The 60948-nt window shown below is 39.3% G+C and overlaps 1 protein-coding gene across 1 annotated transcript; it reads left to right on the forward strand.

Annotated features, from left to right (window-relative positions):
- The first annotated feature begins 30582 nt into the window (after positions 1–30582).
- cdh10a (cadherin 10, type 2a (T2-cadherin)) lies at positions 30583–49022 on the forward strand. The gene is made up of 12 exons (XM_062479897.1): positions 30583–30784; positions 34517–34852; positions 39794–40088; positions 41324–41443; positions 41794–41961; positions 42331–42518; positions 43252–43505; positions 44661–44797; positions 44901–45022; positions 45236–45344; positions 45647–45898; positions 47837–49022. Exons 2-12 carry the CDS (start codon positions 34640–34642, stop codon positions 48313–48315), a joined length of 2337 nt encoding a protein of 778 aa, XP_062335881.1. The 5' UTR covers positions 30583–30784; positions 34517–34639; the 3' UTR covers positions 48316–49022.
- Positions 49023–60948: the final 11926 nt, after the last annotated feature.

A 60948-nucleotide genomic window follows, 5' to 3' on the forward strand; every position in this document is an offset into this window, starting at 1 on the left:
GTGTGTCAAATCAATGTCTGACATCTGCTCATACATATCAGCTGCTAAGCCATGGTATTGGTGCCTTCATTAAAGTTCTGACACAAAACTCCATCAAGACCTGATATCCCCTAGCACCTGGGCTAAATTGGATTTTTAAATAAATGTCGGAGTAGGTTTTCTATTAACTTTGGAAAGCACATATTTAAATTTGGGAAGTGGCACGTAAAAATGCATTGACATTTTGTTGAAAATAATGCATTTCATGTTGGGAATCCCATCCTGCATCGTACAGACTAGAATTTTATAAATAATGTAATTGGTCACTAATCCTCACCTGCAACATGCATCAGGTGGAATTCTTGTTTTGATTTTAGGACCAGGTTGTCCTGAGTTTGATCTCCTCCTCATTATTAGAAACAGCATTACATTCCAATGGCCATAGAAATAAAATAAATGTTCATAATTAATGACAATATTATATATATATTTGATGTTCAGTGAATAAACATGGCATTACAGTACATTAGAGAGGCGTTGACTGTGCGATTTAATCTTTACGAAATGGTCTGCCTCATTGCAAAATTCTAAATGTGCAGTTGGAGTTGCCAATCACTGTTGTTAATTCATATTCCGTCCTCTCAGCGTAGATGAGAGTATTAAGCAAATTACTGTTTGATGTCTCGGCACGTTTGATCCAAATGCAATTAAATCCCATGCACTCTAATAATCAAAATTAACTCAAGTACTATATGACTCAAAATTTGGAAAATGACACTTCAAAATCTAATTGCTAACTACTTAACATAAAAGTATTTTGGCAAAGATCATGGTGTCAGAATCATGCTTATTGAACAATCTGGAAATCTAAGCACCACATATTGTATCTAAAACAAAGGAATGTATGGTTTTCCATCTTCAACTCTTGAATACTGTGCACAGTGGTTTAGTTTCAATAATCATAAAGCAGAAACAATATGATAACTGATATGATTATTTGTAATTACCTTCACTCTGAGTTGCAGCCCCAGCCCATCCCTTCATAATGCTTTCTGGCAAAGTTATGGGCATTTAGTAAGTAAGTTATGAATATTAATTTTGAGGCTCAAACGCTGAACGTTATACATGAACCTGGCCTACTATCATCCACAACCCTTATCTATGATACATCAGAGTATATTGAAAAGGCTTAACAAATGTCTACCACTAGGGGCTAAGAGAGCCAGGATTTACCATGAAAAAAAATAACAAAAAACATTTTTTTTGGTGAAGTCAAAACCAGGAATTATTATTTTCCCAGACATGCTCAATGAGGAGTAGTCCAGGCAAAGTTTGTAAGTCATCTGTTATGGATTTCTAGACTGTCTGAAGCATTACATATCAGTTTTATTACAGTTTTACTTTACTAACTTTACGTTTTACTAACTCTGAAACAACATTCTTGTTTGCTTCTGTTCACAATACATGCTTTATTGGGCTTTTACCCAAATAGTGCTGAGTTCAATACCATGCACTTGCTTGGCAATGCATGTTTATAATTGAGGGTTTGGTTTGGAAACATGGGGAATGATACAGTGCTGCTTGCATCCATGACTTGCTTCTTGTCAATACACATTTAAAAAGAAGACCAATTAAAGTGTAGTGTAGAGAGAGTAGACCTGCTAGGTATGAGTATGTTGAATATGTTCTGACATGCCTCATAGCACCAGGATAATTAGAGCTGGTAGTAGGAGAAGCCTGTGCAGAGGAAAGTAGACGACGAGTGGGAAATAGGCTTCGACCTTTTGGGAGTGGCGACAAGATTGCCGCAAGTCGCCAGAGACATCACTTCCCACAGGGCAAAATAGCTGCAGGCAAGCAGAGCTACTGGCAAGACCTTTGTGAAAAGGAATAATAATATTATGAAAAAAGTCCCCTTGGCTTCCTGGCAGAGTCCCTCACTATGAATGTCTCTCTAGCCGCCAGGCAGATTAAACTTTTCACTTTTTTGTCAGCCTCCCTGTATTCTGAGATTGATAGGGAAAGTGTGATTAAGCACTGGTGCAGAAAGGAAATAAAGTAACTTTTATTTACACAGATTTGTCAGGGACATCACCTCAGTCCCTAAGGTTTAGCAGTCAGAATATAAGTGAAATTGGAGTCTTACTTGACTGATGTAGGATTGGGTGTTTAAGATAAGAATAGAGAGGACGCTGGACACTGCAGTACTGTCCAAACCAATATGCATACATTGTCCATTTTATTACAAGTAGATACATCTTACAAAATATGGGAGTCAGGTGGCTGAGCGGCGAGGGAATCGGGCTAGTAATCCGAAGGTTGCCAGTTTGATTCCTGGCTGTGCCAACTGACGTTGTGTCCTTGGGCAAGGCACTTCACCCTACTTGCCTCGGGGGAATGTCCCTGTACTTACTGTAAGTCACTCTGGATAAGAGCGTCTGCTAAATGACTAAATGTAAATGTAACTAGAGAGGGTACAATTTCTGGGGAAATTGTAGGGTGTGCTTGCTTGCGTCGGTTGCACAGGGGTCCGTTTTTGAATGACATTTTTAAAACTGATATTTCTGTATATTTTATATAAAAATGCATACTTATTATTTATAAAGATTACATAGATTTAAAAGCATTTTTTTGCTGCTCATTTACAACTGAAAATACGAGTGAAGTGTAGAATGAAATAGATCTTCTCATTTCCCCTGCAAAAGGCATCCTCATCGTTGAATCAAAACGAATAAATTTGGCAGACCGGTGTAAAAATTGACCTAATCTCTATGACGTAAACGTCCTTTTAAGTTTTTCCCTTCTAGTGATATTTTCATGCATTTAGCCTACTCATTGCATTCATTCATGAATAAAGAACCCCCTTTGAAGATTATTCTACGACGTTACCGGCAGTAGAAGATTGAATCGCGATTCAAACAGTACCATCTTCTAACTGAAAATATGCCCCCAAAAACGTAAATAAGCTTGACATTTATTTAGTGGAAAATCGCTTTCATGAAAAGCTCACTGGTAGCGATCATTAAGTAACAACAGTAACAACGCCAAAGTGCGCTATCCCTGTGTGGAGAAGCTGCCCCGGTAAATTGTACTACAGTACTACGGTACAGTAGACTACTGCTGTGTTCGTCTTGGTAGCGATTGCGTTGGTTGAATTTGATTTAACGTTCCGTTGTACGGTTTAGGCTGAAATTAATTATTTTCATGAACAGATTGACAACGTTTAGGCTGTGGCAATGAAGTTCAGGTTAGTAGTTAGATAGACTTTTGATTTAAGTAAGGGGAGTGCCGAACATGTTCTGTCGCCATTTGACTTCCTAAACAGCTGTGTACTGTAGATGTTTTTGTCGTGTGTCTCGCGTAAGCTACAGCGTTGCAGTGAGCTACACTGGTTTGAAACCACAGGTAATGGTAATTTCACCAACAAATCGTTTACTAATGTCATAATAAATCCTACAACGAAAATATATATGTGAGGAATGTTTATTTTAACGATTGAAAACAGATAACGCTACATCATAGACTACTGTAGTATGTGTTGCCCGGGCAACACAGGCTAATGTCATGATGCTAATACGTCAGTGAAATAGTAGACTACTGTTTCCGAAAGTAGATGTACTTCCTTAATAATATCAGCTTATACTGTACATTACACATCACAATTGTGTGTCATATCACAAAGTAAAATGAGTAAATAGTTATCACCCTGGCCTCTTTGCTTGTGGCGTTTCTGCAGCTGCCTTGCAGTAAAGCTATAGTTAGCCTAGCTATCCCCCAAGTTAACAGATGCGAAACGAATGTTCTGCTACAGGTAGTCACGCGTGTTTTCGTGACGTTAGTGACGTAGTGACGTTAGTAACGTCAGTGACTGTGGCTAGCAAATTAGCCACCGTTAGCTTCACTTTTCGCCACAAAAACTTAATTTCCACTTAAACCATGCAACGGAACGTAAATAAAAATACAAGCAACTCAATCGCTACCAAGACGAAACTTTTGACACCTAGGTTGTCTATGTAGGCCAAATATTGACAAAGATTTAGGGGGGCAAAAATAAATAATAACTAGAGAGGGTACAATTTCTGGGGAAATTGTAGGGTGTGCTTGCTTGCGTCGGTTGCACAGGGGTCCGTTTTTTTATGACATTTTTACAACTGATATTTCTGTATATTTTATCTAAAAATGCATAGGGCCTACTTATTATTTATAAAGATTACATAGATTTAAAAGCATCTTTTTTTTGCTGCTCATTTACAACTCAAAATACGAGTTAAGTGTAGAATGAAATATGATGTCTTCTCATTTCCCCTGCAAGAGGCAGCCTCATAGCTGAATCAACGAATACATTTGGCAGACCGGTGTAAAAATTGACCTAATCTCTATGACTTAAACGTCCTTTTAAGTTTTCCCTTCTCATGATATTTTCAGGCATTTAGCCTACTCATATTGCATTCATTCATGAATAAAGAACCCCCTTTGAAGATTATTCTACGACGTTACCGGCAGTAGAAGATGGAATCGCGATTCAAACATTACCATCTGCTAACTGAAAAAATGCCCTCAAAAACGTAAATAAGATTGACATTTATTTAGTGGAAAATCGCTCATTCATAAAAAGCTCACTGGTAGCGATCATTGTCAGTAACAACGCAAAATGCGATATAGCCCTGTGTGGAGAAGCTGCCCCGGTAAATTCTACTACGGTACAGTACTAGACGACTGTGTTCGTCTTGGTAGCGATTGCGTTGGTTGAAATTGATTTAACGTTCCGTTGTAAGGTTTAGGCTGAAATTAATTATTTTCATGAACAGATTGACAAATTTTAGGCTGTGGCAATGAATTTCAGGTTAGTGGTCAGAGACTTTTGATTTAAGTAAGGGGAGTGCCGAACATGTTCTGTCGCCGTTTGATTTCCTAAACAGCTGTGTACTGTAGATGTTTTTGTAGTGTGTCTCGCGTAGGCTACAGCGTTGCAGTGAGCAACACTGGTTTGAAACCACAGGTAATGGTAATTTCACCAACAAATCGTTTACTAATGTCAGAATAAATCCTACAACGAAAATATATATGTGAGGAATGTTTATTTTAACGATTGAAAACAGATAACGCTACATCATAGACTACTGTAGTATGTGTTGCCCGGGCAACACAGGCTAATGTCATGATGCTAATACGTCAGTGAAATAGTAGACTACTGTTTCCGAAAGTAGATGTACTTCCTTAATAATATCAGCTTATACTGTACATTACACATCACAATTGTGTGTCATATCACAAAGTAATAAATAGTTATCACCCTGGCCTCTTTGCTTGTGGCGTTTCTGCAGCTGCCTTCCAGTAAAGCTATAGTTAGCCTAGCTATCTCCCAAGTTAACAGATGCGAAACGAATGTTCTGCCAAAGGTAGTCACGCGTGTTTTCGTGACGTTAGTGACGTAGTGACGTTAGTAACGTCAGTGACTGTGGCTAGCAAATTAACCACCGTTAGCTTCACTTTTCGCCACAAAAACTTAATTTCCACTTAAACCATACAACGGAACGTAAATTCCAATAGAAGCAACTCAATCGCTACCAAGACGAAACTTTTGACACCTACGTTGTCTATGTAGGCCAAATATTGACTGAGTTTTAGGGGGGCAAAAAGAAATAAAAATAATAATAATAATAATATATATGTGAGAGAACAAAGGTTGTGCTCTCGCCGAAGGCTTGAGCACACCCAATAATAAATATATATGTGAGAGAACAAAGGTTGTGCTCTCGCCGAAGGCTTGAGCACACCCAATAAATAAATATATATGTGAGAGAACAAAGGTTGTGCTCTCGCCGAAGGCTTGAGCACACCCAAATATTGCAAACTGCAAATGTGGACTTTTTGACCGGTCTGAAAACGCCTTTGTAAGTAGAGATATGTTAAAACGTTTGTTGACCGAGTCCGTAGGTCAAACACGACGAATCTGGAGGAGACGCCATGTTGTCAAGGTCAATCGCTACATCTCCAAGGCAACCACTTGTTGCTAGGTCCGTAAAAAACGTTTGCAGACCTCTGCAGAAGTCTGCAAACGTTTTTGCGGACTTCTGAGAACTTCTCTGGACCAATAAGAACAGCGTATTGGTCTAATTATAATAATAGTATATAAGACACACTTATTGTTTTAATGACGGAGGCACTGTGTGATGTTGTAATGTTTAGGTGGAATGATGTTGTTCTTGTCTGTTGGCATCCCATTGCTCTTCTATGTAATATTGTATTACAACAAACACAATTAGATTGTGATTACATAGCCTGTGTCATATCCCTGACTACATGACATGATACTTGTAAAACCTCGCTGACACATAATAAAATCTTGTGAATATCCCAGCTACCCCATAGCACTGGTTACATTTTGCACTCCAGCCATGTAAGAGGATCGATGGATCCTGGATCGATTCACCTGTCATCAAAGCACAGCTTGGTTGCATCACCCAATTCATGGATCAATATTATTATATGCAGTGGTTTTGCTCACAGTTTATTAAAGCTAGATATAGAGCAAGATATGTCTTTAGGGGGAATTGGGACAATCTCACTGGTTTATTGAAACAAGATCATTCAGTTTGTCTGTGCTTAGGGAATAATGATGGATATCACCCAGGCGGTTTTGAATGTCTTGACCTTCCTTAAGTTATTGTCAAAGTTTTAAGGTCAAATGAATTTGTGAACATTTTGCCTCAAGTGAAGAAGGTGTCATTGGTCATTGGTATTCAGTGTGTGCATCCCTATCCAGAGAGGTGACAAATGAGTGTAACCCATGTATTCATTTCTGTAGAAACACTGGTCATGTTCACTTAAAAGAAACCCATTTGTGGTCACATCTCAGAGAACATACTGAACTGATATCTCAGAATTAGAGTATAGAACTGTGATGGATTGTTCCGAATTGTTCTTGATCTCACTTTTTATGATTGAAGATATCCATAATTGCTCAATTGTGACAGCTTTATTGGACTCTTGATGAATGTGCACATACAATTTATAAAAGAGTAGTGTATCACAAATTGGAATATGAACCCTTGTTATACAAATGTTCATGTTCAGTGTGTGGTAATGTCCTGGAATATGACTTTAAGGAAGCGTGAAGAAAATTAAATCAAAGTGTAAACTATGAAATATAGGGTCTGAAAGCACATTATATTACAGTATTTAATTTGGCTGGCACTAGCCCTATCATGAAATTGAATTATGACTTTTGGACAGCGTTAGGCATGTAATTGTGTTACTTGTGTGATAAATCACTCTCATATAGCAAATGAAATAGGATCAACTGATCAGCATTTTGCCATTATCAATCAGTTGTGCGTGTTTTCACACATTTCTTTTAAAAATATCAGTTTCTTACCGTGGTCATGTCATTGTGTTATAAAAACTACTGAATGTGGTGAGGAATGGTAAAAGCCTCAAAGAAAGAAAATTCAGATGACCACCATGAGAGCTCTCATGGATTCATTGAATACTGCAGAATATCTCGTCAGAATAGTGGGTGCCATTAACTCATGTTAAATCCCCCAAATATAGTCACAGCATACTTCATGTTTATTCAATGTTTGGTCCCCAACTTCCTAAGCACTGCAATAACACCTAATTTTCTTTCTCTGTGGTCTTTTTTTCTGCAGTGAGAACTAATAGGAAATGGCAGAGCTACTCAGGACCAGTAAGAGGCAGGCTGGTGTTAAATGGTAGATTTAGGGAGGGACAGGCACTGCTCCTGTCAGATAAGGGGAGAGCTGAAACTGTAGGATGCCAGCAATCCCCTGGGAATCGGCTGCATGTCAGGAAGGTGAAAAAGATCAGGGGAAGGGTTGTTGAGGGGAAGGGGACATTGGTGACACTGAAGCTTAAGGGACAATTGGAAGTAACTCAGGGCTAAATATAGGTGGTTCAACATTGGTGTGTGTGGTGCATGTTTACTGAAATGAAACATAAAATATTTTTCAGTTTATCATGTTACATATACAAAAGCATGTCCAAAAGCTATTGAAACATCATAGGATATTCTTTTTTCCATCCCTGTTGATCTTTAAAAAACTGTGTTTTCTAATCAATAGCACTGCACAAAATGATAATCAATAGTCTCTTACAAAAAAAACATGACCACAGTGTTGCCAAAGTGGGTGTCCTATTCATATGGACAGATCCATCTTCTTTTGACCAGCAAGCAGATGCCCCATCCTTAAGTAGCCAGGGAAACATCGGAAGCATTATCAAAGGACTCAGCTTGCCCCTCTCTCCATCAAGACTCCACTCGGCTAATGCCTGAATCTGTAATGTCCCAGTGGCTGCCTTATCTCCCCCGGCCACTTGGCATTGGTGCCAAACTCCAGTTCATGGCAAAGCTCTGATCTGAAGACAAGCCAGTCGTGTGCCAAGGTGGGCAACAGAAAAAAGCCCCCCCCCCACTCCCCCCCCCACACACACAGGCACACTCCCACCCCCATCCCTGCCATCCCCCAAAACCAGCATCAACCTCCCTCAACCACCAGCCCTCACATTGGCCAGCCAACTACTCCCTAGCACAATCTCCAACTGTGGAAGCAAATACATGACTCTTAAGTAGACTACCCTGGTCTGTCCCTGTATGTTGTCTCTTAATTATTTGCTCTCTCGTGGGTGGAAAAGGGTTGTATGGTTTTCCGGCTACAGTACAGACATTTACTTTATGCTGATCTTCCACAGCCTGTGTTACATGGCCACAGAGTTAGTTTACTTTGTGTGTTTGTGATCTTTTCAAATATGTCTTACTGTTATTGTTTCTAACCACTAGTACTTCCATTTAGGCTATATCTGAGCTTAGTTGTGCCCATTTCATTTCAGCGTAAATGTTTTTTTTGTAAATCATGCAAAAACGAAACCATGAAAATACCAGGCTAGAGTGTATGCATCTAAGCAGCATGTTTACATGTCTTCCATAATGTGTAGTACTGTGAGACAGATCTGAATAGAACATAAGGACTGTTCTATAGTCAGTCAGTCATAGCACATGCTATATATTGTAATAAAAGAGGCTATTAGCAACACAGTGATGGATAAGCACAATGTCGGGGACAATTTTTGGCCACAATTTAAAGGCGGTGATGGAGCGCCACTCAAACGCTTTCAATTCACCACAGTAATTGTGATTGAAAATGCAAGACTTTGCTGGCAAGTGTCAGTGGATAGAAGCTCAGTGGGGTACACTGTGGGCTGTGTGGAGATTGAGAGAGTGAGACACACTGTATTGTAAGCAGGTTTTAATGTAAGCATGTGAGCTAGCTCTTTTTACACGGCTACACATGATGTGGGCTGAGAGACCTCCCTATCGTCAGTAGCTAAAGGTCCAACAGTCACATTCTGTTCTGCCTACTATATGAAATGGAATGGAATTTCCATATTAAAATGTTTCAGTTTACATCCTATTTACATGCAGTTTAGATTACATGCTATTTAACAGCTGACCCTGTTGATGGTGCAGTGTAAAACATGACGGGGAAACTTGATTCTGGTAACGGTCAAAAGAAAATTAAAGTCAAGTAAATGCCAAAACACTGTTTTTCTATCATTTTCAGTTACCCCGACTCAAGTTTCCCTGCCTGACTCGAGATACACAAAACTAATGGACGTCTTACATTACCATCAACATCATTTGCACAAGTCCTTGTGGACGGATGATAGATTCCCTCATTAGGAAACAAAACAAACACCCCTTTTACCACTGGTCCTTAAACAGTAAAGTCCATACTATTGTAAAAGCCTTTCAATTTTCCTAGCACATTTTTTATCAATTAAAATGGACCACACAGGTCTTTGCCTCTTATTAATTCAATTGGCTCGTTGCTGTCAACATATTATTTGGCTCAGTAGATGAAAGGGTTTAAATAAAAAGGGATGCTAATGCTAAATCGATAGTGTACAATTATTGACTGGCATGTGAAGTGAATGTCACTCATCCAATCTGTTGGTATTTTTAATGGCCACAGGCTGCTGTTATTAATTCATACACCTGCATGAATAAATGTATCTCGGCAATGTGATACAGAATACCAGTACACCAGTTTAGAGTTTTTATATAAACTGGGTAGTCTACATCTGTTACTGTTCAGCAAAGTAGTCAAAAATATATATTTCTAGTCGTTCATAGAATGCTTCCGTGAAACAAATATACATTATAAAAAAGGGTAGTTTGAGTTCATAAAGGTATCCTAAGACCTATAACTGCTCTGATATAGGAAAAAAAACTTATCACAATCTTTCTTCCCTATCATGATCTCCCATCCACCTTAATTAGCACTGCAGCCCTCCACAGTGCGGCAAGTCTGCAGCAACTCGCTTCAAGTTAGTGTGTGGATGCAGATGAGAACTCTACTGCAAGAATACGCACCAACAAGGGACATGGTCAGCCGTACAGAACAGCACAGGGCACCTGATCAAACGCAGCCTGATCGACATCTATCAACTGTCAACCATCAACCATTAACCCTTTATGTAAAACAGCACGGTTCTTGCAAAGTCAGATCTTTCACTGTTCAGTCTGAATTACATCAGTCAGAGAGAGAGAGAGAGAGAGAGAGAGAGAGAGAGATACCAGAGAGAAAGAGTATAAATGTTAAATAACTTACAGTACAGTACTTATTCCCCATCTTAAACCATAACAGATTCCCCACCAAGGCAGGCCTCAGAACCAGCAGTCTCATTAGCCTTCATGCTAAATTCTTTCACATTGCAAGTTTTCAACCAAGTCCTACGTGCATCTCGAGGATGGAAGCTGTATGGAAGCTGTATGCTGTAAGGAGTCAGGTGGCTGAGTGGTGAGGGAAGCGATTCCCGGCCGTGCCAAAATGACGTTGTTTCCTTGGGCAAGGCACTTCACCCTACTTGCCTCGGGGGGAATGTCCCTGTACTTACTGTAAGTCGCTCTGGATAAGAGCGTTTGCTAAATGACTAAATGTAAATGTATGCTTTAAAGCAAGGTATTCAATGAAATTCCAACATTGATAATGATGAGGAATTGCTCAGTAGGCCTACTTACAGTATTCTCCAGCTGAGATTCACAACACATCAAACTATTCCTCACTAGTGTATCTAAACATACACAATTCAACATGTGACTTTCATAGGCGTAGGATTAATGTCAATTTAGTCTGAGGAAAACTTAAACATTAGACCCAGCTTTCTGACCTTTCAACTGATAATGTTTTCCCACAACCAACATTATTTTGACTATTTCCTGGCAGAATCTAACCTGAAATGATGCTTTGTGTTGCAAATAATTTTTGAAGCTGTAGTTTTGTTTGAGAAAGCTTCCCTTTATTGTGTTCTGTTGAGGCACTATGCATTTATGTATTATTCCAATGCAAATTCAAAGTTGTTGAAACGATGCAGAATAACACTGGGGTATGGCATGATTATACAGTAAGGCTGTCAGGAAGGTACATTATTACTTGTCTGTGGAAGTAATGTAGGGAAGAAATAATGATTTTGGAAAATTGTCAATTTCACTCCAGCTCTATTAAGCCAAGCCTTGAGTCTCAATATGGAAATATTGTATTAACCTGGTACAGGACATTACATCATTTGCATATAGTGTGTGTGTGTGTATGTGGGAGTGGGTAAATCGAATCCAGTACTGTCACTGGAGAAGAGAGAAGGTAAAAAGACAAGGAGACCGGAATCTGTGGCATATACAAAATCAGGATTGCAATGGTACTCTAATATACTGGTACTGTATAGGTCATTGTATAAACTCCCAGTCAGGTTTTACAGTCTGTATGTGTGCAATGTATTCCAATTCACAGGACCAATAAACATATTTGTTTCTGACATATCAGGTCACTGAAGTTATCAATGATGCATCAAACTATATTTGAACTGCTTGATGTAGCAGAAATTCATCAAAGTCAGCAAACCGAGAAAGACACAGAATAACACATTTGAATCCAGGAATTATTCAATGACTCATGCTCACGTGATTTATTTTCTAATTTGTCAAGCTACTGTAAAGTTTATTCACTGTGATTGGTCAAATGGTTAAATAAACAAAATGATGAACAACTGCAACACTGGAATAGGTGTGGTATCAAGCAGCAAAGAATGGTTTTGCCTTAGGATGGACAGCTTTTAAAATGTGGACAATCTAGTCGCAGTATTTATTTACATTTATTCATAAAGCAGACGCTTTATCCAAAGCGACTTTTCCAAGAGAGAGCTTTACAAAAGTGCATAGGTCAATGATCATAAACAACGAGATAGTCCCAAAAACATTGCGGGTAGCCAAAACATGAAGCATACTACATTGTGAAAAGCAAATAAGTTCCAATGGGAAGAAACATAAGAGCATGTAGTTAAACAAATTACAAAATAAACAACATGAACCTCAAAAGTGCAAGAGTGTGCCTGTAGGAAAGCAAGCAAAAATAATATAATTCACAGTGAGTACAAATAGTTCAATTCAATTTAACCAATTTATCATTGGTTAATGTCAGACAAAAATGCCCTGCTGTGTCCAACGTATACTATTCCTTCTCACCCTGTCCAGTTTACAATAAGGTGCACCGTTAGTGAGAAGTAAGGAGATATTTTTACAGCAAATATACAAAAATGATATTATGTATTTACACAATAACGAAATTCTGTGGTAATTTAGAAGCTTTAGATTTGCTATTGGACTTTTTAGGATGATTTGAGGGTCTGTCCTTCATTGAGTTAACCTCTCTGACATAAAAAAAAATCCGTTTATCCATCTTCCCTGGCCATGGAATGGAAAAGAGCCAGGCTATTTGTCAAACTGAATTATCTGTGCGGCTGATACATGGCGCAATTGCAATGATTCATTTCAAAAATTTAATTTTGCAGCTTAAACACTATCCTTGTGTAATGGGGATAGGGGTATTAAGCATTGCCAAATTAAAACTATCCATAAGAGTGATTAAAAGCAGTGTGCCCATGATCATACACACAAAAAAGTAAGCAGTCCTGTTGTGTGGTGCTTGAGACTGATTGCCCTATTCGTAAGGACATTCTAATTCAGGCTGACACAAAACAAATGACAAAGAAAAGAAATGAGACAAAAGAGCATTAGGGCAAAAACATTAAGTACTTTCCAGGCCTTATTCTTTGCAGTAAGTACACTATGAGGAGTTTTCTGTAAAAACACAATAATATAATAACAGTGTTGGCGATTAGCTCAGCAGATGGTCCATACAATAATAAATAAAGATAATTATTCTATGAAGATTACTTTTATGGCAATATTCAATAGTTTATAAACTTGTTTACTGCAATATATATTAATTTATACCAACAAAAATCCTTGCAAGACACTTAGAATACTTGTTTAATCTGCAGATTATTCCACTATGGCTACTTTTTTACATTTGACAGTAGGACTTTGGCAGATGAGAGAGAGATACAGTAGTGTACAAACTGAATGGTGTGGATTCAGGTATTCACTGTAAAGATCGTTTTCTTTGAAAAGAAGCATGTTCTAGAGCAGTATCTGGTGAATCCGAAAGCAGATAAGACAATGGATGTGGAGACCAAAGGCATGAGCACATATTGAGACTGAGATCAAAACTGCATTGAGACTACAGTGGTCCAGGGGACCACCATAATGGACCACCATAATCTGTCAATTATTGTATATGACGTTGCTTCATCATAGAGGATACATCTACTCTACTCTGGTACCGTACAAATGGATATGTTGGTTTTCTGACTTTTTATTCATAAGATCTTCATGGCACATCAATCAAAATCACCCTGGGGATAGGGATTATGATGTAACGTGCATGCGGACCACAGGTAATCTCTTAAAACATCTCCAGGTGGTGTCTGCAAGACCGTTTCATGGCAATACACTTCCACTTTGGGGGAAACGTGCAAATGAAGGTCAGGTGCAAGCATTACTCAGTTTTCCTCAATAATCTAACCTGGTTTTATGAAAGGCTAATAGATGGCATCTGATTTGCATATAAATTATTGTGAAGTCCCTGGTGATCTATGACTCTCAATCAGATTTATCAGCAACAGAGCAGCATGGGAAAGACAGCAGAGGCAGACAGAGATTGGTAAAAAAAAAAAGAAGAAAATAAAAGTACAACAGGAAAAGCAATTTCTGCTGCTTAACGTAATCACGATGTAAAAGTATTTCAGTTTTTATCACTAGTTAAAGATACAGACATTAGACAGCAGACTAGTTCATATCCATGGCTCGTTAGCTTGAAATATTGCATTGTATTAACATGAGTCCACAGAGAATAATGTCAGGGGAATTAATTCAATATTATGTCACAAACAGGTGTGTAATGAATTATTGTTTCTCTATAGGCTTTGTTCATGTTTCATTCTGTGATGAGGAACTGCACTTAAACTACTTGCATGGTGATTGTTTATATGCTGTTGAGTATTATAACAACTAATGATTGTGTGAAGCTAACATTTCATCATTTTACTGATAACATTTAGTCTCAGGGGATGCTAGAGATATCCAACCTCAATGCATCTTTTGTTACATGTATCATGTCTCACTCACTCTTTCTCTCACCACTTTGGTGACTCATTATTAGAAAATGCTCTTATGTGTTCCCCCCTGTAAAGCATTATAGATTCAAGACCCAAACCTTGGCTATTATTATGAATGTAGAACTAAATTAATCTTATTTATGATTGACAGTTCAGTTTTTAAAGTGCTGATTAGACCATTTCTTTCAAGTGATTAACAATTAATGGTCAGCATATTGCATGCCTTCTCACAGTCTGTGAATGGTCTTTCCTGCTAGATGAATAAATCAGTTGGTTGAAAGACAGATGCTGTTTGATTTTCTGTTTCAGGTCCCACCTCATTTATGGAGTATTGAAGATAACATCCGTCTCAAACAAGTGAACATGATAATGATGTAGATGATGCAAGCCCTTTGTCAATAACACTATTGGTTGCCATTAGCTCAATGACTTAGACAAAATCAATAATTACTATTGTACATTGGTTGTATTGAACAACAATATTTCATTTAATAGCATAGTCAACTAGGCAATTTGACTTTGTTCTCAAAATACAACTTAAATAAAAAAATATTTACATGAAGACAGGCAAAACAGTATGTAATACTGTATTATGTTTTTCTCCTAAAAAGTACATCGGAAAGACAGACAGATCTTATGCCCTTGTTCCCTCCAGACCATTAATTTAAGTCATTTATTTTCTAATGAGTCCAATTAGATTTGGTTTGCAAAAGGGCTGCCAAGTTTAATTAATCTATGACGGGTAAATGTCCCAGATACGGTGAATCTGTAGAGCACAATATGTCTTTGGATTTTCCTCTCACAAGACAGGGGAGGCTGTGGTGGGTTAGACTCAAGTTGTTGCGTCAAGCTGTAAGAGTACAGCTGAGAAAAGCAGAGCATTGTGTGATGGCAACATTTATTAATGGGCTTGGAAGATAAAAGTGGGCTTGAGCTGCAGCCCAATTTCAATTTGATGTGTATAGACAATGCACTTTCGACAAAAAAGTTAGGTATCCACAATTTTATTGAACATCTGAATCAACTTTTCAACTAGTTTCACTACACAACACAGTTGTTTGTGTCTGACTTTCTATCACATTCATCCTAAACCTAATCCTAAACCTATCCCTAAACCTATGAAGGGAAGTAGCTCCCTTTAATGGGACATTTGAGTGGACAGTTCACTTATCTTTTAGAAGAGGAATGTTAAGCCCCAGGCCAGGTCTACGGTGATTGAGCCTGTTTTGAAGTGCTGCCAACCCTATATCTGGGTGGACAACAAAGTAGCTGTGAGTCATCGGCATCAGTGTGCTTGACGAGCGGTAGTTTGATTAGCTTGGCATTCAATAAGAGAGCTGCAGAGCCAGAGAAGCTTGGAAGGGTAGGCCCATATGGGTCTCTGGTTCCCAGGCTTTCTCTCTAATCAGATTGGGGGAGAGTATTGCCTATAATTCTGTCTTGACCAATAAAATAAGGTGTCATGATGGTGCTTGTAATTAAACTCAAATCAGTAAATAATTTCCCAGATCAAAATAAAAAATAACAGTTGGGAAGTCCAAATGCCATCATTATTTGATTAGTCTAATCATGTCTTTATTAAGATCTTTACTTTTTTATATATTATTTTATGAATATGAATTATCTGTTTCATTTACTATAATATAGTTCCTCTGTGGATATGTATATTAGATAAAATGATTAGATTATTCCTGCATTTTTAATACCGTCACATGAGAACTTTGTTTAAATTGTTGATGTTTGTCCCACCAGGCCATTCATCATCAGTGTAGATGATGTGACCCAATGTGTCATTTCAGGATCATGCATGCATAATTCAGCCAGTTACCAGGACCCAGACTTTTAGCTCTGTACTAACACTCCTCACATAAATATGTTTCTAATAAAATGGAAATAGTTGGTCCCCACTGAATGTATTACTTTGTACAGATGTTTTGTCATGAAACGTGTCTATTGAGAAATGTTCAAGCTTCATTTTTGGTTTTATTTCCAATTCACTGAACTGACACAGTGTAGTACCATATATCAATGCCATAACAAATACATAGTTTGATATGCTCAAGAAGGGCTACCCATAGTGACATTAGGCATTTGACACATAAAGCATTTTTTCTGTTTTATTGTACAGTGCAATACCTCTCACTGTAAATCAAGTTGTATTATGTATGTTGCCTGCACATCACAAACTCAATAACATACGTCATACATTTGGAAGTTACAATTTTGGAAAGGGGTTTTATTTATGTACTTATGCATAGAATACTTCTTAATGAAGGGTTTCTTTGAACACATTTGCCATTTTGATAAAATAACCCAATTTCATTGTCCCTCAGGCCTGTAATTATGTATTTTTAAAGGAAAGCTTTTCTTGTTTATTGTTCCAGTTAATGTAACCAGGATTCAAGACTTACCAAGCAAAAGATCAATTTGGCATGGCAACAAGGAAGTAGTGTTGATGTTCCCAGCTTTGTCTTTCCTAGATATTGACATATTTCTAAAGATTAAATAATACAAACACAGCTGGGGAAAGTAACACTTTAATTTGAGATTAATGTAGAAACATGCTCAAAGTCTCTACTATTAAAACTTGTACACGTCTACTGTCAATATCAGGACTTATTTATATGACTACACCTACAGTATAGTTCTTACATTAATTAAGTATTTTAGCAGTCATGCTCGTTTTTCAGTATGTGTACAAATGTTATTCAGTGTATGGACTGTAAGTATGTGTATGTGTGTGTGTGAGAGAGATAAAGTGTCTCTGTGTTTGTACAGTATATGAGTGAGACTGAGTTCAAATCCTTGGAAACATTTACTTTGAAATGGTATAACAATTTTAGGAGCTGAGTCAGTTCAGTTGGGAGGGTTAAAAAAGGACTTGGTGTCCAAGTGAAAAAATGGAGCCATGAAAATGCAGGTGATTGCTAACTACAAGAAGTTAGTGGAGAGATGTTGAAAATAAAGGACTTCTCCCATCATATTGTGGATATTCTCTGGGTGCCAGGATGTCATTGGAAACATGTTGCCCAGTCGGGCCCAGCTGATTGGCCGCACGTTAGTAATCTTCCTCAGTGACATAAGGATGATTGGCAAGGGCAATGAGAAAGATAACTCTTGCTTCAAATGTAAAATGACCTGTCGTTAATTATGCATATACCTTGATAAGATATTTCATTTTTAGATCCAATCCAAATCACCGTCCCTGACCGTTTTAATGTCACAAACTATTCAGCAACCACTCCACAGTCGCAAGAGGACAAATATCTAACTAAAAAGGGGGGGGGGGGGGGGGGGGTTGTAAAGAATGCTCAAGGAACTGTTTCAGTCTGTATCTTGACTGCTCCTCACCCACTGTGGCAAAGCTGAGGATGATAATGAGTGCCTCATGGCACTGCATGATGGCAGGGGCCATGAAATCAGAGAATGTAAATAATTTGACCGAAAATACCATGAAGAGTGAGTGAGTGAGAGTGAGCGTGAACTAGTGAGTGGGTGAGTGAGTGAAAGTGAGAGTGAGCGTGAGCTAGTGAGCGAGTGAGCGAGTGAGCGAGTGAAAGTGAGAGTGAGCGTGAGCGAGTGAGCGAGTGAGTGGGTGAGTGAAAGTGAGAGTGAGCGTGAGCTAGTGAGCTAGTGAGCTAGTGAGCGAGTGAGCGAGTGAGCGAGTGAGCGAGTGAGTGAGTGTGAAGGTGCATTAGCTGGTTATGTTCATGTGTGTGATTGCTTTTATGGAACAAGGAAGAAAACAAGGGCAGACAATGCTAGTTGTTGTGCATACTAATGGTATCTGTTACTCAAGCTTGTTCTAAAAGATAGCCATAGGACAATGCTTTCAGAGGACAGTGGACCGAATAGGAAATCTAAATTTGACCTTTTACTTTTTTACTTTTGTAACATTTATTTACGTTCAGATGACCTTCATCGTCCACACAAGGGAAATACAGACAACTGGAATTGTTATTCATCATCATATCTAATTTCATGTATTGTAGTATTATTATGCCAACACAGAAATGGATATTAGAAATTAATGTAGGTTTTTGTGAAAAAAGTCACACAGATTTAATAAGTAATCCTTGTTAATTTAGATAATAGTTGAACTGTCATGTCTATTCAAAAATGTATTTATACGAGTAGTTGCAATATCTGACCAGTCCAGTCTGACAGTGTAAGATGTGATTTATCCAAGGAAGAGAACCACAAAAGTTATATTTACTGTAAAATTAAAATATTGCACAGTTGCACGCAGTAGCTCAAATTAACCTTTAGGGAGACAGGGCTCCCCTGTGGACAGTTATACACATACTGTAGATCCTTGTTCTGTGAAGACTGAGGATTGTCTTCAAGTTTTTCATGTACAGTCAAGTACAGTATAATAGTATTTAAAACCATACTATAATTTCAAGGATGAGACCTACACTTTGATGTATCACTGTCCTGTACTGTACGCTTACAGTAAGTCAGATGATGACAGTCCTTCTTTGCAAAAGTAATGGGGATATGTTATAGGAAATACAATTTTGGATGGGATTAGTTCAGCAAAGTTCTCCTAAATGCCTGTCATCGGTGGGGTGAATCTTACTGTCTGTGCCCTGGGGTTCTGCTGAAGGGATTACAGCCCTAGCCCTGTGGCAGCTACTCAGAAACAAGCAAACAGTTACTTTTAATATCCTATTGAGCTTTTCAGAGCATTGTTGAGAACTGACACTGTTGAAAAGCTTTAACTTCAGAAACAATAACTTCAGCTGGCAGCAGGCTGACTTTTCATAAAGTATCTGTTAAAAAGCACACCTTTTGGACTTTTCATTTCTTTAACTGACAGAGGTTCTGTAAGTCTAGTGTTTGAAGAGAGGATTGAACTGAATACATCATTTGCATCACTTCAGTTGTACGCCTTCTAATGGGGGACATTGGCTCTCTGAGAATAGCACAGATACTATGAAAATTAAGTGTTACTTTTAGTATTTTGGGATGTATTCAGCCTTCAAACTGGGGTGAGGTGTTCTTTGCTGCCTGGAAACAAGAAAAACAGGGTTAGCTGGTCAGCAGATATAATTGATCATGAATTGTGAATTCCTTAAGAGGAAACCAATTATTTGTGAATACTAAATGAGTTTTGAGTAAGATCAGCAAACAGTAACCCACTCAGAGATGAACAAGTAAATGTATCCACAGGAGACCACTACCAGGTTGTTTTTGTCATCACCAACCCAGACTCTAGCCAGCAATAATTAAGAAGTGTCTAGTCATTGCTTTAGGGGTGATGAAGATCAGTTGGAATAAGAAGGGTATCCATATATTCTAAGGTTTTGGGGCTGTTTGTAACTGCACTATACACTTATGGGATATAGTTCTTAAAGATAGTTACAAATTAAAGTTAAAATTTATATAATGTATCTCTGAATTATTGGACTTAATGGATAAAAATTATTTTCTGAAGAAATATACTGCACAATAGAAGATATCCACCTCAGGAGGTTTAGTAGTAAATAAGTCCATATCCCTGTTCCTTGTTACTACAGTATGTGTACAGCATTTTCACATCAAAATAATAAAGAGCAATTGCCTGGCCTATTTGGCTGTCTGAAAAGTGCTCTCAAGAGTGTTTCCTTCTGGAACACCTGAAAAAAGATACACACACATACTGTACAAACAAGGGAGTGCTATCTTTCTCTCTCTCTCTCTCTCTCTCTCTCTCTCTCTCTCACACACGCACACACACACACACACAACAGAGGCCTACACAGTCAACTCTTCTGTCAACTATACTGCCCCTCTGTGCCCCATCTGTGGGAACCCTGATGACAAACCTCAAATTGAATCATCCACAGGCAAACATGGCAATGATGTACGAGCCTCCATCTCGGACACTTATGTTGCCATCTCGCATTGTGATAAATTACCCTGGCATGATCTCTCCACAATCCAGTCATCTGGCTGGGCCAATGAAGATGGGTATACAAAAATAAAGCAGACGTGATGCTCGGCAGAAAGAGGAAGATAGTCTGTTGTTGTAGTGTAAGGAACTGTGGCTATGGCAGTGATCTATGAGAGTACATTTACAGTGCACTTCTCATTGTTTGAGTGTTAGTTCTACTCAGTTGTGCATTGCACTTGTTTTGTCAGCTGGCAAGTGCTCTCTCTCTCTCTCTCTCTCTCTCTCTCTCTCTCTCTCTCTCTCTCTCTCTCTCTCTCTCTCTCTCTCTCTCTCTCTCTCTCTCTCTCTCTCTCTCTCTCTCTCTCTCTCTCTCTCTCTCTCTCTCTCTCTCTCTCTCTCTCTCTCTCTCTCTCTCTCTTTGGTGTGTGGAAGAAGGAGAGTGAACACAATGGCCAGCATCTTATTGACTGCCATTTTAACATTTTTCAAATACTTCCACTGTCTTTAATAACAGACTGAGTAAAAATATATATATATCAGACCATAGGCACCACTCTAAGGCTTGGGAATTCAATAAATGTGTTTTGCAGAAATACCAATCATTAATTGGACCACTGTACTAAGTACACAAATTAGTTGAAAGAAGAAGCCTGGATTTGTGAAGGACTTGGTGGTAAATAGTGACATCACAGTATTCATTATTTTATCATGATTTATTTTGATCTCACTTCCAAACAAGAGGAAAATTATGTTATTTTACATTGGCACCATATTCAAGAGAGCTCTCATCGTGACTAGCTGTCAGCTCTTGTGGTTTAAAACAGTTTTTGTGCATATGTGCTAATAAACAAGACCACTGTCTGGATACATATTTGGATGGGTTTGGTTCTCTTGTAATTGTGAGGGCTATTTGTGTCAGTTATATCATATCACAACTGACTATTTAATGACAATGGAACCTACGTTGTGAGCACAAAGACGCATGCTGTCCGGTTAGTTGCCGAGGACTATCCACAAGACCGTTTATTATCTCATGGTTAGAGTTATATATCAGTAATGATGCTAGGTAATAATGTTGAGTTTATGTTTAAAAGATGTCTTTAGCATATTCAATATGTTGCTTCTCCATTGTTGCTGTCACTATCTTAGAGATACTAGACTGCCTTATCATACAGAGCTCTCATGCAGGATCTATCACAATGTTTTCCTGCTGAAAACAGTTCAGGGAAATAATCACTGACTAAAATAATCTAGTTGTCTTGCTTTCAGATTTTCCCATCATATGATCGTTTTAATCCAAGTCAACATCCTGACTGACACTACTTACACTTAATGTATGTCCAAAGGACAGGGGTCAATTATTGAACGCAGATAGATTTGACCCCACTTAAAACCATCTGCAACTGACTCATGTAGAAGAGACTTATTTTTCCCCAAATACTATCAGGGAATATCCCTGAGCCAGTAAAGCATCTGGTGTAGGAGCTGAGCCCCCCTAGTCAGCACAGGCAGGGGGGATGGGTAGAGGAGAAAGGGACGAGGGGGCTCCCTGAGGGGGCCGTCGCCAAGTCAGTGATAGACACCCAGGACCCTGCAGCACCTGGGTACCATCCGTGGTTAATCACAGATTCCCTAATCGTCAACATAGCCTGATTTACAGAGAGCTGTGGCACATTGCGCAAGAGGCGCCTAGCTCTGTTAAGGAATTCATGACTAATGATTTCAGATAGTCAAGCTAATAATACTGCATGGGGGTTTTCGATCTGCCAACACATTTCCGTCAAACCCAGATTAGAACATGTTTTTGTTTTTTGGCTCTGTTATTTTGGAGGAAATAACAGAGTATTCCATGTGCATACGCAACATGGCTTACCTGCTGCTGATGAAAACAGTAATCAACCAACATGTAATTAGGCATATATATTAGAAACTGGCCCAAAATACAATTCAGAGGCCAGTTATATACTCCAGTTTCCATGTTGTGAACAGAGCCCTCATTCATTTTGTAGGTGAACTACAAGAAGACTTGTCTTCCACCCTCCTGCCAAGCCTGTCTCCTGCAAAGAGCAGCAAGTGAAAGAACACTGCAGTTCGATACTTTCTGATTTGATTTATCTGTGTATGACAAGTTTCAAAGGGAAACAGTAAGACAGAAAAGAATGCTGGCAGCTCTGAGCAGGATATGTGCATCCCTCTGTTTTAATGGGTTTGAGATCGACAGTCTACAGTGTCACTGCTTGTCAGAGTGGAGAGTGGAGGAACAGTGAGGAAGCTGAGTTGTTATGAAAGTAGTCGTATATGCTTCTCTCAGCTACCAGTCAACTGAATGCCCGAAGAGTGCTTGGACCCAGGAAGGCATGACCATAGCAACAAGCGAAAAAAGGTCAGCCTTGATCGAGGCAGAGGTATAGATGTCATCGGAAGATGCAAGGGTCGGTGAAATGCTCCAGCCATTAATCAGTAATTGTAGCTAAGATAAGATGACATGACCACACATTTATCTCTTTTCTTATCCAGCTTGTCCTGATGGAGGGTGAGGGCACGGAGGAAGAAAAATAGAGGTCTGGAGAGGTTGGACACTGGGTCAATGGGGGTGATTTGGCTTGAAGCATTACTCTTCCGCCCTTCAGCAAAGTTACTTCATCTAAGACTCACCTGATCACTAGCCAGCTCCAATTTTGAATGCAAAGTACAAAGGAATAAGTGCATTCAAGAACATAATATCTTTTCGATCAAGGCTAATCAATCATTTGTTTGATTGCAGGGAACTGATTTTGTTTGGTTGTTTTGCAATAGAGACAGAATTGCAAACAAGAGCACATTGCAACAGGTATGACATTGACATGACATTGTACAGGTGTACTGTACAATGTCAGTTCATTTGTGTCTATGTAACCATTTTATATTTAATAATTTTGTCAACATTTCATTTGAAAGAAACCAAATTAAATGAATTCCTTTCCAAGTCTGTGCTATACATTTTGCCATCAAATGTATTCTTATGTTACCAGTGGCGGCCGGGACTTTGCAGAGGCCCCCCGCAAAGTTGGAGCTCGAGGCCCCTCCCCTAAATCCACTCAAAATGTATCTCCATACTATCTTATACATTGCTGTCTACCTTTAAATATAGCCTATATTCACCAATGTGAGAGAAATAAAAAAGTTTAAAAATAATAAAATCACAATAGCAGCCTATTTGTGTGGCGTCCTGCAGAAACCCGTACGATGTCGCGGCCGCTCATTGTTGGCTATAAGCCATAAAAGATCGAACATTGTTTTCTGTCAAAATTTAGATTTTTGATGTTTTCTATAGTTAACACCGTAAACTTCATTGTAATGTACAAAAAGTATAGCTTCTGAAAAACTGTTAATTTCAACGTTTTTTGGACATGTCAGCTATAGCAAGATTTCCAAGCCATTTCAAATCAAATGCTCAGTTTGCTTGCTCTTTTGAGTGCTGCAGCAGCCCCAAACAACTGATCAATGAAGTCAGGCTGTTAAACTTAAAAATAACTTGCTGAGAAGTTATTAATGTAGCCTATACTTAAACTGACATTTACATTCACAACGTGATTACGAACAAAAGGATTTCCTTTCCATATTCGCCACAGAATTTGAATGAAACGGAGTGGAATGCAATTTTCTCGCTTATCACTTTATTGACACAGGTCAACTTTAAAATTGTGTAACTTCAGTTGTGATAAAGATATCTGAGTTATTTAAATAGATTTGTATTCAGGATAGTTTGTAGTTTCCAAATATGTATAATACCCAGAAAGACCCAAATGTTCACGATGTGAAGGGTTTCCGCAGGCCGCCACACATTTGTCATTGTTCAAAACCAAAGACAGCACTAGCCTTCTGATAGTTCAGCACCAAGGATAGCATCGCCGAAATAACACACAATCAATGGAGGAAAGGAAAACATTTATTCTTGCCAATAAGTAGGCTAAGCAAGTATATTTATTGTTGGTTGCTGGTGAAGACGTGCTGCTGCTAGCTACCTGCGGCTGCGGTAGTGTTTCGACTGGAGATGTTGATAATATTCTTCTCTGGCTGGTCTAAATAAGTGTGTAATCTTCGGGTGTTTTGCTCGAGCTTGTTCAGACAACAGTTTATTGCTGCGCTTTTGAGCACCGCGTGCATATTTTCTTTTACTCATGTCTCTACCGTCATCTAGCAGAACGTAGCCTAATGATTAGCATTTTTTAAATGTGCGCGTTCAATAGGCGTAATGGCCCAAAAGGCAGGTAAGATACGCAAAAGCCATTATTTTTTTAAATAGGCCCAGTCTGTTTTTTGATATGCAGGGCGGGGCCCTTAGGAAGTGGGCCCCCCCCGCCTTGCGGGGGCTGCGGGATTCAGAGCGCAGCGCTTGAGTGAAAGGCATCCTTGGCGCAAGGCCATTGGTCAAGGCTGACATTCTCTGAGATAACCGCTGTCACACCAGTTTTATCTGGGCTGCGGATCACTGTATCTTAGACAGAGTCTGTGGAAGTCATCGATCTCATATTGCTAACAAAGACTGATATATAATATTGGCCCAGAAGCCAATGGTTACAGATTGTTCAGCTCAGGACACTATAGGAATTCCTATCATGATGGTAAAAGTCATATTGTGTAATTTTGTTAAATGACCATATTATGAACAGGTGATAAAAATGCAATTGCAAGTTTCTGTTTGGTTTTAGCTATACTGCCTGATTTATTGCTAGTGCTAGCCCTCTGTTTTTATCTTGATTCATGACAGTCATCTATCTAATATCTTTCCTGTTAACCTTTTGTTTACTTAAAGTACATTTTGCAGTATGCATATTCCATGCAGTTTAGTAGGTTGTGTCAGTGGGTGTTAATTTGGTTGTTTTACAAATATGGCATCATATTTTATTGCGTGTCATTATTTAAGCATAGGTATGGAGTTGCTGGTTCTCTGCTGCTTGTCAGACCACAGCTTTAATGTGCAGAGTAAATTTTATGAAAAGTATTTAAAATGTGTACAATTTATACTCCATATAATGTAAACATATCTGTTCACACATTTTAATAAGTTTGATTAATGTCTGCCTTTTCTTATAAAAACAAGCCGCTTGTTGCTATGCAATTCATGATCATGTTCACATAAAGGTGTAAATGGGTTAACAGTGGAACATGCCATTCAATGTCATTATGGATAGACAGCCTGTGTATGCCCCTGTATCCCAAGGTCTCTGTCGTGATTGCTGGTTCATCAACTCCTTGGTTGCGGGGATTTACAAATTAATTAGAAAATTAATTACCAGAAAAAAAGGTTTCCTCATGCCCATGTTAGAGTCCATGTCTTTGGTTGTTGCTAATAGATTTGTGGGTAGGCACAAAAGCAAAGGCACCTTCATGATGCTTGATGTTGCTCATTTAGGAACATGGTTTGCATGTAACATCAAATAATAGTTTATCACTGTTTGCATTCAGGATCTTCAAATAATATTGTGTGTAACGTTAAGCTTTGATGTATACACAAACGTAATGTATACACATGTATGCTGCCTGAAATATTACTTTGATAATAATTGTGAGGATAATTACATAAGGATGTCCCTACCTCACATTGTATGGTATAAAGTCACCAATAACAAAGTAGCTAGTATCACCGGAGGTTCTATGATTATCGGCTCCATGATTCAACTCATTATATTACCCCCCACGATTTACTGAGTATATTGATCTACCTTTTCACTCATGTCTTTGCTATATCAAAGTGAGCTTTGGTGATTTCAAACTATAGTTTGTGACCGTCTTTCTACTGTAGTTTGATGTTTGTTCATGATCAACAAAAGAGTCCTGTGTAGTTCATAAACTGCGATGTTGTCATTTAACAAGCTGGATAGTACAGTCTGTCATCATTAAGATGTATTAGATTCCCTCCTGGATTTAATCCATTGGCAATCACTGTGGCAACTTTTGACCTCATTCTCAATTTACATTAATTGAAATATATCCGTTGAACATGCCTCAAAACTGGATTCCGAATGTAGAACAAGGTTGGTTGAAACACACACAAGAAATGCTTGTGTAAAGTAAAAGTAAAATGGTGGGAAGCACCACTATCTTGTGGTGAAAGAAGAACAAGGTCTGTCTCTTCAGCTTAACATATTTAATTTCTCAATGCAACCATGAGTTGCAACCTGACCTGTCAAGTCTGATATCTAACCCTAACTTCTCAGAGAGGAGTTACCTAGCCCTAACCTTAATTGTAAACAGAAGATGTAGAACATAATCTGTTATCACTGTACGCAATAAAATGCATATGTCAACATGATTTCAGATTTCAAGGGCAAAAAGAATGGGACAAAGAAAAAGAGTGACAGAAACAAGAGAGAAAAAAGTCTTTGCAAAGCCTCTGAGGAATAGAAAGGAGATGGCTGGAAAAACTGTGACTCGAAGGACCACACAGACACTCGGATAACACATTAAGAAGTCTTAGTCACCTCAGGCTCTGCTGCCAGTGATTAGGCCCTGCAGGGTATCCTTGGGACATTAGTTGGGGATAACCTACCCTGGTTCTATCTGAGATTGCATGTCGCTAACACTCTGAACTATTATGTGAAATGTTTATGGAGAGAAGCAGAGACAGAAAACCCAGCAGTGTGAATGTTGCTTGTTGAATAAGAAACGAAGGCTTCTCAAGTCTTGGTTTATCGATCTGTGCTTTTTAGTGTTGAAAACAAATATGACATAGTTGACATCAAACAGTGACACAAGGGTTTATTGGCTTTCAAGTTAGATTTTTTTGTGGGCTGTTTGATACAGATCTGAACCAAAAATGTGTGGAAACTGACTACATGTAGCAATTAGTTGGTTCTCAGTGTCTGTCTTCTCTCCGACACCCACAAATCAACCCTCAACACAAATCAGATCCTCTACCTGTAATTTCAATTAGCATCATCCCTTGTATCGCGTACGAAACTTGGACTGATCAAAGTTCAGCATCCGCATCTTGTTGTGGCATTGCTTGGGTCCACATCGCAAGTCAGATCACCTTTTCACACCTCTAACTCTTACCATTCTTTGCAGTGGTTTGAGAAGTCAAATTTGAATCAAGTTCATTTAAAGCTGGATTGCTGTCTACTACTGAAGTGAAAACTCAGCATTTTGGCACTGTATTCGGTTGGAATGTTATTCACTTAACCTTGTTATACCTACTGGACAGTATTGAGGCATGGGATGTAGGAATCCAAAAACTATTTGTGTGTTTTTCGGCCAAGTTCAAATATTCACTTGTCTAAAATGACTCTAGCGCCTTTCACACTAGGGGCATTTGCTCTGACCATAACTCAACTTAGCAAATTTGTTAAGAGAACAGTAACATATTCAAATATTAATAACCAAACCCAGATAGCTTACAAAGAGATGACTTCCGAATAAACTTTCATTAAGGCATGCATAACTCAGAGTCCATACTGTGTATTCAAGTGTTTATGCAGCATGCAAGTGTGCAAGTGAGGGTGGTGTCAAAAAAAAGCTTAGTCCAAGGAAGAAACAAAAAGGTTTTGACTAGGCCTCAACTTATTGATGTTGATGGCTACAAAATTAATGAGTTTTCCACAGATCATAATTCCATTTTGAGATCACTGAGGCTTCTCAAGTCAAATATGACAAGACATTTTTGTTCAATTACACACACTTCTCAGGACCTGAGACCTTTCTATGCCTGATTATAATTTAATTTAATTTCTTGTCAATTAAATATTAGTCTGTTAATAATTCAATATAGTTGTGTGAATACCTAATCAACGTTATTTTCATAATGTAAAACATACTCCACACACAGTAGAGTAGGTGACGTATTACTTACAAATACTTGATAATTGAAGTGTGTAAAGTATCATATTTTAAAATCCAGATTGTTTAGAAATCCTTCTTCCTTCAACACAGTACTGCAGTGCTTTTACTGCAGCGCGCTCTTCCACAGCTGAGCAATTGTTACAAAGACTGTATGGACATGGTCTACTATATATAAGATCACAGTGAAATATAGGACCTGAATGTCCATTAAGATCCAACAGCTGCACATCTGAAACAAGCCCAACAATGGGATTAGGTGTTTGTACTGCATTATAAGTACATTCCCTGGGAGACATAGGAGATCTAAGAATGGTTCTCAGGAGTAGTGAGGGCCCAGGAGGTGAAAAGAAGTGCAGCGAGCCAGTGACGGTGATAGCATCTGACACTGAGAATTTAGATAGTTTCTAGGGACACTCCTACCTGAACAAGCTGTTGACTTATTCTGGAATACTTTGTTTTAATGTAGCAAACTCTCATCTAAGAGGGGGGAGTATGGGATATGTGTGTCTTCGGGGGGGGGGGGGGGGAAGAAAGACGTGAAATATTGCAACCTTGTACAAAGCTACTATTTAGTTGTAAGTGTGAGGTGTTAGCAAGTCACATTTCAGAAAGCACTCTCCTATAAGCTAGATTTCTGCACAATGACTTTTGTTTTTCCTCTGATGTTTGCACAGTGTTGTTGGGAGTCTGTAACAACAACGTAGTCCCAGGGGCAAATTGCAAGAAAATTTATACTAATTCTATGCAGAGATGTACAAAATAGGGATTTCTTTCTAGTGGCTTGTTAGTGTGGGACCAATAATAAACAAACAAGCATGCACACACAAACACAAACCTAATTTTCGCACCCGATGACACCACATACATGTTTAAATAATAAAGGGTGCAGACTTGGCTTTATATCAGAGGAGGGCTATCTCAGTACTAGTTTAGATGTTAATTAGTCTAACCTGTTTGCACTATTATTCATAATGATGCTGTACAGAGTTTGAGTTAATCATCTATTCACACTAATATAGGGAGATACTTGCACCAGGAAACATTTTGGCGAGCAGTACTGCTGCTCTCTTTAAATTATTCATGGAGATTTCAGACCTGAGTGGCATCCCAGGCTTTCAAAGTCACTCCATCCCCACGTTTACCAGCTACAACGTACGTTATGTGTATTGGCATGCGATGGCTTATCACTATTTCTCTCTCTCCCCTGCTCTCTTTTTCTTTTTCTCCCTGTCCTCGGCATCAAACAGCCTCATGATCTATTATCTTTCTCGTTTCCCCCTCTCCACTGAATTAAAATGCTATATCACTTTCAAATAGCACACATTGTACAGAGATATATTGATATGCATCCAAGACGGCGCTCGTAATCAAAAGATATGACGGAGTGTCCAGGACGACGGCACGCCAGCCACAGCGCCTGCACACACGCACACACGCACTGCCGGCCAAGTCACCACAATAAAGAGAAGAGATGTGGAGATGAAGGGATGGAGAACACCCCCCCCTTCCCCCCCCCTCAGGATGATTTACAAGTTATGGGCTTTTTCTCCTTCGTTCCACCGTCATTGAAAGAGGATTAGGGGGGGGAGGGGGGTTGGAGGGGTGATGGCATTAGACATCAAACATCACAGAGTGAATCCATCAGAGCAGAGGGTTTCAATTCGACCTCGTGAATTCTGTGCTCTCTCTTTTTCTTTCTTTCTCACTCTCTCTCTCCATCTCTTTCTCTAGCGACAATCATTCATAGGGTGTGAATCTTGTTGTGTGTCTTCCACGAGTCCAGCCCTGTTCAGCCTCTAACCTCCCCTACTTCTCCGCTCCCAAGCAACTGACGCTTGCAGGGATGCGAGGCACTCTCCTTTCTCCCTCATCCTTTCCTTTTCCTACCTCTGCCCCTTTTTCTCTTTTCTCCCTCTCTCTTTCTTTATCGGCAACTTGTGAATAGCAGCCAATCAGGAGCTGAGTCCTCTCTGCCTCAGCCTCCCTGACATCCACAGCAAGAAGCGGTGCACAGCCGGGGAGAGAGAGGGGGGGGGACAGGAAGGGGGAGGAAAAAGAGAGAAAAGATGATAGCCAGTGGGAGGGGGGGGGGCAAGAAAGAGGGAGAGAGGGGGGAATGGAGTTACAGAGCGAGCAAGAGAGTGGAAGAGAGGAAGAGCCAAACACAGTGAGAGAGAGAGAGAGAGAGAGAGAGAGAGAGAGAGAGAGAGAGAGAGAGAGAGAGAGAGAGAGAGAGAGAGAGAGAGAGAGAGAGAGAGAGAGAGAGAGAGAGAGAGAGAGAGAGAGAGGGAGAGAGAGAGATAGAGAGAGAGAGAAAGAGAGAGGGAGGGAGGGAGAGAGAGAGAGAGATAGAGAGCGGGAGAGCGGGAGAGAGAGGCATGCAGGCAGTGCGCTCACACACACAACCACACACGCTTCCAGAAACACTAGCATAGGCAGTGCCGTTGTCAGTCTTGGAATGTAAGCACCGCCGTGAGGAGACAGAATCACCACCACTAAGCTCTACTGAGGAGAGAGAGACACAGTGCCATGCACTCAACATCACAGATGGGGACTAAGCTGTGAACAGTAAAGGTAGGTGCCTGGCAGCTTCTCTCTCTCTGCTTCAGGATTTAGCACTGTTATTCTTTTTTTTTCTGGCTGGTAGACTTTGAGGACTGGTGTGCACCAGAAACAGACACACAGGGTCAGACCCAGAGCATTACAGTATGTCGCATGAAAGGAAGTGGTTTGTTCAAGTTTACAGACGTTCATTCTGAATAGTCTGTTTGAATGTGACAGGACACACCAGAATGAGATCTCTGACAATTCAGCAGGGGCTACATTACAGTTCATGGTTGATTATTTAAAAAAAGTAATCATGTGGGAGAGGTTTCAGGATAGAGTTTAGCATTGAAGGGAATGTGATTCTGCATGTGTGAGATTAGGATGGGGATGCTGTTCGAATATGTGTATTTGTATGTTAGTGGATGACACAGTGAGTCCCTAAGTCTGATAAATTATACAGTAAGCATATTCTTCTATCATGCAATATATTTCAGTCTTTAAAATAGTCATTAGAAACAAAGTGGTAGTGTAAGTGAAATACTGATCATTATTAACATAATCATGCATTGACCAACCTCCTGTTGTCTATTAAAAGTAAAGGAAGACTGATTGGCCATTAGGTACTTTTTTCTTCAGCAAAGTAACCTGTTAATAGGATGAAAACATATTTGAAACCTACAGTAACACGTCTGTTTTCCAAAACCATATAATTTGAATTAGATTGAAGTTCCATGCCACCTGACAGATGTTTGTGTGTGTGTGTACTGTGTGTATGTGCGTGTTTGTGTGTGTGTGGGGTACTGATAGCAAATCTGACCTGTTCTGATGTAGTGGGAGCAGATTTGATGGATAGTCATGCTACAGCTCATATCTCAGGAAGCCACTGGAGAGTCTATCATGGGCTTAGAACAGTGCCATGAGAATGACCCAGGGTTTTTTAGACTGTTTCTCCTCTCTCTCCTCCTCTCACCATGGGTTCTATAGTGCTTTACATACAGACAGGTTTATAGTTACTCCATTGATTTATTAGGGTGCAGCTTGTACCCGGTCATTTGTGTAAGACCATTATTGTTGAACACAAATTAGCTCCTAACATGTTCTCTGAATTATTGTCTGGTATGTAATGACCTTTCAGCATTAGCATATACAATAGCTTCTTTTTTTTCACACACGCACTGGATCTCTCAACAGACTGCAAGGAATCCAAAATACTGCATGTGTCTTTCTGGGGACTTTGTGAAGAATAATAAAAATGAAAAAATAGCTTAATGTGCAACTTGTTAATACTGATTTCAAATACAACTATGAATAAGACACAGTTTATCACAAAACAATTGAGTAGAAAAAAAGAATGAATCATGGAACAAACATGGATGAACAGTTTGTCTTCTGCCTTCATGTCTGCCTGCCTTTCTGCCTGTCTTTCTGTAAATCTGTCCATCTGTGTCTCTCTCCCTGCATGTCTGTATGTTTGTCACTCTACCTGTCCTTAGAATCAACGACTGTCCTCACGTAGACATAAAAATAACTTTCCTGCATGTTTTAGCTTAAGAAAGAAATGCCATAATCCAATCCTTAGAAGAGAAATTGTCATTGTCCTCTGGACCATTTTTTTCGCATTTAGGAAGAGTAAATAGCAGTACAAAATGCTCAATGAGTTCCTGAACATCAGTAAGAACTGTTAAGGTTTGCCAAAGACCTTACCCAAACAGTGCTAGCGATGTTGGAAAGGTCTAGGGCTCCACCAAGTGGACACTTTTACAGGCTTCTTCCGTTTTAACACTGCATCACTGCCCACATGTTACATTTAGACCCTGCGGTGGTCTGTCCATTTCAGTAGGCAATCACTAGAGCTATTCAAGCTGTCATTCACAATACAGCCACTTACCTGTACTTGCAACACACTGCTAAAATGTTTGTGTTTGTAACATATATCAGATTGCTGTGTGTGATTTCTAAATTGGAAGACAATAACTGAGTTCTACTGGTTAACCGTAACCGATGAATTTGTTGAATGATGACTTCAAGCCTGGCTATAATAGCTCAGTAGTTAAAACATCTAACTGCAAAAAGGTTGCAGGTTCAAATCCTCACTCAGGAAGATGCTTTGTATAGAAGTGTCTGCTAACTGAATTAATTGACCTACGTAAATTACATTGAATGTGCGTAAGCTCCAAAGACCTTATCTCCACATTTAGGCAACAACCAGAAACATTTGTGAACATGCATTGGTCATGTTCTATAGTATGTAGAATTTGTAAAAGTGACAGCAGTATATACATATATACAGATAATCCTTCTATTCATCCACTACTGAAAAGTTTTATAAATCTAATTTAAAAAATGTCATTACAAGCAGTCGCTGATCCTTAAAATATAGCTTAACTTGGTTTTGTCTCCGTTGACGAAGATGTCTTTGGTAGGATTAATGCAAACCCAACTTTAGAAATACTTGTAATGATTCTGTCCATTCCCATCTACAGTCTTTTTCTGCATGCCAACCCTTTCAAGCTTTCCGCAATCTAAACTAATCATAAACAACCTTTAATACACTACACACATTTAATTAACTAAATAAGTTGAGATAATTCAGTGTGGGTCTATAGCATCTGGCATGAATTCAGCATGGTGGCTCATCCTTTAATGGACTTTTTGGAAGAGTTCTGAAAAGAGACACTAGCCTAATGCTTAATAAGCATGCTGCATCAAAGATTAATATCCAGAATGCTATTAAAACTCAAGGACAGCCTTGAATGATAATTATAAAATGCAATCACAAGAATCAGCCCAGATTAATTGCAGCCCGCGTTTACCGATTTCCGGAATGCGCTTGTCACACTCACGACAAACCCAAGGCACGCACCATAGTGATAACAGTTCATCATCAGTTTACGGCTTATTGGCACCCAATGAGTTTTCCCTCTTCTCTGCATGTATCCTCTGACTGATGCAAGAGAAGTCCATAGTTTACTCTTTCATTTTGAAACTACACAAAAAGCAACACTTGAGTCTTGTAATAATCACAGCTGTGTTCTCCTGTAGAGCACAGGTTCAGGAATGTACTCATCTCAGATTTCTTTGGTTTTGATTGACTGGTGCTTTTTACTCTCTTAAGTGTCATGAGACACACAACAAGAGTGATGGAAGCACTGACATCCTACTTTTAAAACTCTTGAACATGTATTTGGTTTGCATCATGGGTTGTTATTAATTTGCATATCACTTAACTATATCAATGAAACCATTATACTAATTTGTTTGCAGACAAAAACAGGTCTTTTGTTCATTCAAGTGCCCCAATTGATGATATGATTATTATTTTTTGGATCTTTGAACAGAGAAATGACAAATGTGGCCTGCTTGTAGACTATTCCCCAATGCGATACACAATTAATGCTTGTCAGGATTTTTCTGGCACTGTAACCTTCATACATGGCTCTCACTATACAAAAAGGATGCTAGATATATTAGGATTAACTAATAAATTATGCATGCATGTCCAAATTACCTATCAGACCTAGCCTTGGCGCATTGGGACTCAGTACCTCAATATACCACAGCAACAGAACTGACAACAATACTAAATGGGGATCCTGCAGTAAAGCTTGAAAAGTGCTTGAAAAAAACTTGTGAATCTAGGTGCTTTCTGAAATATAAGATTTTGAAACATTAGATTTGTAAAAAATGTATACAATTGCCTCTACAAGTCATGGAATGTGACACATAAATCTAACAAAGTTTTGTATTTTTTATTCTCAGGATCATTGCAAGATCAAAGACAGGACTACAATGCCTGATATGGTGACATTGCATTCCAGTGTTCAACCAACAATAAGCTTGTTACCATAATTCCTTCGTCATAACCCTGAGTGATTGGATACCATGATAACCAATCAGTTCTTGCTTATTCTGATGCTCTCCTTTATCTGGCCAAATTGGGCCTTGCCTTTTACACCTGGGAATACTGGGAATGTGTTTGGAAGTGCATCTGAAAATGATGGAAGGATACTCCATCGTTCCAAACGAGGATGGATGTGGAATCAATTCTTTCTTCTGGAGGAGTACACAGGAAACGACCATCAATATGTTGGCAAGGTAAAGTTTCAATCACCTGCTTTTGGTTGTTTAAATGCAATCTTGACAATTTAGGGACTGTTGTACTATGCTATATACTTTTGCTACACTTTAAGTTGCTACACTGTTTCAAGAAACCAGAAGAACCGTTCACTGGGGTTTAGACAGGTATGCTCTTAAACCATAATGCACCTAACCAGGCTTTTTATTGTTTGAAAATGTTTGAAGATCTTGTGAAAACGACTGCAGGCTACACATCCTACTATAGCAAGACTCGTGAAAAGTGTTAATCAGTGTTATCAGTTCTTAATCTAGGGAACCTTTAACTCAGAGTCTATTGTCAATGTCAAATAGGTTATTGTTTGTAAAATTATTAAGGGGGCCTCAGTAGATAGCCTACCAAGAAAGAATGTCTGTCGGTTGTGTAAAGGCTTTTTTGGAGTTGGTTTATTACTTTCAGAAATCTTTTCAGCCATTGCCTTGGGACATCTATCACTGGCCTGACTCTAACTCATTAGTATGCATCAATTGTATGTTTCGTTATAACATTTTTGAGTTTTCACATTCTTCTTCACCCAGAGACATATACATGCACATTTAATCATGTTGATTGATCACGAAGTTTGCCCTTCAATAATGTGTGATATCAAGACCTAATTAGACTCAATAAAAGCTGGTATTGATATGCAGGCAACTTATCCTCAAGACAACACCTGTAGCTCAAGAATGTGTCTCCTCCTCACTACTAATTGGTCCAATGAGTTTCTCATCCAAACTACAAGGCAGCAAACACAACGTAACCACTGATCCAGTCATTGCACCCGGGGCTTATGAGTCTACCCTTTCATGGCTTTTCCTCACTGAGGCCTGTGTTAGCCCGACAGAGCCCTGATAAGAATCACGGAAGAGGAAATATTTTCCTGTGCTGTAACCCCTTCAGATCAGAGGAGCCTCTGTCAAGTCACCAGTGCTGCGATAGCACATGGAGACAGATGCGATGGAGAAAGCCGCCGTTATCATCCTGAGGGAGGGAAATGAGGTGACTGCCGACAGCCAATTTTCCCAGAGGAAGCTGGCTTTCATCGCACGCCTCAATCCTGGGAGTAAACAAGTGTCATGTGCAGGGTTGAGTATGGGGATATGACAACTTGCTTGGCAGGAAGCATCATACTGATGCGTTGAAGAGAACAGAACACCTAAAAGAGATGGAGAGAGGGGGAGACAATAAATCAATCAAACAGGCCAATGAAATTCACCTCATTGTCTTATGCGATGAGACGACAAAGCAAGCCTGACTATAAAGAGGCTGCCCATTGATGTGTCAGTGACTGCTGCATGCTGGCTTTCTTCCTGGCCCTTTGATGGTCTTTGGCACGCAAGTTCTCTGGCATGACAGCATCACATTCGCCAGCTCTCCACTCACCCAGTGTCCAATATCACTCACTATTAAACTGCCAGTAAGACATGAGGCCTCAATAAATAATAGAGGGAGGGGGAAGAGATGCCCGCATGCTGTTTTACAGAGGAAGCTGTGGCGATCCGTATCAGTAATTCCATCAGTTTCAATCAAGTGTTGTGTGTGAAGAGTGCTAAAAAGCCTGTACTGTCAGAGAGGCACTTACAGGCCCAGCACAAAGCCATCAAAGACCTTGATGGCCTTTGTCGTAAGGAGCATTTAATGGCCTTTGCAGAAGCACTGTGGGCGGGCTTGTTTATTTCACATTTAATCAAGACCACCTCCAGTCTACCTGCAATATCCCTGTCTGACTTGAACTTTATGTCTCACAATAACCATTATCAATCTTAAAAGGGTGACATGAAAAATATCTGCTTATTCTGCGGTATTTGTACTCTTTTTCAAGCAACTTTTATTACTACTATACTGTAAACTTGCAAAACCTCACGCAAAAAGAGGGATGTGTAAAGTACATTACTGTGTTAAGATTTTAAAAAGCTTTCATAAATGTTCTAGATGTTCATGGAGTATAAAGATTGTACATTTTAATGCATTGGCAATAACAAAAATGCACTCACACATGGTCAAATTATACATGTCTGATTGAGAGACACCTTTAGTATCTGGCATTGTCTTCACATTATGTAGCTATTTTTCTGGAAGTTGATGATTCATTGTCAGTTATAGCAGATATTTGTATATCTTATGGCCCATAGGACATGTAATTGTCTTAAGTGTATTGGTTGATATGGTGGCTCTAGTTTCATAGTTACTAATAAACATCATCCAATTAATCAAGCCTGTGTAGTGACAAAATGTTACCTGAATCGAAACTGTTAGCCTGGTATTTGTTGCCTGACCTGCAGAACTGCATATGTTGGGTCAGGGTAAACGTTTGAGACAGTTCTATGAAAACCAAGTCTTGATGTGTGTTCTTGTGCTGTTACTTTGTTCACATTCTGTTTGTGAGGCAAAGGAAAAGAGAAGAGTAGGAAGCAGATTGGGTAAGAAAGGAGGAAAGAGGGAAAGAGAGACAGAGAAACTATAATGGTTCTGTATCCAATTTGGGTTATATTTTCCTATCTCTGCTCTGCAGCACTATGCAATGCCACAGACCTGACAAGAATTGCCAATGAGTTTGCTGCTTTACTGACTGTTCCTCTGTGTTTGTGCTAGGAGATTTGACTCCTCAAGGTTCTCCTCTGTCAAAGGCTTCGTTTGTGATGCAAGGAGAGCTACCAAATCTTAAATAAAAACAGTTTCACTGACCAACACATTCTCACTTTTTACATAAATACATTATATTTTGGAAAACACAATGACAACTTTACAGCACAGTTTTTGAATTCTGTTTTTCAATAATACATTTATGTTGCACCCTAACACACCCTATGTTCTATGTTGAGCCGTACGTACTGTCTTCGCTTGGTGTTCAACTACACCAGCCTGTCTATGGGGAGTCATATGTGCATATGTTTATATACAACATATTGGAGCTTGGTCATCTGCATGCTGTATTAGACACAAGAACAAGGAGTGCTTCTGGGGTAGATTGCTAGTTTGCGACATTACCTTTTTGCTTAAACTAATCTCACACCTTAACCTCTATAACCTGGGCTCAAGGATGTACAGTACATGGTTGAATTGTTGAGTAAAGAAAACAAATATAAACTCTCATACACATCAAAAACGGAAGTACCAACTTCACTTTAAACTCAGAAATGAATGACAGACAGAACGTCCCTGTCTGGAGACTCACAGGCCAATTTGACCCCTAACGGCACCATAGGTAGGGAAAAATGGCTTGACGCTTCTTGTGTTAGTGGAGGGTTAATGGAGGGTATGGTCAACTTCATAATATGCTGGGTAGACAATCTGATCAGGCATTAGGTTGACATACAAAGTTGGTGTACAGAATATAGAGTTTAGGTTAGAAAGGTTAGGTTGTCTAAGTACTGCCCAACTCCAATTAGCATATTTGTTGCTGCCTTTGACAGTTTGGCTATTTGTTCTACCCTATCACTTTATTGTTCATCGGATGAAGGAAAATCCAACTAAACAACATTTATGAGAGGAAACTGTATAGTAAAATAATAAATGATTAGAGGTAAAATATTTAGATAAAATACTTTAAACTATGTGTGTATTACTGTAATTTTATACTGTGGTATATCACAAATCCTTTCGAAAACAGGTAAGTCACATCTAATTAGAAGCATTTCTTGAATATTTAAATTGCCTAAAGTAAGTGTGATATCAACAACATGTGGCCAAATGTGTAATTTGATCATATAGAATACAAATTATTTTTGTTTATGCCTGAGGAAATGTAGAAGTATCAAAGTAGGCCTCTTATGCTTAGATGCTTAATAAGGGAGTCAGGTGGCTGAGTGGTTAGAGAATCAGGCTAGTAATCAGAAGGTCGCTGGTTCGATTCCCGGTCGTGCAAAATGACGTTGTGTCCTTGGGCAAGGCACTTCACCCTACTTGCCTCGGGGAGAATGTCCCTGTACTTACTGTAAGTCGCTCTGGATAAGAGCATCTGCTAAATTACTAAATGTAAATGTAATAATAATTTACATGTAAAATATCCTAAAAAGTTGCAAAATGTTTTAAGAATAACATTCTGTCACATTCAACTGAAAGACACACAGACTTTTTTATTAACCAAATTATAGTTGCATTTATAACCAAATTATAGTTGCATCCATACAGGTTGGCTATGCATATTTGCTTTATTTGCTTTGATGATCTCAATTTTCAGATTGAGGAAAATAATTAGTTTTCTCTCAGTATGTTGATATTAATATTCATAAGTAATTGAAGTACATTTAGAGTCCTGCTCTCCCTGTCATTCAGAATGTGAGCCCATGAGATATGACTCCAAATATATCTACTGACACACAGTACATTAATACGTTTCAAGCCAGTGTCTGCAGCGTTTTGCATATATTACTATTCCATGACAGTCATACATTACTTCAAGAATAAAATAGGTCATGTATGTATGTATAAATAGTGTGTGTAAGAACAGTGTGAGACACTGTTTGACATATATATGTACGTATATAACATTGTTTCACACTGTTCTTACACACGACCACAGTCATGGTGTTTTTTGAGAATCATGAGTAATTTATCTTTTCCCTAAGAAATCATCCGCACAGAGTAATTATTTTGATTAGATTGGACATCTTGTTAAAGAAATAGATACTTGAAAAGGCAGAAGAAGCATTGCAATCAGTTTGATAGAAGGACAAGCTTTTTGAAGCATGCAATCATGTTGCTAAGAAACAGGTGGTTTTAAATAATTCAGGTTTTCTGTAAAAATGGGAGTCCAACCGATAGCATGACAAAGCCAACACAACCATATGATTGTGAAAAGTATAAAACACAAATAAAAATATGATAAAGGATTTTGAATGAACCCTTGAAGTGTTCACATTTTTTACTTTGACTCATTCAGCTTTGATCTTTATGTCTAACCAATACTCTCAAATCCACAGCTACACTCCAACATGGACAAAGGGGATGGTAACATCAGGTATATTCTTACCGGAGACGGGGCAGGCTCTTTGTTTCTGATCGACGAGAAGTCAGGGGACATCCATGCCACCAAGAGGCTGGACAGGGAGGAGAAGGCCATGTACACACTTCATGCCAAGGTCGTGGATCGAATCACAAACATTGATTTGGAACCTGACACGGAATTTAACATTAAAATACATGACATCAATGACAACGAGCCAAAATTTGCCAAGGAAATCTACTTTGCAAATGTTGCTGAAATGTCAGATGTTGGTAAGTAGAGGATCATTTTACAATGCTTGGATCCCAAAAAACAAACTAATAGTACTGCAGACCTTGACTTTCAAAACTTGATATGTATGAGTGATGATCTTTAAAAACTAACTATGCTGAACCGGCTGAAAGACTAGGATATTGAAGTTGTGTCACTTTTGTATGAGTGCGGAATTGTTAAATCAGAGTTATTAATTCTGAAGCCCCTACAAGTATTTTTGTGTGCAATACTGTAAGTATTGACCTTTTCAATGCTGACACTGTTGTTGTTCTACAATGTTAATTCGACATGTACATTCAATCATCTTTAGTGAATTGTGATGCATTTTTGGAAGCCATTCTCAACATTTTAGATTTGGCTTCTTGCCCTCTTCTTCAATTGATATTAATTGTATGTAATAGTTCAATGAATATTGCAAAGTGTTGTTGACCTGATCAGAAAACTGCCATAGCTCAGATGGATGTAAGCATTTGAAGATGTTCATGGTCAAATACAGTATATCATGTTAAAATGTTGCCACAAAGTGACTAGCCATGCAGGATGTACCTGTTTGTTTTCCAAACACAATGTGTAAACTCATGTACAGTACACTCTGCCTTCATGCTGTTCATCCATCATCAAGGCAGATAGCAATGTCGTGGGATATGTCATGTTTGAGGATGGCAGCTGTAAATTGCTATGAAATAGGCCCTGCCAAAAGATACAGTAGGTCACGGTCACCACACAAGTAACAAATAGCCTATGTGTTGAGCATGAAAAAACAGTTTAATCAAAGCATTCAACTATGAAATGTCCACTGCACCCCTTTTCTGTAATCAATTCAGGGTGTAAACACAACAGATGTTCTGGCTCTCATTAGTATGCTTGAAGACAGTCAAAACCCAGCCAGGACATTGCAGAGGTCTCCCGAATGCCAAGGGCATGCCTTTGCATGGCTGCACAGGCAACGTCTGGCTGAAGCACACCAAACATCTACATTGTATTTCTACTAGTGGTATACAATGCTCCTAAAGCACAGTATACCGGTATTTACATTTCTACCCATTACTTACTTTTGTTTCACTTGCAGCTCTCTAACATATTTTTGGAGATGGAAACACTGAGGTCTTCATTACAAAGCTGTTTGAAACAGTCTCCAGTCAACACAGATGTGAAGCCTACCCTTGAACTACTGTTGTTCAGTGGTTGCTTGGATATTATTATACATAGCATCTTACCTTCTGTTCATCCACAGGGACATATGTTGTACAAGTCACTGCTACCGATGCTGATGACCAAACCTACGGGAACAGTGCCAAGCTGGTGTATAGCATTCTGCAAGGACAGCCGTATTTCTCTGTGGATTCTGACAATGGTAAGTAATCCAAAGGTAATGGGCCTGCAAGCACTTCTGTTTCTGTCAGTTCTGTGTATGTATTATCCCCTACTTCACTCTGCAAATAGAAGCCTTGCAGTGCTGAATGTACTGGGTTTGTTCTTCAATTTGAGATGGCTTACTCAGTCTTGTTGATGGGGTGGATATTTGTATTTTGGTGTATTTTGGTTTCAGATGGTTTAGTATATGAGTTAGATTAAATATAAAATAAATATTCCCCATGCAATGATGCAACATAAAAACGCACCGACAAAATCTGATCTGTGAGATAAACACATAAACTCACAGTTTAGGAAATATCAATAATTAAATATTTTGCTTCTATCAAGGCACTATTCGGACAGCTTTACCTGGTATGGATAGAGAGGTGAAGGAGAACTACCAGGTGGTGATCCAGGCCAAGGACATGGCTGGACAGATGGGTGGGCTCTCAGGGACCACCACAGTCAGCATCACCCTTTCAGACGTCAACGACAGCCCTCCTCGATTTGCTAACCGTGAGACCTCGTTCTTATTTATTTTGTAATGGCTACTAAAGGCATCTACAGTACTACTACTCGACTGTTTATAACTTGCATTAATTTAGTACTCAATCAGTCTATAAAGAAAATGTTAGAAATAAGACCTATCCTTTTTAATGAAGTCCCAAAACCAATGTCAAAACAAATGTTGGACAAAAATTGCCATAAAAGCAACAGCAGTTCACTGAAGCAAAAATTCTCTCAAACGACCCAATACTTAAAGCTTGGTTTGTCTCCAAAGAGGTGGAGGAACTAACATACTGAATAAACAAAGATACTCAGACAGTACCCCATGGCACAACAACTCTGGATTTGAACGTTTTCTTTTCCGCTTGTTTTCCTTAGACACATTCCGTCTCACCACTTTGGAGTCGGCTGAAATTGGAGGAGCTATAGGTCGCATCAAAGCGGACGATGCCGACGTGGGCCAGAATGCTGAGATGGAGTACAGCATTGTTGGTGGAGATGGACAAGAAATGTTTAGGATTGTCACCGACCAAGCAACACAGGAAGGCATTATTACAGTTAAAAAGGTAAACCTTTACGTTCGTCATCCAGTTGGATTTTAAGAGAGACCCCTCACTTTTTCCCGAGTGATGTCAGCATCCTGAGATTGCACTTTTTTTCTGAAGAGCTGTTATTTTCAGAATTAGACTCATTCTGTATCATTATCTCTGTGAAAGTGGCTTAATTATTTTCAATGTCAAGAGCTCCTTATTGCTCCTTGGATTTCGTGAAAGAATCTGAAAGACTATTGAAATCCAGCTTTAGCTTCTCTCCTCAGAGCCAGGTCAGTCTTTTCAGTTCCTTAGCCAATTATGCAAATAGCTGAACTTCAATGAACAGAAAGAGATACTGTACTCTATAGGTTCAGACTGAGATTATAAGGGACACCCTGATATCATTCCTTTTATGTACAAAGGTGTATTGGATGAAGTACTTTGACTTGCAAGTTAATAAATCTAGATACTCCGCAGAGTGAACACGATAATGTAGTGTTGGAAATAGGCAAGAGCTCTCTTTAGCACTCTCACAAAGGTGCTGGTGATATGAGGATTCTTCTCTTGAAGCGGGCTCACAATTCAGCATACAGTATTATAGATGGAAAGTTTGAAAGTTTGAAAAAGATATCTTGCTATTTCTAAAGAGCAGAACTTTACATCACAGTGTTGCATCTGTTTGGCATGATGTGAAATTCAAGCAAAGATTAAAAAAACAACAACATAAAAACAATATGTTATCTTCATTTCTGTCTCACAACATCAGCAACTGGATTACGAGACCAAGAGGATGTATGTGTTCAAAGTGGAGGTAAAGAACACTTATCTAGACTCACGGTTCATCCACGGGCTGCGCTTCAAAGACGACGCCACGGTACGGGTGACAGTGGAGGATGTGGATGAGTCTCCAGTGTTCAGCAGGAATCCTTACATCCTGGACGTGCATGAGGATACGGCAGCAGGCAGCTTTGTAGGGGTGGTGTCTGCCAGAGACCCTGACGCAGACAACAACCAAGTCAAGTGAGTTACCCAAGACCCAAACAGAACAGGTCAGGTTCAGCAAGTCAAGTGAGTTACCCAAGACCCAAACATAACAGGTCAGGTTCAGCAAGTCAAGTGAGTTACCCAAGACTGAAACAGAACAGGTCAGGTTCAGCAAGTCTTAATTCTGATGGCGTACTGCTCTATTGAAATGTGCTCAGTACAAATCAACAGTAATGCCTTCACTCATGACACCTCTTGTAGCTGTACGGCAGAAGGGTCTTGCGTGTCATCTTTGCACATCTAGTTAGTTAGGGTTAGGGTTGTATTACCTTACAATACTACATCGAAGATGAGCGATAAGGAAGCAATTAAGAGTGATTTATTTGTTGACTAATTATTGAAAGACATTTCCTTGAGTTGAAGGTTCAGGCAATGATGTGATTGCTGTAATTACAATTGTTCATGACCCAAACCCATTGTTCCAGCACCAATTTGTCATGATAAAGAAGCAAATGGAAACAACAGGAAAACTATCCGCCTGTTCACAATTCAAAGTCTCCTCTTATCACTGCTTTTTTGGGTGGAAATGTGTCCGCTTGGCTAAATCTAATCCATCAGTGTAGCCGTGTGTCAGTGTGAGGAAGGAAGAAAAAGCAAATTATTCATGGTCCCTCCTGGTGATTTCCCAGTGGAAGATGGCGGTCCTGTGAAGTGAATACAGACACTGTTTATTTCCCAGAATTATGTAAGCCTGGCGAGCAGCAGCACAAAGTCAAAGTGAAAGGAGTCTAATTTGCTCTATCGATTCACACGGCTCTGCTCTGCCATTCCACACATATGGCGCCTGTCTGTCTCCAACATGAAGATATGCCATTCTCTGTTCAGGCCGCATGCAGTATTGTGTTCCATATTCAAATGTCAGTGGAATATGTAAGTTGACAATGATAAATGACAGAGCAGTATGAAGGACGTGATATTTCCCGACAAAGCAAAGATGCATGCTTTTAGATCCAATGCTTGAGACATACAAATGTAATTTGTCCTGTATAGTCTTTCAGTGTAATGATATCACAAACCACTCGAGAAAACAGAGTAGTAAGACAGAGAGGGATGTTTTGAGATTTCAAAATGTAGAGATATCTTTGGAATCTATGTATGTCTTTCAAAAAGGTTTTTCCTTTCTGTTTGCAGGTACTCTATAGACCGCCATACAGATCTGGAGAGACTCTTCAACATAGATTCTATCAATGGCACCATTACAACACTGAAAGGACTGGATAGAGAAATGTCCAAATGGCATAATATATCTGTGGTTGCAACGGAAATCAGTGAGTTTATTCTTCTTCTTTTATGAACTTTACTTTGACAACAATCTTACAATAACAATCTGATTGTTGTCTGTTTACCAATATATGTTTAATCACTGTCCAGATAATCCTCGCCAGACCACTCGAGTCCCAGTTTTCATCAAGGTCTTGGACGTCAATGACAATGCACCTGAATTTGCCAAATCATTTGACACGTTAATCTGTGAGAATGTCAAAGCAGGACAGGTTGGTTTAAGATGTTTGTTCATGAAATAGGATAGGGGTTATTGAACATTACACATTGATTGAAACCAGCAGTCTACCAATAGCACAATAATGCAAAAGTTAAGTATTAGTATTTAAGCCTCAAGACGTATGTCTCCTCATTGTTCTGTTGCTTTTCTGTGTGCAAGGCTGAACGAAAAAAAATATTATATGCATATTTACCTCTATCACCAGATTATTCAGATGATAAGTGCAGTGGACTCCGACGAACCCCTTGTTGGACATAAATTTGCATTCAGTTTAAGCATCCCTAATCCAAACTTCACAATTGTTGACAAAGAAGGTAAGCCACTTCTTTGACACTTTACTGTAGGTTGTACAGTTATCTCAATTAGAGGGAAATTATTACAAATCACTTTGGGTTTACATTAAATCTGTTATCTACCAGAGAGAACACTCACTTTGAGACAACATGAGTACTGCATGTCTTTAATTCATCTTTCATGATAAAAACATGACTTGATTGGGACAGTGATTGATATGGGATGTGAGTGTTCACTAAACAAGACAAAAGTAAAGTTTACTTGGTAATGCTGTTCAGGACAGAACTTTCCCTGAGTTGCTAACATTTTTACTCTGCCCCAGACAACACGGCAGCCATTTTGACACGCAAGGGAGGCTTCCGGCGGCGAGAGATGAGCGAGTACTACCTGCCGGTGGTGATCTCAGACAACCACTACCCCATCCAGAGCAGCACCAGCACTCTGATCGTCAGCATCTGTGCATGCGACAGCAAAGGCAACAAGCAATCATGCAACTCGGAGGTGCTGCCATTCTCTGACGGCCTCACCACCGGAGCCCTGGTAGCCATCTTGCTCTGTGTCATCATCCTCTTGAGTGAGTAGTAATCCTGACTGCCGCTGAAATGTCGGAGTCTTTTGTATATTCACTCTCACATGCAGTTTCTGGTACATGGCAAACTGATCCATCCGAATTATGAGTTTTTGAGTTTTGTTCAGCTGTCATTTTCTTCCACTATTTCAGATTCCTTTGTAACTAAATTGGAGAGACGGCCAGGTCCTCAGTTAACTCTGCTGTTCAGAAATGCTATGACTATCTACACTGGTCTTGTTTTATAAAACACATGAAAATAGGACCCCTCAATAGGATATTGCTTTACATATTCCTTGTTTACATACCTGGAACCCACCCCCCCAAAAAAAAAAAATATAATAATAAAATACAAATAAATGGTGTAGTGGATGAAAGCTGCTTTCATTAGTGGATAAATCCACTTGACAAAAAGGTCTTTGTGTGTTTTCCTGCTAAAGTAGGTCGAATGCTATTTCCTGACATCTTAAAGCACCACTTCAACCCCCTTTGTGAGCTAATGCAGTATGTAAAAGCACACAGACCAAAACAGCATGGTACATTTTACATTTCCTCAGCAAAAAGCAAAAATATGTTAGTGCATATTTTCAATGGCACATCAATAAATAATGCTTTTCAACAATCGTTGAACCTCTTGTGACCATGCACAACCTCGCCCCTGTCTGATCATCATACATCTCACTTTGCATGATGATGCCATTCATTTACAGTATACCACAGAGTCATCATACTGACCTAGTGGCAATAATGATACCCCTGAAAGTGTGTGGTTGGCTCTTTGTGTGTGTGTGTGTGTGTGTGGGTGGTGGAGGGTTTTCACACAATGTACAATCCTTAACACAACATTCAATCTGATCATCCTTTAACAAGTCCTTGTTTCCTGGTTACCATCTGCCTATAATCATGCTAACAATCTAATCCAACCATAACTGATCCGGTGCTGGCAAATTAAGTATTGACATCCTCACCCCCCCTTGCCTGTCCCCTCTCAGTTGTCTGGTGCTGGAGAAATCTGCTCACGCAGATTGAGTGTGCTGAAGGTTGAACCCCATGCTCGCCTCTTGAGCGAAATATCATGACATCTGCTCATTATCCAACGCTCTTCTCGCTTGAACCCCTCTGACAGACTGTCTCAGTCTGTCTCATTCACCTCCACTCGCCTCCAACAGGCTGGGCACTGAGCTGGAACGTCTCCTCACCGCTCCACTCCTCTCCTCCTCCTCCTCCTTCTCCTCCACCTCCTCCACTTCATCGAAGGAATTCCACGCCTTGCCCTCTCCACAGTAGGGGCCGGTCCGAAAAATAGTCTCCTTCCCACAGAGAGAGCTTTGTAATTAACACCTGGGTGGGAGACAGGCAGAGCACTACAACAGCACCCGCTGAGAAAGACGGGGGGCCCGGGAGAGGCTGTTGAGGAGTAGGGAGGCGGGGTGTTGTAGCCTGTGCCAAACGTGGAGAAGAGGGATGGCTGCTGCCCGTTTTTTTTAAGTGATACAAGACTCTCCCACATACGAATGTAGTCTCTGGTGTTGAGTTCTGCTTGTGATGTGACCTCTGATTAAAACGGCCAATCGTCTTGCTGGACACTTAAGGAGAATAGGCATAATGAGACGTTTAATTGTGTGCTAGGGTATAGCGGAACTTTAACACAGTTTTTTCGAGCGACATGACTGTTGCGAAGTGACACTGCAGTGAATGAAGAAATGTGGAGCGGTTTTCTCCTCTGAATGTTTTACATCAGGAAGTGTGCCCCAAAGGCAATGCTGTGGAGCTATTTGTAATGGCAAATGTTGCTTTTACTCCTATGTGCTCTAGGGATAACACTTGTTTCTAAGCACACATCTATGTTGTCTCATAGCAAGCCTTCCCTCCCCTCTTCTTTCTACCATTTTCTCATTCTCCCTTTCTCTCTCTTTCCCTTCTCTCTCTTGTATGTTTCTGTAGTGATCGTGGTGCTGTTTGCCTCCCTGAAGAGGCAGAGGAAGAAGGAGCCTCTGATCATCTCCAAAGAGGACGTAAGAGACAACGTCGTCAGCTATAACGATGAAGGGGGCGGAGAGGAGGACACTCAGGCCTTCGACATCGGCACGCTGCGCAACCCGGAGGTGATGGATGCTAACAAGCTGCGCAGGGACATCATCCCTGAGATGCTGTTTCCATTTCGGAGGACATCACCTATAAAAGATAACACAGACGTCAGAGACTTCATTAACGGTCGGCTCCAGGAGAACGACTCCGATCCCACTGCGCCACCTTACGACTCCCTTGCCACCTACGCATATGAAGGGAGCGGGTCGCTGGCCGAGTCCCTCAGCTCGCTGGAGTCTTCTGCCACCGAGGGCGACCAGGAGTATGATTATCTCACCAACTGGGGACCGCCGTTCAAAAAACTGGCCGAAATGTATATCGGGAAGGACTCGTAGAGAGCGACTTGTGTCAAAGGTCGCAATATCGCACTTCTCTCGCGTGCACACACACATACTCCCTTCAAGCCATCGATGTGGATGATAAAGTAGATAGAAAAACATTATCTCATAACTGTTGACAGCTCTCACAGTTTTACTGTTTTATGGTCCTTATCAGTAAAGATGCCTTTGAACTTTAGGAAATTTGTGTGACCAATGGTGTGGACAATGTGTTTTGTAATTGGGGAGACCGATAGTAGTATTGTATACTATTAATGTTTATTGAGAGGGACAATTAACAAAAAAATAGCTTTTTCTGGCAAAATAAATAAAAAAAATATGTACATGTATGAACTGTTTTTAATGATCGACCATCATTTATTCTATTTGCTATCTTTGTTTGACAAACATTGTTCATGTGAATGGTTGGTGAGGTAAATTGTCAAACTGTGGATTCATTTAATCATAATAGGCGTAAAATGTAATGAGGACTGTACATTGTAGGATTTGTCATACACTGAATTCTCACTGTTTGGATGCCATGTCATATTGTTTTATATTTATATTTTTATACTTATTTTATTAATAAAGTTTCGAGAGAAAACAAACCCGTAAACATGTTGGTGTATGTCTGAAACTGCATCTTAAATGTGTATTAAGTAGCTCTTTTAGAAACACTTTACACTATGGTTTCATTAAATTACATGGCAATAGCCTACCTATAACAACATAGCAGTTATACCTAATTTCGGTTGGATGGTCTGATATATTTTACAGGTGAAAGTTGTTATGGGAGAGGATGGTCTTTCCAAGGGTAAGTGGATATTTACATGTATGTTGTTTTGGAACACAGCCTTACCCCTTACACCCTTCCCCCACACTTTCTACACTTTTGTAATGACCTACACTGCCATCTGTTATTTCAGTTAGTTACATAGGAATTCCAATGTCTGACAATTACCTACCTATTAAATACCTATACAAAACATAAATTTTTTGACTTTAAGTATTGCATGGGTAGTCAATGTTGCATTGTGACCGTAATGTAAAGGCTTACAGTTTTTTATATAATCCTTCTATAATAAGTCTTCATTCCAATTGAAGTGAAATGCCGCATTGAAATGCCATATTTTTTGGAGATATCAATGATTTATTTCTTAACTTAATCTCCATGGGACCAGCAATGGAAAGCTCTGGGAGTAAAAATGTGAATCTTTCGTATTAGCCTATCCTCTTCAAACAGGCTTACCCCTCATACCAAACACTACAGTATCTGTTCTGCTGAACCATTGCATGCAACCTTATCCCTGAGCCTGACCTATTACTTATCTATGAAGGGAATACATATGATTATTGGCAAATGTTGAGCAATCTTAAGAAGTGTCACGCTTTGTCTGAAGAAAAAACATATTCTTACAAAAGAGAAACAAAACAAGACAAGCTAACCTTGAAACATCTAATTTTCCTCATTTTTTGTTGGGAGAAAAAAAGAGCATTGTCCATTTGACTGATATCTAATCAGGAATCAGCTTGGGGTGATGGAACAGGCATGATCAAGCTGTGACTCCAGAGAAGGAAGATAAGAATAGAGTGCTGCGTTCTACCATTCAACTTTCCTCTGACAGATACTCTGCCCACCACATAGATACTTTCGTTTGTTCATTTTTTTTTTATAATCGACACTGCTTAACCATTTAATGGTGTATTTATAAAGTATTCACAAGAAACGCCTATCTTTTAAATGCATATATTTAAATGTAGTTACCGAGTTATATGTTTATAGATATAGTAGATGACTGAAATCAAATTCAATCTTGCCAATGCAGAACACTCTTTGAAACAACATTGAAAATCAAGGACAGAATCATGAAATAAATCTCCTCCCATAGCAGCCCAATCTAAACTATGATGATTATTAGTTTTAGTACAACTGTAAATGCTCATTCAGTCTGAGAACTTGTTAACAATTAATGGCATGTTCAGATATTGTATCCAATTGTTTCTTGTTCTTTGAAAATTTATGTACCACTTAGTATAGCATTAGAATTAAAAACTGCTTTACAGCAATTGATTTCAAACATTGAAATGCCTTTTCTGTTTCCTTTGTATATAAGAAAACTCTATATACATGTGCAGAAGACTGAGAAGAACAATGTGAACTACCAAATATTACGATATCATGACACTGTCCCTAACAGCTACCTGCACACTCACTAAACATGAAAACAACATCTCCAATGTTGTCTGGAGCCAAACAATTCACTTTTAACATTAAAAACAACATACATGCAACATAACATAATTAGGTAGTTGTAGTTGTGATGCAGTGTCTTGTCAAAGAAGTCCATTTGTTTGATATCTTGCTGAGAAAAAAGGCACATGGGGAACTATTCACAAATTGGCGTTTTCACATTCTGTTTTAAACAGACCAATTTGTGTGCAATGAGTAACACCACAGGTTACAATAATATGATTTACAGGGCATGATCATAAAGGACATGGTTCAGATTGCTTGAAATCATGATATCAAGCTGTTAACTCCAATAAAGATCGGTCCCCACTAGCATTTTCTGGAGATGAAAGAAAGAAGAGGACCACATTTTAAAGAAGCCGTGACTTCAGGGAGATGTGGTAATCATTTAATCACTGAGTTAATGGCGCATCATGTACATGTTTCACATGGTGTGCTCACCCAACTGCAATGACCCGTGTGGAGCGTTGAACTGTGGGAAAGGGCATCTCTCCTCAGGGTCTCAGCAAGATATCAAAGACAGGAAATCCTCTCTCTCTCTCTCTCTCTCTCTCTTGATTCTCACCCCCAGGCATAAGTGGAAGGCAGCGAGATGACTGCTCATCACAGCTTGTCTGATGTACCAAAAGCATTTGCATGTCATATGGAATAATACATGACAGACCAAAAAAAAACAAAAAAACTTGTGGTGATATCATGTTGTATTACGGGTGAGTCCAAAGCCGCTCAAACTACATGAAAAGTATTGATCTTTTGCTACATGAGACAAGCTCTTTGATGCAACAAATTATTCTGTTACCTCAGGTTATTGCGGACATTTTCTCAAATCGCTTGTCAAGTTTTCAAGTGTGAACAGTTTTTGCTTGGTCGCACCCTTTTATACTCTATAATCCCATCGTTAACACTTCCGCGCAAAGTGTGGGCATCTGTGCTCAGTTTTGAAGCTTCCATTGATCGATTCTGAATAGCTTTGCTATTTTTCATACATCGTAGAGCCACATCAGCAAAAAATTGCTCAATTTCCGTTTCCGTCCGTACATGAAAGACTACGCGTTCTCCCTTACCAAGAACCTCCCCCATGTATTCCCACCCAACTTGTACAGCACAGTGCCCATACTCTTCATGAACAACACAGGTTTATGTGATAACTTCAAAAACTTTGGAGGAGATGTTATTGTACCCCCTGTGAAGTAGGCTGAGAAGCAGTGTTACATGTAACAATTTATAATACATGTTTTTTATTCAGCAGGTTTGGTGGGTGGGGGGAATACTTCTGAGGTTGCCCTAGCAATCAATAATGGAAGTGAGCTATTGACATGTGGATGGAATGTGACAGGCCAGGGAGACCACCTGAGGCACAATCCATTGGGGAGATTTCCAGGTTGTGTTCTCTAATAATAGGTTAAAAACTCACTTCAGTGAGCTACAAGAACTAGAGATGAGTGATTAACCTACTGATTCATCAGGGACTGTAACACTGAGTGAATGAAAAACGACTTCCTCTGTGTTTTCCTCTCTTTGGAGAAATGGGAGGAATCTGGAGCTTTTCTTTCAGTTGTTGGTCATTTTTTGAAGGGTCACTATACTGTAACTTGTGTTTGAAGCTAACAAGGTTGGCAATGTTTCATCCTTGAGAATTACAGAACAAGCTTTGGGCCCATTTCAGCTACAGTATCCGACAGTATGTGCTTTCTCAAACTAATTAACGAGTCCTCAACTGTCATTCTTGTTTGTGTCACATTTACAGGGGAATTTTAGGGCAAGGATGCTGCATCATAAATATATGCCTTTTGCCCATAAAGATTCCCTTTTAAACTTGACAGTGCCTTCTCAGTGTTTTTCACTACATAAAAGTCATCCTGTGTCATAGCAAAGACAATTTTCTAAGACCCAGGCCGGTACTGTCAGGACTGGGACACTCAAAGTGTCCTGATGAGAAACGGCTTGGATGATCCACCCTTGTCACCCTTTTCTGAATTTTATGGTGTGTGAGAGTGGACTGGGACCTCTGCCAGAGCAGACCAGTGATATGACAACGGGCATAGCTGGCTTATCAAATTGAATTTTACCAAGTAACTGCAGTTGACTTGCCCTTAAAGACGTCATAGCAGGCATTTGCAACATTGCGGTTGAGCTATTTAATACTAAAACGTTACCCTATCACCATCATACACAAGGTTACATTTCAATGCAAACTACAATAACTCAACTGAGCCAAAACAAAGAAACAATTCCTTAGTTAATATTACACCACAGCAGTGAGAATGTGTAAACTATGAGATCATTATTATTAGCTGATATCAACAAACCTATTACATCCATTTCAAGCACTCCATTGAGGTCAAAGCCAAAATTGTATTCACACTAAGAACTAAGCATACATTATAGTTATGCGTGTGAGATTAAAACAATTACTAATCAATTTTGAGATTCGCTAATATTGTGATAACGCTTTTCATTTGCACTTCTCATTCAGGACTAATTGAAAGCGGCAATTTCGCACATATTATCCCAATTATGAACAAAGCTATATCATGATTCCCCACATTTGGCACCATGCTTAATCCCTTTGAAATAATGGAATGAATAATGCAGTTCCAGTATGTGATGTCATCCATGACATCACCAACAAGACTAAATGAATGTGAATCCGTTAGGTAAACAGGCTATATGTTGTGTTATTTGTTAGGCAGGTGGACGTGCCATGAAAAGTTAGATAGCTCAGAGACATTTTTACTGAAAGAGGACTCTTGAGCATCTAGGGAATACATCAAATGTGTGGCACGCTGCCTAGTTTCTTATAATTACAAAAGGAGAAAGTTCTGAATAGGAATCTTAATGACCAAGAAAATTGTGGCATAATTCATCAACATCTTGGAGAGGGTGTCATCATGGTGAGCGGTGTCTTTGTTGCAGGCAGCTCTCCACGGCAGAGTTAAACGTGTGGCTATTCATTGCATTTTTTATTATTACAAGCAGTGCTAGCCAGTTATGCCACTGCTTGTAATAAAAAAGCTTATGGAATGTCATTCTGACAGTGGGGATGAACATCAGTACAACTCAAACAAGTCAGACAAGAGAAAAATAAGGAAAATTAAATTAAAAAATGAGTAGAAAGGAGGTGAAAGGGAATGATTTATGTAATTTTGTGACTTTCTTGAGATTTAATTCCTCGGCATGGCAACATACTACCAATAACTAACTGCTGCAACCGTGCCTCTAGCAAAACTGTGTAAATCTATGGTTGGCAGATTAAGTCCAGCATGTATATACAGAATTTAAGTATTTCTTTTGCACAAAATATACTGAACTTTTTTCCATGCTGGAGTACATATTTATAATCTAATTTATTTTACAACCAATTTGGTTCAATTCTGCAACAACGTATTTTTTCTATACCAATAAAACTGTAAATATTAAGTAATATGCAAGTAATCTGGTCTAAGAGGAATACGATAACATACAGGTATTGAACAGACATTGCACATACAATTTTAAGGTCATTTTAAGTCATTCTGAAGGTTGTTATAAAAAAATGTGGGAATGAGTAATAAACATTTTTAAGAAAGCAGTACTTAAATATTACTTGGTATTTGGCACCATCTTCTGGAGAAAAAAAGAGTTCTCATGATGAGTCAATCATTTATAATGTTTATAATGGAAAGGTGTATGGAAAGGTGAACTATATCATCCTAAATGCTAACAAAAATGTGTAAAGGTTTCTGTTTTATGATATGTAATGTTGAAGTTATGACAACTCTCTGTGGAACTGCACCATGCGTAATAATGTACAATGTGTGTCAGTCAATCTCTGCGAATATTTACACATTCAGACATACAACCCAGTAATAAATAGCAAGCAGCTTGTAAACTATGCAGGGATGACCTGTTTGATGCATTATAGCAACATTGAATGTTACCAAAAGAGGGCAGCAAAGCTAACCACAGAGATGATTAAAAAAAAGAACTGTTCATTGAGCATTTATGAAATTCCAAACATACCTAAGAAGGTGTTCTTTTGTATAACCAGTTGACAGCAACAATGTAAATCAAAGTCATATAATATCATGTCTTCTTTGAGGCATAAAAACTTAAGCTTTTGTACACTTGTCAGTGACTGGTATTATACAGTAAGAACCAAATTAATTAGTACTTTGTTGTCAAGCAAATGGGTAATTCTTTATGTTATGTTAGGATGACTAAATCCTACAGACTTAATCTTACATTTTCAAACTCATACTTGCACTCACTTCATTCTCTTTGAGACCCCTCTTCAATATATATTGTGGCAACCCAGGGGCTCAGCACCATGGACAGTGTCCCAGTAGACACCACAGGCACTCCGATCAGCACCTTGGACAGGGGCACCAGCAAGCCCGGGGTGATCAGGTACATGCGGGTGCCGCCCCCACAGGAGATAACGAGCTGCACAGGTGCAGCTCATGAGTGGACTGGAGGATGGCCACACCATAAAAGGCGGGCCAGCCCTGCCACAATGGGGGATCGCTAGACGTGAGTAAGAGCTGGACTCCAACACGTAGTACATACGGCTGTAATCTAACCAACTCCTTCTGTGTGGTTCTTCAGTGAGGAGTGGGATCTCCAGCCAGACCAGTCCAGACCGTTCCCTTGACCGAGGAAGAATATACATTGTTTTTTGTGTTTTGTTTGGTAATTTAGCTGAATAAACGCCTGATATTTCATCCAACCAACCGTGTTTTTGAGAAGTGCTGTGCTGTTCGCTCCTGGCTACGCCCCTTGGTTGGCGTTATATATATATATATATATATATATATATATATATATATATATATATAACAAATGAGTTGATTTAGATATTCAGGAAATACACAATTTGCTCCAGACATTCCTCAACATAATGTTATTGTTGCCTTCTAAAAATATGAAAAGATTTCACGATCATTTCTGTCTGTGGCTACTAACACAGTGTGTTCCAGAGGTCAGCTCCAATCTCATCTCTTACATTTGTTAAGCTTCATTCCCCTAAGCGTGTCAAATAGGGCAATTCTGTGTTCAATTAAGCAGGGGAGACACAGGACATTCCACACAATGTCACTGGGGCCTTGGTAGAGTGAGCCATCAATTAGATAGGCAGTGAAAGAGGTGGACAATGAGCTGTCGCAAGTCTGTCCATTCTGCACCTTCCAAGGCCGTTTCCACAATTGAATTACAGCGATGCACTCCTAACTCAAAGCAGACAGGCTATCATGCCATGCACAAAGCAACCTGCCTGTGCCATGTAATCCAGTCAATAGCTACTACCATGGTACCACCCTCCGCCTACAGGGCTTTGGAGACAGGATGGAGGGACAGACTGGGCCACACAAAGCACTTCAGTTTTCTCCAGGCAACTGGCCAGAGAAAGAGAGGGAGCGAGGAGAGATAGAGGGAGAGAGAGAGAGTTGGAGGGAGAGAGAGAGAAAGAGAGAGAGAGAGAGAGAATGAGTTTGGTTGGGTTGGCAACCGTAATGGTTTACAAACATGTACGGACAGTTAATTAGCGTAGAAGAGCAGCGTGGTCAGGATAAAGAAAATGAAAGAGAGATACTAACAGAGAGAGACAAAGAGAGAGTGAGAGAGATAGAGAGGGCAAAGAGAGAGCAGGACACAGAGAGGGAAAGAGTTGGAAAGAGGGAGCTGCTGTGTACAGTGAGCTAAGTATCCCTGGGCCACAAGCTGAGAGGCCAGCCATGAGTATAGTGCAGCAGGAGAATGCAACTATGCCACATTTCACACCCAGGAAAAAATTGGTTTGCTGTTTACCAGCAACTCTGCGGTCCTGCGATGTATCTATCCATCTTTCTATAGTGGCTTTGGAAAGTCAGATGATCTGTTCTCGTTTATTTTATTTTATGGTGTGGATACAAAAAAGTATCATGATGGAGTACTGTAAATTGTTATTTTACTATAAATATATAATATCTTGGTGAGATTTAATTGATACAAAGCGGCTCAAAATGACAAGTACTGTAACGAGAAAGAAAGAAATTGCCTCAATTACAGCAATTAGGTAATGTGACAAAGTACTTAGAAACTGTCACCATGGTATGAAGTCTTTCGAAAAGAAAGTTGAAGTATAATTATAAGTCCAAGTCACTTATTCCAAGTTCTGACATGTATTTTAAAAAGAAAGAGAGCAGTAACATTTTTGTGAACAGAAGTTCTGTTTTTTAATGATAAACGGTCAGAATGAATCCTATTGGTACTCATTTATTTACATTTGATTCATTATCCTACTTTTATACTTTTATAGAAAGCAACATACAAAAGTCCTCTCATCATGCCATTTTTTTTATATTAGATATCAATAATGCTTTATATAGCTTCATAGACATTGCACAGCCATAGCAGCACAACTACAAAAGGCCAGCCTGCTGATTCAAAGAAGATGAGAATTATAGAGTCACATTTGAGAGGAGTTTGATACTGTATATTGCTGGTAAATTGTACCTTTATAGATGTAGTCAGGTGGGACATGTTGCTGTCATTTCATATTGAGAAACTGGGTCATCTTTAAATTGAATTTATTTCTGTACAAAGAAGTTCCAGAACAATGCGTGGTTTGAATTATGTATACACACTAGTTTGTAATATACTCTATGAAAGTGTTGGAAAATTTTGCAAAAATTGAATCTTAATAAAGGTTGTTGTCTACGCATGACCATAAACTGCACATGTGAATATAACCATATAATGCAAATATTAATTTCAGAACAAAAGGTAAAGTTTTATGTGATTTGAGTGTAGTATTTACGGCTGACCACTTGATGGCAGCCAACCGTAGAATAAAGTAAAAACTGTTCTGGGGTGCGTTTCCCGAAAGCGTCGTAACGCCTGGGACACACTGCCTGCGATCGGCTGCGATCTGCTGCGACGCGACTGGAAGCGCCTCCTTTTTTCTTTCGGCGCCCATGTTATAAAATGGGACCGACCACACTGGCTGCGATTGCCTGCGATTGCCTGATTGCCTGATCGTTTTTCGAAGACTGCAGCGATCGTTTCGGCAGCTGGTCGAATTTCTTCGTGAGACGCTTGCGATATCGGCTGCAGGATGATGAAATACACCATATTAGTTGATATATTTGATTAAAACATGTTATTAAGATTTTACTCCATTAATTGTAGACTACGGTGAACATTTGTAAAGTTGTAGACTTTATAATTACACAATGTTGGTAACGAACGTCCTTTACATGTGGTTACCCTGATGAAAACGAATGAAAATAAACGGATAGATCCGTTGAGCTAGCATGCCCGTAGTTGTTTTGTTTGTTTGAGAGAAACGAGTTGTCACGCGTTGCACACAACACACAAGCAGACATAGCCTACCGAGAGAGAACCCCCAAGTCGATTTCTAAAATCATCATCAAATGAATTCTCGAAGTGGAAAAGCACAGGGAGTTGTTGTATGTCAGCAACAATTTTACAAGGACAACATAGATAAGGATCAATGCTGGGATATAGCCAATGCTCAGAGTAGCTGAAAGGCTTGGTGACCCGGCGCGGAGAAATGCGCGTCTGGTGTGAACAGCTTTTTCTCAGTCGTAGCCAATCGTAGCCAATCGTGGCGCTGCGCGGCGCGTCCAGGCGCTTCGCAGCCAGTGTGTCCCAGGCGTAAGCCTAAATTGATCGTAGAATCCATCGTAGGACGAATCTTAGTTTTACTGGCCGTTCCTAAAGACATCGTAGCTAAAGTGTCTCTTGAAAATTCGTAACTCTTGAAAGTGCATAGATTAGCCTACTCCTTAGGAGCATGTTTGGGAAACGCACGTAAGAAATATCGATGGTTTAGTTTTTTTGCTCGATCGTTGCTACGATCCATCGTTATCGGGAAACGCAGCCCTGGAAGCTAGAGGGAAGAAAAGTACATCATGATTTTTTGTTTAAACAACTTTGTACTTTTCTGAAATAAAAAGGAAAAAAAGAACTGTAAAAATTAAGTTGTGTTCAATACATACTTCCATACTATGGCAATTAAACTCAGAACTTGGTTTACCAAGTACATTGATACATCAATCGCAGGTCACATTTGTAAAAAAAAAAAAAATCTTAATGTAGCCTGGATTACAATTTGGTGAAAGACGCTTGAGATGGTGTAGTGTGTAGGTCATATACGAATTATCTACAGTATGTTGAGGTGCAGTGCTTCTTTAAATATGCAGTTATTTTTTCTTCAATTGCAAATAGTAAACAACACTGCTATACTACTAGGCCTACTGTAAACTTGACCCCTGTAGTGCCTTGAAGGACATCGTTTATCGAGGACAATTGTCTGGTGTTTCATCTCAGCCTCTCTGGCTGTTGATGGGTGCCACCGAGGCTAGGCCTTGTCAATACAACTCACAGGCTTCATATTTATAACCTCCTCTCCTTTTTAGCCTGAGAGCCTGGGATGCATTATTTATGCTGCCAAGACAATGTATTGAATTTTCATCTGAGATATCAGTGAGATATTGTCAATCGAACAAAATCTAGTCGTGCATTATTGAGCTATCATGACCATGTATTTAAACGGGGAGTCAGGTGGCTGAGCGGTGAGGGAGTCGGACTAGTAATCGTCATGCGTCATGCTTTACATTAAAAGGCCATGCATTAGTTTTTGTATCAAACACGGTAGAGGAACAAGTGCTAGCGCGTAGGTCTAGAGCTATCTTTAGCACATGCCTCAGACAGCAGAAAGGTTTAAGGCAAAGTAATATGACCTTAATATGTCAGCCTGGTAGACCCCAGTAGGCTCAGAGACTGTCAATATCATAACTGGATCAGCACTTTTTTCAAGATGAAGGACGGAGCTCCTGGCCTACCTGAATCTCAGGTTAGGAGGCCTGAGAGCTGTGCTTTAAACTATTGTGGGAACTACTTATGCAGCTTTATGTACGTGTCTGTTTTGTTATTGTATGTGTCTCCCGTGTGCTGCATAGTAAAGGATATAAAAGCACAAATACATATAACATGCTGCATATTTTTAGCCAAGGTGTTTTTCTTCGCCTGCTATTAAGATGGCGCTGCAATTTCCAATGCGGGGGGCATATGTTTGGGTTTCAACCTTGTCTAAGTTTCAGGTTTATATCTTTAATGCATATAGTATCTACTAAACTAATCGGTACCTGAGTGGTATGGCTCACTTCTGTATTCATGCAGGCAGGACTTATCCAAGCGGGATCGGAGACTTCATTTCAAAACTAGACGGATACATTAGACTGACGTGAATACTAATGGTTCAGTGGCTCAGGTAGCAGTGATATGCGGTTGTCTATCACTGTTCTCTTATTGTATCAGCCAATAGGATTTGGTTTAAGGTTGTTTTCATTATGTCAGTCAGGTAACAATACAAGATATTAAGATTAATCTGAAATGTATTTTGGAAGTGTATTTCAATCAGTATCATATCAGTATCAATGTTAAGACACTATTGTCCAAAACTACAAATGTATGAGACATATTCATATACTATAACTGAATGAAAAATTGTGCAAAATGTTTGGTTATATACAGTATATTTGTTTGCATGCTGTTAAGTACCGGACTCTTCTCTGCAAATGCTCCGGGCGCTGTTGTGAAACTTCAGTTGTTTGTCTTGACGTTGTCTACTTCAATCCATTAACTACACAAAACACTCCCTATTTACACATCGCCTTGTTTAAGATTCACATTCAAACAGAAGTCATATTTCATGCTTCAATTTGTTAATGAACATGGTTTGATGAATGCTATCAGAATTACAATGTGGCATATTTGGAACTAGCTACTTCCATATAAATTGAGTTTGTCACTTATTCACAGAGGCACAAATTCAAACACTGTGTATTGTGCATCCATGTGAGTATGGGAACTCGGATCGAAAGCACACTGGATTTAAAAGACAGAGATGCCGACAGCAACCTGTCCCTTTCCCCATCAGTACTAAAGCAAATAACATCTGCTTCTGTTATTGGCACCTTAACTGCAGCTGTGTTTATTTACTATAATCCACAGAGAATATGAACCCACATGGCTCATGCCTCCAGAACGGCCGTAACAATTTCATCAACAGATTAAATCTGTTGTTTGTGCATATCCTTTCCAATTCCTTTATTATTAAACATGACGTTACTGAAGTTATTTTGCCTTTTTGCACATGAGGGTAGAGAAGTTTGAAATGTTAATGGGTGTTCTCAAGAACAGAGCTGTTTAATTTGTGTGCTGTACTGTGTGTGAGTGTGTGTTTTTGTGTGTGTACATGCATCACCTGATTCTCACAAGATACCTTACCAGTGGACTACATCTTGTTTCTTTTAACCGGGCCACGGAGGTTACAAGATTTTGACCCCTATTTCTGCCATCTCGGTCACATTTTTATTCTGCAGGCCCCCTGAGGCTCCGATAGCTTTGCTATTTTC

The sequence above is a fragment of the Osmerus eperlanus genome, chromosome 15 (assembly GCF_963692335.1).
Source record: "Osmerus eperlanus chromosome 15, fOsmEpe2.1, whole genome shotgun sequence".
NCBI lineage: Eukaryota > Metazoa > Chordata > Actinopteri > Osmeriformes > Osmeridae > Osmerus > Osmerus eperlanus.

What these genes read in the sequence shown, in the direction of transcription:
- cdh10a (XM_062479897.1), top strand. Translation starts at nt 34,640, where the DNA reads ATGATAACCAATCAGTTCTTGCTTATTCTGATGCTCTCCTTTATCTGG. An exon ending in GCATTATTACAGTTAAAAAG is followed by an intron (nt 42,519 to 43,251) that starts GTAAACCTTTAC and finishes TCACAACATCAG; the next exon opens with CAACTGGATTACGAGACCAA. An exon ending in GCAGACAACAACCAAGTCAA is followed by an intron (nt 43,506 to 44,660) that starts GTGAGTTACCCA and finishes TTCTGTTTGCAG; the next exon opens with GTACTCTATAGACCGCCATA.